This window comes from Podarcis muralis, chromosome 16 (genome assembly GCF_964188315.1).
Source record: "Podarcis muralis chromosome 16, rPodMur119.hap1.1, whole genome shotgun sequence".
Taxonomy (NCBI): Eukaryota; Metazoa; Chordata; class Lepidosauria; order Squamata; family Lacertidae; genus Podarcis; species Podarcis muralis.
In genome coordinates, this window is record NC_135670.1 from 1,685,321 (window position 1) to 1,757,409 (window position 72,089).

At 45.0% G+C, this 72,089-nt stretch overlaps 2 protein-coding genes across 2 annotated transcripts; one reads left to right on the top strand and one right to left on the bottom strand.

Annotated features, from left to right (window-relative positions):
- Positions 1-4,571: 4,571 nt before the first annotated feature.
- Positions 4,572-8,865, top strand: LOC114586640 (uncharacterized). The gene is made up of 2 exons (XM_028710297.2): positions 4,572-4,645; positions 7,774-8,865. The coding sequence occupies exons 1-2, from the start codon at positions 4,583-4,585 to the stop codon at positions 8,221-8,223; spliced, it is 513 nt and encodes a 170-aa protein (XP_028566130.2). The 5' UTR covers positions 4,572-4,582; the 3' UTR covers positions 8,224-8,865.
- Positions 8,866-13,128: 4,263 nt separating this feature from the next.
- LOC114586066 (uncharacterized) lies at positions 13,129-15,993 on the bottom strand. Its single transcript, XM_028708988.2, has 2 exons — positions 15,956-15,993; positions 13,129-14,076 (listed from the first exon to the last, which is right to left on the bottom strand). Exon 2 carries the CDS (start codon positions 14,053-14,055, stop codon positions 13,534-13,536), a length of 522 nt encoding a protein of 173 aa, XP_028564821.2. The 5' UTR covers positions 14,056-14,076; positions 15,956-15,993; the 3' UTR covers positions 13,129-13,533.
- Between the last annotated feature and the right edge of the window lie 56,096 nt (positions 15,994-72,089).

Consider the following 72,089-nt stretch of genomic DNA (forward strand, 5'->3'; position numbering starts at 1 on the left):
AGAAATATTGTAAAATTAATGAATGTTAGAATGATGTTGGATGAAAAGTTATGTGGTTTTTAGCTATAATGCTATAAGGAGTATGAAAAAATTGGACTATTAATAGACAAAAATCTAATGTTACATTATTTTAAGATTAAAGATTAGGATAAGTAAAGAGGGGAAGGATTTGCTGAACTAACAAATTAAACTGAAATACAAAAAGGGAGGTTTGAGGAAGTCCGGGAATCAAGCAAATGAAAGAATGTGATGGAAAGATGGAATTGTTTTTTACTTGTATTTTTCCTTTTTTCTTTTTTCATTTTGTAAAACCCTAATAAATATCTTAAAAAAAATAAAAATAAAATGAAATTGGGTGGGAGGCAGTAACGCTTCTGAATATCAGTTGTCCAAAGCCATCAGAGGGGAGAGTGACTCTTGTTCTTGGGTTCTGCTTCACAATTTCCCAGAGGCATTTGGGTGGCCACCGTGAGAACAGGATGTTGGACTAGATGGGTCATTGGCCTCATCCAGCATTTATGTTCTTAAATTAAGAGGCATCACTAACTAATCCATCAATGTCAGTGAGTCAACTCTGAGTAGAATTAAGCTGACTACAACCCCAGTTGCACATGGCTTCCTCTGAAGAATCCTGGCAGCGTGTTAAGTGCACAATGAGGACGGGACATAGCTCATAGTGAACCTTCTTTGCATGTAGAAGGGCCCAGGATAAATCTCTAGCATCTTCAGGTATGGCTGGAACACTGAGGAGCCACTACCAGTCGGTGTTGGTTAATACTGAGCTGAATGGAGCAATGTTCTGGCTCAATATAAGGCTGCTTCCTATGTTCCCAAATGGAGAAGGAAATCAGCCCTGAGTGCTCACTGGAAGGACAGATCCTGAAGCTGAGGCTCCAAGACTTTGGCCACCTCATGAGAAGAGAAGACTCCCTGGAAAAGACCCTGATGTTGGGAAAGATGGAGGGCACAAGGAGAAGGGGACGACGGAGGACGAGATGGGGGGACAGTGTTCTCGAAGCTACCAACATGAGTTTGACCAAACTGTGGGAGGCAGTGGAAGACAGGAGTGCCTGGCGTGCTCTGGTCCAGGGGGTCACAAAGAGTCGGACACGACTAAGCTACTAAACAACAACAACAACAACAACAACAACACACACACACACATTCCAGTGACATTCAGATTGCCAGTGGCTGCCTCATTACATTTCCCTTCCTTCTCATTTAATTCACTACTGGGTGTGTTTGCTCATAAATGTGAAACTCATTTATCTTTCTATCGCATTTATATCCCACCTTTCCCCCCAAGGTGCTCAAGGCACTCATGGTTCTCCCCCCTTCTCATTTATTCCCCCAATGAGCCTGTAAGATAGTTTGGGCTGAGAGGCAGAGACTGGCCCCAAATTCACACCCAGTGAGCTTCATGGTTAAGTAGGGATTTGAACCCTAGTCTCCCAGGTTCTAGTCTAACACTCTGCCCATTACACCACACCGAATATACCAAATTTAAGGACTTTAATGCTTAAATTACATGGCAAGTGATTGCCACATAGGTGGGTATTACTTCTGATAGCAATTATGAATCCTATCTCAGTGCACCGGGATGAAAGACTACCAGAATTTCTCAAGAAATGTGAAGTGGGATAAGTTCAATAATTCACAGAAACTGAACGAAGTGAGATGAGATCTCTAATTACATCACTACTGAGAATAAAACCATTGAAATGCATGAACCTAAGTTAGTCATGTCAACTGGAGTTGCCCGCTGCCCAATGGGTTTAAGACACCAATGGGTAGATTTCAGTTTGAACATTACAAAACACCTTTTTGATATGTGCTGATTGATAATGGGATCGCCTATCTAGAGGAGTGCTGGATTTGCCCTTGTTGAAGATCTTCAAATAGAGGCTGTGCAGCTCTAGCTAAGGATCTTTAGCTAAGGAGAGGTTTAAACTGTATGAGCTACAAGGACCTCTCCAACTTACTGGTTCTACATAAGCCACTTTGAGGTCCATGCTGGAAAAAAGTGGAATATAAATCTTGTAAATTATAAATGGTACTGTAGACTTAGAATTGTATCCAATGTTAGTCATAGTAGATCCAGGAGAGGGCCATAGCTCAGCGGTAGAGCATGTGTCTTGCATGCAGAAGGTCTCAGGTTCAATCCCCAGCATCTCTAGATAGGGCTGGGAATGCCTGCTACCTGAAATGATGGAGAGACACTGCTAGAGAATACTGAGCTAGATGGACCAATGTTCTGATTTGGTTTCAGACATATTCCTATGTTCCTATATGTTGTTGCTTAGTCGTTTAGTCGTGGTCTGCCTCTTCGTGACCAGAGCACGCGAGGCACGCCTGTCTTCCACTGCCTCCCACAGTTTGGTTAAACTCATGCTGGTAGCTTCAAGAACACTGTCCCACCATCTCGTCCTCTGTCGTCCCCTTCTCCTTGTGCCCTCCATCTTTCCCAACATCAGGGTCTTTTCCAGGGAGTCTTCTCTTCTCCTGAGGTGGCCAAAGTCTTGGAGCCTCAGCTTCAGGATCTGTCCTTCCAGTGAGCACTCAGGGCTGATTTCCTTCAGAATGGAGAGGTTTGATCTTCTTGCAGTCCATGGGACTCTCAAGAGTCTCCTCCAGCACCAGAATTCAAAAGCATCCATTCTTCGGCGATCAGCCTTCTTGATGGTCCAGCTCTCACTTCCATACATCACGACTGGGAAAACCAGAGCTTTTACTATACGGACCTTTGTTGGCAAGGTGATGTCTCTGCTTTTCCCCTTCATGGATCACTGCCTTGCCGTGGCGAATGGGCTTGAATAACTCAGAGAAGCTATGAACTGTGCCGAGAAGGGCATGTTCCTATATAGATATTCAATTTAACTTACATCTTCTCTTGGATGTATACATTTTATTGTGAAATCTCTTAACTAGGTCAATAATTGGTTGGTTGATTCACAGGTTGCTCTGAGGAAGCCATCAACAGCTCACTAGGCTAACTGCCTGGTGAAATCAGAGACGCTGAGAACGTCTTTCAGTTCTTTTATTTAGATCAACAGAAATGCATGGAGACCATGGAATGTGCTCCCTCAATCTTGGACTGTTGCTCAGAGTGCCTGCTCCCCATCCCCAGCAGGTACTTCCTATCTCTCAGACCCCTCCTGCTGTCTAAGGTGGCCACAAAGGGAATCCCTCAGTCTCTGTTTGGCTTTCTGCTCTGTGACATGCATGAAACGCCTGGTTCTAGGGTAAGGAGTGGGGTCTAGCACAATGTCCAGAGACAGCATGTGATTTGGCTGCTGTACTGTTTCTAACACACCTGACTCCTGTCTCTGTTCAGGGCTAGTGCACCTGCCACCCCTTCTCCTGTTCTTCACCATACATTATTTCCCAGCTCCTATCTTCTTCTGAGTTGTGACCTGCCAAAGACCACCACAATCCTGAATCCATACTCCCTTCCTCTTCCCCTTGTCTGGAAGCTTTTTGGGGTGGCAATCTCCACCAGTCCTCTTCATCCGCCCAGTCCTTGACACAGGTGGGATTCTTGCTGGGTCTGCGCCTGCCATGTTTTAAGCTGTCATTCAATGGTCTCCCTCAGGAGGTTGTGGACTCTCCTTCCTTGGAGGTTTTTAAGCAGAGGTTGGATGGACATCTGCCATGAATTCTTTGGTTGAGCTTCCTGCACTGCGGGTGGTTGGACAAGATGACCCTTCCAACTCTACAAGTCTGTGATGTAAATGGGATCAGAAGTCATAATGATAGAATCCATCAGGGCCATCTAACGAAGATGAAAGTTGGAAGATACAGAGAAAACACAAGAAACACAGCTCATAAGGAATTTGGTTCCACATGAGGCAGCGATGGCCACCAACCTGGATTGCTTTAAAAGAGATTCGACAAATCCATGGAAGCTAAGGCTACTGGTCATGATGACTAGATTCTACCTCCACAGTTGGAGGCAATATGCCCCTGAATGCTAGTTTCTGGGGTTCACAAGTGGGGAGAACACTGTTGCTTGTGGGCTTTCCATGGACATCTGGTTGGTCACTGTGAGAAACAGGATGTTGGACAAACTAGGTGTTTGATCTGATTCGTCAGAGTTCCATTATGGAATCCCAGAAAAGATGTTTGTCTTGAGTTTCACATAACAGACAACCCATTTGTGCTGTCGTGCAAAAAATTATGCACACTCCAAATCCAGGATGCGGACAATGGTTTTGGTTCCCAGAAGATGTGGGCCGCATAGCCAGTTTGACTTGTAACCCTTTGCCAAAGGCCAGGATGGATGCCGCACTTTTACGGGAACATCCAAACCTTGATCATTTAAAAACAGAGAGATAAGCATGGTATAATAGAGGGAAAGAAATAGGTTAGGGTGGAACTAAAATGAGCAAAGGTGGCAAAAACAAAAATCCCCACCGCATAATAATTTGTAACGTACCATTATTTAATGCATAGGGGTTTAAGATTAAACATGCAGATAACAATTTCAGGAAACGACTAGTCGTGAAATAATTAAATCCTCAGGCACAGATCATGTATCACACCCATTAGAATTCCTCTGGAAGGATATAAAAGGCAGCATGACATGTTCAACAGCATCCCTGAGCTCTCCACCACTTCTCTTCATTTCAGCACTCTCAAGATTCAGGTAAGTCCATTCACATTCTTTCTATCAGTGGCTGTGATACATTCTTTGTTCTATGAATTGAGTTCTGTTCTCTGAAGGTCAAAGCAGTCCATCCAGGGCTGGGGAAACCTGCGGCCCTCCGAATGTCAGGAGCATAGAAAGCTGCCTTATACTGAGTGAGACCATCTATTTTGATATCATCTGCACTGTCAGTGGCTAGCCAGGATTTCAGGCAAGGGTCTTTTTGTGGGGCAAACCCAGCCTCATATAATCAACATGCTCAACTCTAATTAATGCATGAAGGGGTTAAGGCCATAGAGTAAGCTGTCCTGCCAGGCTTAGCTAGGTCACACACACCCATCTTGGAAGGAAAGTCTCTTTGTTCTGGGCACACAGCTCAAACGGTGTGCCTTTAGCAAGTCATCTTTGTGTTTCTATACAAATAATTTAGAAACTCTTACCATTTTTGAAACCAAGTTGCACTGCCTGCAATTTTTTTGCTGCTGTATGGAAAAGCACGGCTCTGACCTTTTGAAGAGTTTGTAAGTCAAGCATTTTAAACTTACAAAACATGTGGTCTCTTTCTATATTAAGGGAAGTGAATTTTTTTGGAAAGAACTTAGAAGGGGATATTTTAAAGGTCTAACAGCCTTTATTTCCACGCTTTACTTTGCTGCATGTTTTCTGATTTTAAATCTCTGCTGGGGCTCTCTCACCAAATAGTACCTGTCCCTAAACCTGGAACTAAGTATGCAGGGAATTCTCATTTTATTCTTTACCCAAATTTACTGCTTTTATTATATACTTGTTGTTATTTACTGTGCCGTTTTAAACTGTTTTTAGCTTATTTATTATATTGTGAGCATTGCCTTGTGACATATATGTGGAAGGTGATGTTGTTGTGGTGATTTATTTTAATGCATGCATTTGACCCCTCTCCCCCCAATTCTTGTCTATTTCATTGTACGTTAGATCTACTGGGTTGTAGACAATGTTAATTCCACTCAGAGTAGTCCGACTGAAATTAATGACCATATTAGGAGTACGGAGAGCTAAAGAAAAGAAATTAATCAACACGACTAACTTAGATGCAGTAATTTCAATGGCTCTGCTCTGAGTAGAATTTCGTTGGATATGGACTATTGCAGTTCATACTGGGAGCTTTGTTTAGGGGGTGGAAAACAATTACCACACATACACACAAAAAATCAGGGGTGACTTGATGCATCATCAGCCTCGAGCATTTTGCCTCCTCTCCCCCAGGGACCACCAAATTTGGTGACAGAGGCAAAAATAAAACCAATTTCAAGCAGAAACAGAGTTGGTGTTGGACAAAACCAAATGCCCTGATGAGGATAGAGTCCTCAATTACTTGATGAGGAACAAGGGATGGTTAATGTTGTCCTTGGGGAAAGAAGGAAGGTGTGTGTGTGTGTGTGCAGAAACTAGCTGTTGAAGAAAACAAGACGTCGGCCTCAATTTAGGGATAAATATCTGCCAATACCACCTTATTTCAAAGCAATATTGCTAGACCACCCAAGTGCACTCCCACAGCACTCTGCCCTAGGCAGATTTCAGACAAGCATAGCTTGTACTCTGCATTCCATGAGCATATTTCTAGATAAGGAATTAACCAGCGGCATTTCCTAGAGAGAGAAAACAAGCAGCTGTCAGCAGCACTGCAGCTTCGAGGGTTACAGGTTTATCAGAACTTCTTATTCTTCTTGTCGTGTACACATTTAAACATCTCCTTCCCATAGACACTTGTGAGTATTTCAAGTTAGATTTGAGGTCTTGGAGGCTTTCGTAATAATAATAATAATAATAATAATAATAATAATAATAATAATAATAATAATTTATTATTTATATCCTGCCCATCTGGCTGGGTCTCCCCAGCCACCCTGGGTGGCTTCCAACAAAATATTAAAATACAGTGGTCTGTTAAACATTAAAAGCTTCCCTAGACAGGGCTGCCTTCAGATGTCTTCTAAAAGACAGATCGTTGTTTATTTCCTTGACATCTGGTGGGAGGGCGTTCCACAGGGCGGGCGCCACCACTGAGAAGGCCCTCTGCCTGGTTCCCTGTAACTTCGCTTCTCGCACGGAGGGAACCTCCAGAAGGCACTCGGATCTGGACCTCAGTGTCCAGGCAGAACGATGGGGGTGGAGACACTCCTTCAGGTCTACTGGACCGAGGCCATTTAGGGCTTTAAAGGTCAGCACCAACACTTTGAATTGTGCTAAGAAACGTACTGGGAACCCATGCAGATCTTTCAAGAAGCTTTAGCTTCTATGCAAAAATCTCTACCTGCAAAAAATGTAAGGATTACAATTTCAATTCAGTACAAGAAAGTACTTATTGAAGGAGCCCATAGTTAAACGATGGAACTCACTCCGACAAGAGGCAATGGTGACCACTGGCCTAGATAACCTTAAAATAGGATTAGACAAATCCTCTTTTACGGCTTTTTGATGATTACAAGCCATGATAGCTATGATCTGCCTTCAATGTTGGAGGCAGCAAAGCTTCTAGATGCCAGTTGCTAGAAACCAGGAGAGAGGAGAGGGCTGCTCCCTGCTGGTTTCCTACAGAGGCATTTGAGTGGAAAAAGTGAGGGCAGGATGCTGGACTAGTTGGGCCATTGACCTAATCCAGCAGGCTCTTCTCATGTTCTTATAACTGAGGCCCCACCTCCAAACAGCTTTTCTTTCAACCCAAATCACTGACCAGAGATCCGTCAGTTCAAGAATCCCAGAACCATACAATCCATCTTCATAGTGTACCACCTTGGGTGGCAGGAAGGTGAGTAACTCAGCTTTATAATTAAATAATAATAATACTTTAATAATAATAATTTCTTATTTATACACCGCCCATCTGGCTGGGTTTGCCCAGCCACTCTGGGAGGCTTCCAACGGAATATTAAAATACAGTAGTCCATCCAGCATTAAAAGCTTCCCTAAATAGGGCTGCCTTCAGATGTCTTCTAAAGGTCTGGTAGTTGTTTTTCTCTTGGACATCTAATAGTAATAATTTAAATGAGTAAATATCCATGTTTGCCATATATAGACTTACTCTAAATTATGTCTTGATTCCCCAAATGGGCACCTGCTTAATATGGGCCTTTCTCAACATGTCCTTTCAGATTCACCTCCCGTGCCAAAACATGTCTTGCTGCATCCCATCTTGTGGCCCATCCTGCGCCATCCCATCTTGCGCCTCAAAACCTGTCATTGGTCTCGGACGGTGTGGTGTCGGCTCTGGATATGGGGGCATTGGCTATGGAAGCCTTGGAGGCGGTGGCGCAGTCTCAGCCAGCAGCCTCGGGGTGCTGTCTGGAGTCCACCCCTCGTGCGTCAACCAAATCCCACCATCTGAAGTGGTGATCCAACCACCTCAGGTCGTTCTGACCATCCCTGGACCCATCCTGTCTGCCAGCTGTGAGCCCTTGGCAGTCGGAGGCTACTCACCATGTGCTTCTGGAGGTTATGGAGGTTACGGAGGTTACGGATTAGGTTACGGAGGGGGCTATGGACGCCTTGGAAGCATCTGTGGACCAAGACGTAGACAAAGCATCTGCAAGTACCCCTGCTAAACCCAAGCTCAGCCATGATGGTCTGAACAACCAGGAACTGTCAAGACAAAGAAGAATCCATGCCTGAATCCATAGTGTTTCAGGTGTTGTGCATACCTGGCTGAGGTTCAAGGTGTTCTTCACCTGTGAGAACCAAGCCCAGGTATCTGTCTCTTGCTCTCTGCTGTTTCATCCTGTAACACAGTGGTGGATAACCTTGCTGCTTCTTTCAGTGTGGGGGCTGCATTCAGGGTGGGAGGGCTCCATGCCCATGGTGGTTGTGGCAACACCCCTGCTTACACATAGATACATTCATTGACACACACAGGATACAAACATACACAGGACACACAAACATGGGGCACACAGAGTGACCTAGCTCCAGCGTCCAAATGTTTGTGTTTGCTGTCACCACCAAAATTTGTGGAATCCTGGGGACAGGGGTTACAGCTTGTCCTTGAACGGGTGTCTGCCACCCCCGCTAGAATATGTTTGTACAACTTGTTTGCACTCACTAGAGCCAGAGGATCAAAGCACAGCACATCAATTTATTTCTCCTTCTGCTTGATCACTGTTCTTGTTCTTGTTGTATAAATTACTGTTGGAACATGTATCCTTTTGATTTCCCTATTTACTATTAAAGCTTTTGCAGCATCATCATAATCGCTCCTGTATCTTTTTTTAAAAAAAGAACAATGATTCACTCAACTCCACCAAAAACAATAATGGGGTGGAGGGAAGAGTAGGAGAGAAACAAAGAAAATCAGGTGTCTGGTCCACGATGTGGGATTTCAAAATAGAAGTGTCCCATTGCCACAAAGGAGTGCAGAAATACCCAATTCTGCCAACGTTCATGTGGAAAGGTTCTAAAGCCATAGAGCTTCCTTGGACTGGAGCAACACATAGTGGAGTTCAGAAATCCTGGCAAATGGTCAGGACACATGCAGGGGGCCTCCTCATTCGCCAGGAAGAATGATCTGATACCTCTGTTACTCAAACTGTGAGCAGTGCCCTGTCAAGTAGATCTGCCCCAAATCGCAAGGCTCACATGAAGAGCAGTGGCCAAATAGAAGGTAGAGAACCACAAATACTATTGACCGACCCAATCTGATGCTTCCAAACATGCTTGCAGATCAGAATGCAACTCCTAGTCAGCGTGCACATCCTTTGGCTTCTGCAACACAGAAAGTGCTCACAAATTGCATATAGTTTGGTAAATATGGAAAGAAAGTAGGTATTTTACCATATGAAGTATAGTGAAAAGATTTGGAGATGTTTATGTTATGTAAAAGGTGGGTACCCCAGTCAGTGTGGTGTAGTGGTTAAGTGCGTTGGACTCGTAATCTGGGTAACTGGGTTCGCTTCCCCGCTCCTCCACATGCAGCTGCTGGGTGACCTTGGGCTACTCATGCTTCTCTGAAGTCTCTCAGCCTCGCTCACCTCACAGAGTGTTTCTTGTGGGGGAGGAAGGGAAAGGAGAATGTTAGCCACTTTCAGACTCCCTGAGGTGGTGATAAAGTGGGATATCAAATCCAAACTCTTCTTCTTCTTCAAGCTTTTTAAGTGTGGAGTTTCTGTACATTCTTTCAAAAACTCCACAGGAAAAGCTGGACCAATAATTGGAGTGCCAGTAAAACTGAAATAGAACAATTAAAGGCAGTAGAGACCATCCCTACCCATGAGCCTCGTTCCACTTCCCTCTTGCATGTGGGTGTTGCTAAACTTCTCTGCATGAGGCGTGGCACTCACCCACTGAAGACGGAAAACAGAAGGAATTATAATGAAAGTTAAACTAGGAAATTCAACCCCATGAACAGCATTGGTGGCCACCAACCTGGGTGGCTTTAAAAGAAGATTAGATGGCTAATAGGCATGACCGCTATGATCTGCATCCATTGGAGGCCGTGTGGATTCATAGAATCAAAGAACTGTAGAGTTGGAAGGGACCCTGAAGACATCTAGCCCAGCTCTCCGAAAAGCAGGAATATGCAGCTGTCCCATAAGGGGATCGAACCTGCAACTCACCAGCTCCATGCTCAGACCAGCTGAGCTATCCAAGTGGTCAGCAATTGTGAGAGAGGAGAGTGCTGTTGAGCTCAGATCTTGTTTGCAGCTCTCCCATTGAGGTATCTGGAGGCTACAGCCCATGTGCTTCTGGATATTCTGGCTACGGAGGGTACCTTGGTGGGAGGTACAAAAGCATTTGCCAGCCAAAACATAGGTTCAGCTTCTGCGGTCCCTTTGTTAAGCCCGGAAAGACTAGACCCAGCTATGTTTTGACAATCATGATATGAACACCTGATGGAGCTTACGGACCTGTCCTTCAGAAATGCTGAGCACCTGAGCTTCTGACTGAAGACTGTCAAAGCTGAGGGTCCTCAACACCAGTGAAGACCTGATGGATCTATGATTTACTCTATGTCAAGTTTAGCCAACAGGGTAGACTACAGCTCCCATCACCCCTGAGCACTGGCTCTGCTGGCTTGGACTGATGGGAGCTGTAATCCAACAATATTTGGAGGGGAGGAAGAATGACCTTGGTCATTCATATCCTACGGAGCGGGGTCTTACGGATGGTACCTTGGTGGGAGCTACAAAAGCATCTGCTAGTCAAAACAAAAACCTGGTTGGCTTCTGTGATATGCTGGATTAGGTGGGCCACTGGTTTGATCCAGCCGACACTTCTTAAATTTATTTGCTGTGTACTACCTCTACTGTTGGAAGCAGTATCTCTCTGAATAACAATTTCTGGGGAATATGGAAAGAAAGATTTGCTGCTGCGTTCAGGTCCTACTTGTGGGCTCTGCATTGGCATCTGAGTGGCCACTGTGAAAACAGGAAACTGGACTGGAAAGGCCATTGGCCTGATGCAGCAACAGAGCATTTCCTGTGTTCCTATTATAGCTAAGTTCAACTGTCACTCTCAGAAGCAGTGGCCAATCAGAGTTGGCAGTACTGGACTGGATGGACCAATCACCAGTCAAAGGCAGCTTCCTATATTCCTGTTTCAAGAGCTCACAGCTTAGGAGTAGAACACATTTTTTTGCATGTAGGTGATCTCTGGTCCAACCCCTGGGATCTCTGGTTCAAAAAAAGAAGAAAAGGATTTTAAGTAATGGGAAAGAAAAAGACACCCAGTCCAATTAAGCAGAACTGGACTAGAATGGCTCAGACCTGGAATTATTAAATTCTAGTTCTGACTTCTATAAACTGGAAGCTGAGACAGTTAAGATGAAAGGCTTGTTCACATGTTACATTGAACACAGATACAAGCTGTCTCTACATGTGTACAATAGTGTGAAAGAGTGTAACTTGTTGAACAGCTCAATTAATTGTGTGTGCAGAGACTGTGCACCTATTGCATATTGCATGTGAATAACCTATGAATGTACAGCTCCTCTTGGTGCTTACTTGTTTAGTCGTTTAGTCATGTTCATGATCCCATGGACCAGAGCACGTCTTCCACTGCCTCCCGCAGCTTGGTCAAACTCATGTTCGCAGCATACAGAGGTGCACAAATTGTACACTTGTTGGAGGTTACATGTGAGTAACATAGAAGGGTGAAACTCAACTAGCTGTGTACAGAGGTACACTAGTTGAACGCAAACAGCATTGTTTATCTTTCTATAAGCCAGTCTGAGGTGGTGGTGTTGTTGTTTTTGCAGTCAAACGTTGTACACATTTTATTCAACAAAATAATAAATAAGATAATAGCAGACAGGTGTACAGCTCACCTAGTTGGGTACAGAGGTTCACAGCCCTCGCTGAGTGCAAAGTGTAACTACTAAGATGTAAAACCTGTACTCAAGTATCGTAAGTGTTCCTCAAGTTGAATGTGCACCTTCTGCTCCAGGTGAGATGCCTCTGTTGTTCCAGGGAAGCAGCCGAGCAAGTTTAAGGATGTGTGGGCTGTGGAGAATAGCTTGTGTGGGCTGGAGGAGCACTTTGTTTAACTTGAGTGAATTAAGGAAAAAAAGAAACGTCTTTCTTGAAAGTCTGCTGAAGGATTAAATGATCTGGAAAGGTAATGTGTAACATGCTCAGGGATTAGGACGTGGGAAGAGGAGAAGGGCAGAAATGGAATCCAGAGTCCTCTTCAGGCAACTGTTAGGATAGGAATGCGGAACATGGGCCTTTTCATTGGCTAATGGTAGAGGCATGCAGTAGTGGATTGGCCAGGGCTGGTGTAAGCAAATATTAGGAGTCTCTGTTTTTTTTACTTGCCTGATCGAGAAGGCAGAAACTCCACCCATCTCCAGCCCTTGGTTGCAGTGACCTTTTAAGGATATTCAGTCAATGGAGGGGTTTTGTGCTACCTGCCAATCCTAGGGGGTTGTTGTTGAGTATCACCACAATGCATGTAGAGCCAAGAGAGTCTTCAGAAGGCTCAGATTCTAACTCCATTTTTTCCTTACACCAGCAGCTCGTTCCTTCAAGGGCTTGACTACTGCAATTCATTCTAAGTGGGGACAACCCCTGGAGGCTACATGGAGCTTTAAAATTACAGTACCTAAACCCCGGGTGGCGCTGTGCGTTCTACCACAGAGCCTAGGACTTGCTGATCAGAAGGTCAGCGGTTCGAATCCCCGTGACGGGGTGAGCTTCCGTTGCTCGGTCCCTGCTCCTGCCAACCTAGCAGTTTGAAAGCACACCAGTGCAAGTAGATAAATAGGTACCGTTCCGGCGGGAAGGTAAAAGGCGTTTCCGTGCGCTGCTCTGGTTCACCAGAAGTGGCTTAGTCATGCTGGCCACATGACCCGGAAGCTGTACGCCAGCTCCCTCAGCCAATAAAGTGAGATGAGCGCTGCAACCCCAGAGTTGGCCACGACTGGACCTAATGGTCAGGGGTCCCTTTACCTTTACCTTAAACCACCCCTCTCACCCCCCAGGAAAGAGAAAGCATTCCAGGACAACAAAGACTGTGCTGCAACAAAAGCTTTAATGGAGCAGGGGAAAGAGCGATATGGGGAGAGGAGATGTTTGTATTACAACAGCATCGAATATAGTTTTACATGACACAACTAGCATGTGGTGAAGTATATTCTGTCCTGCCTTCCTTTAGAGGGAAGGTTTCCTGCAACTAGCACAAAAAAGCAAGCAGAGGGGGTGGAAAATAAATACCAGAGACAATGCAACGTATCTCAGTAAAAGTGCAATGTGTGAATGTCATGGTACAGATTTCAGAGGCACGGAGCAACTCAAGGCTTCTGCTTGAAACTGCAGCAGCTCAGCACTTGTGAAAGCTCAAGTCCTTAAATTCAGTTGCCGGTTTCGGTCACGGTTGTCAGATTTCCAGGTTGCCCCAGATCCCGATGGATAATCTACTTGATCTTAGCAGGGATACCCGCAGATGCTTTGCCTGCGCTTTGACCCATAGCAGGATTTGCCCAGGTACCCACCTACAGAGCCCCCCAGTCCGTAGCGGGAGGAACCGTAGCCGTAGCCTCCGGAACCACCATACCCATATCCGCCGCCATAGCCACCGCCATACCCATAGCCGCTAGCACATGGGGAATAGCCTCCGATGGCCAACGGCTGGCAGCTGGAGGACAGGATGGGTCCTGGGATGGTCACCACAATTGGAGGTGGCTGGACCGTCACTTCGGACGGTGGGATCTGGCTCATACAGGACTGGGGGACACCGGGGACGACGCCAAGGCTGCCGGATGACATGGCGCCGCCGCCGCCATAGCTGACGATGCCACCGCTGATGCCACCGCCGACGCCACCGCCGATGCTACCGATGCCGCCGCCGATGCCACCGCCGATGCTACCGCCGATGCCACATTGTCCAATTCCATGGGAAGGCCTGCTACATGGGATGGAGCACGATGACTGAGAGAAGAAAGACATGTCTGAAGAATATAGGTGAGCCTGGGGAACAACAGCAAGGAGAAAAGCAATTCATTAATTCGGAAGGAGGTGCAGAAAGGCCACGTAGCGTGGGGCATGGCAGGTTGAATCCACCACTTTTAAGTTTCTCACTTTTCCAATATAAATTCTAGTCCTCCCCAATTTCGCTGAAAGTTGTAGGTTATTTATTTATTTATTTATTTATTTATTTATTTATTTATTTATGGCTGGCAAATCTTTAGCCTGACCCAACAAGGCAATTATTATGTTATCCACTCTTCTAGTATGGAAATTACATCCTACATTAACTGCTATGACAATTTATCTCTACACAGCGATGTTATCTCGGAAAAATAAACAAGAGTATTAAATATATATATATATATATATTAATCATCAAAGCAACGATCTTTGGTTTCGAAAGCTTAGGAGGTGAGCCAGAATAGTTAATGAGTAAGCACACACAATCTTAATTGTGAGACCTCAAGGGCAAAATTCTTAACTGATGTAAAACAACAGGCTGGTATGGAACATCTATTCACTGACACCAGGCGTGGCTTTGAGATTCTTTGTCAAGAGATGGTAACACAGGAGCAAATTAACTCTCTCTCTCTCTCTCTCTCTCACACACACACACACACACACACACACACACACACACACGAGAGAGAGAGAGAGAGAGAGATCGTTCAAGTTCAAACTCCTCACTAGGCCAGATTTAATTTTTGAATAAAGTTTTGTTGTTGTTCATCTCCAACCCACAAGAAATCTACAAACCTCCCAATAAAAAAAGCAACAAATCACAACCACCTGATTTATTTATTTTTTTAAAAAAATTGAAACAATTTGGGATTCTTGTTATGGGGATAAGGAATGAGTTATGCCCATTGAGTCTCCCCTGAGTAGTATTAATGTTGCATACAGCCCATTGGGTCTATCTTAGCATAGTTTCTTCCAGTTGATTGACTGACTATGTTCCAAGGGCTCGGCATCTGTCATCTGAGAACTCTTTGAACTGGGGTGGGGTGAGTGGATTTCTTCTGGGACCTTCAACAGGCTCTATCGCTCAACTAAAAGCTATCCCTTAACTTATTACTGGACTGCAGGCATGGAGAACTTGTGGCCCTCCATATGTTGGTCTCTGACTCCCATCCTTCCTGTCAATTGTCCATATGTTGGCTGGGGGCTGTTTGGAGTTCTAGTCTAACAATATCTGGAGGGCTACAGCTTCCTCATCCCTGGCATATGGACTCTCTCTCTCTCTCCCCCCTCTCCCTCTCTCTCCTTTCTATCTTTCTATCTATATCTATCATCTATGTATCTAGCATCTATCTATCTATATTCTGAACTGAGCAAAGCTATTTTTCCCTCTCTCATAATTCTTTGCAGGTTCTCGCCCCACCAGGAACCTTCAAATCCCTCTCAGAACTTCACTTCAAGCAACATTCAGTGGCAGCTTAAGAACCTAAGAAGAACTCTGCTGATGGATCAGGCCAAAGGCCCATCTAGGCCAGCTTCCTGCCCTCACATTGACCACCCAGAATGCAACCGCCCTCTCCCCACTCACGGTCCCCAGAAATTGCTTTTCAGAGGCATATTCCCACCAACAGTAGAGGTAGAACATTGCCGCCATGGCTGGTAGCTGCTGATAGCTACATTCTCCATGGATTTACCTAATCCAAAAAGAACATAAGGACAGCCCTGGTGGATCTACCCTGGCATCCTGTTCTCACAGTGGCCAACCAAGGTCCCAGGGAGAAGTCCACAAGCAGCACCTGCGTGCAAGAGCAGCTCTCCCCATTTGCCTTTCCAAGCACTCAGAGGCTTGCTTCCTCTGAGGCAGAACTTGAGAGAGACAGAGAGAGACAGATGGGGAGACTCTCAAGAATGTTCCTCTTACCTGGTTCTCTAGAGTGCAGAAATGAAGAGATGCGCTTGAGAGTTGCTGCTGAAGAGACTGTGGAGACGCCTGGCCTTTTATACCTTTTTTCCAAGGCGCAGGCCACAGGATGAGAGGCGTACCGCCTTCCACTTTGAGATTTAATTATTTCTCAACAAGCATTTGATCTATTATCTCTATCTTTGCCCCAATTAATTGGACATATTTATTTTTTGCTTATTATGAAGTATGAGTCGTTCGCCTTCCTGGTATATCATAATCTCTCTCTCTCGCTCTTCTTAAACTCCACCCTACATTTTATTTGTCATTTGCCCTTGGTAAAATTCCCATGACTAAAAAACAAAACAAAAACCCTAGTAAATAGGGCAGCAGTGTATCCCCACCCTTGTTGAGAGAGAGGCAAGTTGAATCAACTTGGTGGCATCTATCTGAACTGGATCTAAAACACATGTCCAAGCGAGAATGTCAACACCAGATTATGTCTTAGGCAACCATTTCTTCATTGGGCTAACTTCATATTCAGCAGGAAAGTGATGGACAATAGGAGTTTCCTCACCTCCCAGACCCATCACTGGCAGAGGAGAGACGGAGAAGAAATTAGATTCATCTCTCAGTTAATGGTAAACCAACCTAATCCACACTTTCCAAAAACAGTGTATGAACCAAGACACAGATGTCCTTTGAAACAGTCATTGACTGTTAACAAGATTTGATTCCATTAGAAACTTGCATTTCTTTAGGTTTTGCAATGCAAGTCCACAGCCAAGTAGGTAAAGGTAAAGGTACCCCTGCCCGTACGGGCCAGTCTTGACAGACTCTAGGGTTGTGCGCCCATCTCACTTAAGAGGCCGGGGGCCAGCGCTGTCCGGAGACACTTCCGGGTCACGTTGCCAGCGTGACAAGCTGCATCTGGCGAGCCAGCGCCGCACACGGAAACACCGTTTACCTTCCCGCCAGTAAGCGGTCCCTATTTATCTACTGGCACCTGGGGGTGCTTTCGAACTGCTAGGTTGGCAGGCGCTGGGACTGATCAACGGGAGCGCACCCCGCTGCAGGGATTCGAACTGCTGACCATGCGATCGGCAAGTCCTAGTCGCTGCGGTTTTACCCACAGCGCCACCCGCGTCCACCAAAATGCATATATCTGCGGAAACTGTGAAAATAGGAAGCATGTATCCAGTGGAGTGAGCGTACACTAATGCACTATGGCTGAGAAATTCACTTTGCAAATAATATATACATATTAGGGGAAAGTGCCCAATCAATGTGTGTATTATGAGAAATGTGCAGAAAAAATATTGCTGATGAACTTTCACAAGAACTTTTAAAAGGAAAAAAAATTAATTGCAAACCAATGCAGAAATGTGGAGAATTGAACTTAAGGCTAGGAAAGATGAAAAACGAAGAGAAAGCAAAATTGACTGATTTGCCCATCCCTAAAGCAGCTCCTTGGGCAGAGCAGCTGTTACTAGCAACAAAACTGCCAACAAAGTTAAGGTGCAGTCTTAAGTATGGAAAGCCAATTTAATTTACACTGGTTTAAGCTGAGCTGCTATAAAGTATGCTAGATACAAACTCCATTTAGGTATGGGGATATTGCTGACTGAGCTGGCCTAAGCCTGGCAGAGGGGAAGCAAGCCTTCAAAATAGATTATGGTTCACACCATTTTTGCTATGTATGTTGGAATTCGAGTCCAGTTACAGTTGTCAAGATACAGTGCTGTTCATACCACTTGGGTTACAGACCCGGGCAAAAGTATTATCAAAGCACTTCTGACTCCCATACTGCAGATTGCCCACCTATATCTTAGGAAAGTCTTCCCTAATCTGGACTTTAGATGTTGTTGAACTCACGGTGCCCATCAGCCTTCACTTGCATGGTCAATGGTGATGGAAAGGTGTGGTCCAGTAACATTTGAAGGACCACAGTTTCCCCATCCCTAACATGGCCAATATGGAAGAAGACAGGCCAGTGTTCTGGTGTGATATAAGACACCTTCTTTTGCTTAATAGGGAGATATATAAATTCAATAAATGAAAATGAAATGAGATAGCTAAGTGGTAGAGAAAGAGCTTTGTACTCAGTCGTCCTTGATTTCAATCCCCAGCACCTCTGGGTAGGTGCTGGAATGACCCCTTCTCAAAACCTTGGAGACCCTCTGCCAGTCAGTGTATACGAAGGTAGATCTGAGTTGTCATTAGGCAGATTCTTATGTTTCTGTTGAAACCAGCCCTAGGTAAGCAGGAGAACAGCCACAGCCAATATCATCAGTGGTCAGGGAGACTGTGAGTTGTAGACTGTGGAAGGCATCAAGCTGGGGAAGGTCAGTCTAGAGTGGGAAGCCTTTGACCCTCCAGATGTTTTTGGAGTCCACCATCCTTGACGATTGGCCATGCTGATCATCTGAGCCTGACAGAGTCTAACAACACCTGGAAGGTCATGAGTACCGGGATCTTCCTTGAGCAGGGGAACAAACATCACTCAGTGACAGAACACCTCTTTGGCATGCAGGATGTCCCAAATTCAACCATCAGCACCTCCAGCTAGGGCAAAGGTAAACTCCCTGCCTGAAACCTCAGAGAGCCACTCCGTATCAGTGTGGACATTGCTGAGCAAGATAGAGCAAAGATGCACTATTTGGCCTTTGTTCAATGATCAGGGAGAGCAGGACTCTAACAGTGCTTGAAGGGCACCAAGGTGGCAACCACTGAACTATTTATATATATTTTTAGAATATGAGAAGGGAAACTGAGCAAGGGCACTGTCAAATAACTGGCTCATTGTAAAAGCATTGCCAAGGTTTCGACTATCCATGCCATAGCCTCCCCATAGGTAAGCATGGCTGGCTGGAGGTCTCACACTGACATCTTGTGTGTTTACATAGTTGATATTAGGGAGCTATACCTTGACAAAATGATCATGTTTAAGTTGTCCACTAACAACCCTTCTGTGTTGGTTTAAATCAGGCATAGGCAAACTTGGCCCTCCAGATCTTTTGGGGCTACAATTCCCATGATTCCTGACCACTGGTCCTGTTATCTAGGGAAGATGGGAGTTGTAGTCCCAAAAATATCTGGAGGGCCAAGTTTGCCTTTGCCTGGTTTAAATCCCTGGAAAGAGGCAGATCCCAACTGTTCCCTTGTCATCCTTTCAGAGATGGACCTTTGGGGCTCTTTCCAATGGAAGGTGATATCTAAGTGGGCAGTGGTGAACAGCATGGCAGTTAGGTCTAAAAGGGTCAGAGAAGGACATGGTTTCAACGACTGACCTATACTATTAGAAACAACATTTAAAAAAAATAAAAAATAAAATCTGATCTTATGGAGAGAAGCACTTCTTGCTCAAATCTTTTGGTCACCCATGAAACGTATCATAAAACCCAATGGGCCGGTCATACCTGATCAGCCTCTGCTGCATATCACTGTATGCAGGTCAGTTGTGTCAGAAGTTATGGAGGTGAGGAAACCGACACGGAGCTGTTTTCGAAAACAGGAGCCCTTAATTCGTGGAGTTCTTCGTTCCACCCAACGCCATGTGGGAAAAAGTCATTATCAGCCCACAAAAACCACTGGACTACCACCTGTTTACAACACAGGCCGCTTCTACAAAAGTTTCTAGAAGCGTTTCCTAACTCTCTTTGAATTTAATTCAAATCTCTTTGGATTCCACCGCAGTGAATTATTTGCTGCGATCGTGAGATAGATCTGGAATGTCTTAAGCAGGCATTCCCCCCCCCCCCTCGTCAAAGAAAATTTTATTGCCATTCATTAGTGGGGTGTTGAATTTAAAATCATTCCATTAGAAGTAATCATAATATTGCAGGCATGGAAAGAAGAAAAGAACTGCCATCCGACTAATTAAAGGGTTTGCAAAGCCGTCTGAAATCCTTTCGGTAACAGGAGGCTGAAAAATTGCAGCCTCCGCCCCACCTCTGGCTGTTGTTCCCATTAATATCTTGGAATCATCCAAGGCTCAGCAAGATGAAGTCATAAAGGGAGTTTGTTGGCAGGAGGGGGGAAAATATTGTGAAACGTTGTGCAGTGAACCCAGAAATGAGGCATTGCAACATTAAGACATTCATTTTTGAGGAAGTTGACAAACATGAAAGGACTCCGAAGAATTGGTAGGTAGACACAGGGCTTTTTCAGGCCGGAACTCACGAGAAATCGGTTCCAGCACCTCTCAGGTGGGTGTCATTATAAGAGGACAAGGGTGAGTTCCTGCACTTCTTTTTCTAGAAAAATAGCACTGGGTACACAGATACCCTGTCCAGTGGTACCTGAATTAAGTACTTAATTCATTCTGGAGGTCTGTTCTTAACCTGAAACTGTTCTTAACCTGAAGCACCACTTTAGCTAATGGGGCCTCCTGCTGCTGCCACGCCTCAGGAGCCCGATTTCTGTTCGTATCCTGAAGCAAAGTTCTTAACCTGAAGCACTATTTCTGGGTTAGCAGAGTCTGTAACCTGAAGTGTATGTAACCTGAAGTGTATGTAACCCGAGGTACCACTGTATATTTTCACGTGATATAGTAAGGGTGCAGGAACCTTACAACTCCCATCAACCCTGACCTTTGACTGTGGCTGATGAAAGTCATAGTTCAGCAACTTATAGAGGGCCAAAACTTCTCCACATATGCTTCATTTCTATGTCTTCCTAACTTTAAAAAAGTATTTATACCCCACCATATAAAAAAAAGCAAACAAATGCTCAGGAGTTCTTCATGACTTTCATAGGTTCTCTAAGAACCTTTTAAAAAGAGTAGAGTATAAATACAGTCAAAATAAGGAGTGAGGACCCCTGATGTTCATCAACATCTGGAGGGCCACAAGTTCCCATCCTTGTTTTATACCTCTGGAAGTGCATTTAATATGTGATCCCTGTTTGGTTGGGACATGAATCTACAGGGATGATATGCCATAGGGTAGGATCCGGAGTTAGTCCTACTCAGAATAGACCTTTTCAAATCAATGGACATGATTAAATCAAACCCATTGGTTTCAGTGGGTATACTCTGAGTATGACTTGGTTGGATACAACCCTTGGTTTGGAAATGGAGCTTTCTAAAAGTGTACCTGAAGTCTATACAATCAACACAAAACTCAAAAAAAATCTGTGTATTCCCTGCCCATGGATTCAGATTCAAGCTGAATTTTTTCGACTTGTTGATTTCCCATTTAGGAGGACAGTTGGGTTGAAACACATCTTCACTATGGAAGATATTTGTATATTGTAAGCTGGATATACCCACCCACCTTAGGTTGGATGGACCATTTGGTCTAAAATTATCTGAATTGTTTTGAATGCATAGTGAATTTTATGTGATTGTGAATGGCGATGCAACATTTGACAGTTCTTGGCTATGCTATTTATTTTATGAAACAGTAGTTTTTAAATTGTGAGTTTAGTGCATGTAAAATATTTGCACTAAATTTAGAGCCAATCAACACAACTTAGATCCTCTTCATTTTACATGTTGGTAGAGGATCCCTATTAAAGAATTCCACACATACTAATGGATCCCTTTGAAATGATCTAAATCCAAGTGTTCATACTAAGGGCCAGCAAGTGTAAATTACTAAGATTTATAATAGCTCTGGTCTGCTATGACAGTGATACATTACTCCAGTGTATTAGTAGTAATTGTTGATTTGTTGTATATACACTGTAATGTCTTGGAGATATTTATACAAATAAAAGCAACAATCTTGAAGACTTGCTTTGTGGATCTAACATTCAACACTTACCATGATCACATCACCACATCTTTTTAAAATATTTATATAGTTTACAGAGAAACACACTAACCTTCTTTGTCCCTCCTGGAAAGAAGCCAAGTCTTAAAAAGGGATTGGGGGTGCTTAAAATCTGCTCTTGGTAAAATAGTTTCTAACAGTATGAAATATGAAAGAGAGGGAGAGGGAGAAACAGAGACAGAGACAGAGAAAATCAAGCAAACAGAAGGACAAGTCTTGCTGAAGAAAAATCAGCATGGCTTCTGCCAACGTGAGTCCTATCTCATAAATGTTTCTGAATTCTTTGAGAATGTTAAGAAACATGTGGATGGGGGTGATCCTGAAGATACTGTGTCCTTAGACTGTGTGCTTTTGACAAGAACCTCCCCCCTCAGTAAATGTAGCAGTCATGGAATGAGAGGACATGCTGTCTTATGGTAAAAATAATGGGAAGCAGAGAGATTAGAAATAAATGGACAGTGCCAGAAAGTGGAATCCCCAAAGGTTCTATGGGGTGCCTCAATGATGATGATGATGATTGAAACTGACCCCTAAGGAAGGACTGGGACCACTGTAGGTGAGGGTATTTCTGAAGCACCTTCCCAATGGGTGGTTGCTGGCATCAGGTCTACCAGAGTGACCAAAGTCTAAGGTGGCTTGAAATGGGTCTAGATAATCCATTTCATCCAAGATTCCCTGAAACTGAGGTCCCTCCACAGATTCCAACTGTTCCACTTAATCTGTTTGATTTCTTACAATATGTCATTTTAGTTAAAAATGATACCTTCCCTGAATACAATCTGTACATGGTGCCAGAGACCGAACCTCGAATATTCTGAATGGAAACCGTATGTGCTCTACTCCTGAGCAGTGTGCTCCCCTCTTCCAATTAATATATGCAAATAAACACGAGAAGTTTCCTCACGCTACGCCAGACCATCAGTGAGCTATTTCAACTGCCACCAGCTATTTGAGTTGTTATTGGCATAAGAGCTATTTGAGTTCTTAGCCTCGGGCAGCAAAATGTCTTGTGCTGCTTCTGAATCTATGAACAGGATAGTGCAAAAATTACCACTACCCCTAATTCCATGCATGGAAGGTGGCTGGATTGGAAGCTGAAACTTATTTTATCCCATGCAATGTGAAAACAATGTTTCTAGCAACAGGTGCCTAGCATGCTAGTTTCCAGCCCTGGAAGGCAGCACCATAGTTTAACAGGTGCAGAACAGGTCTGTAGCATACATAGCTCTGGTTTCCAACACAAGGGGTCTCAGGGGGCTCAAGAGGAAAGGTTGGGAGTGGGGGACTGCCACCGCTGCCCTCCAGTATAATTTGCCTCAGGCAATTATCTCATTTGGTCTCATGATAGGTACAGTCCTGCTTAGGTTGAGGTCAGGGCTGACTGGTGCCCTTTGCGTGTGGAGAGGTGGAAGGCAGGAACACTAGTAATAGGTGGCACCAGAGAGCCAACAATAGCTTTTAGCTTTGTCTCCATTCTCCTCCCTGCTTGAGACTAAGGAAGAGGAAGACTGGCAGGCAGGGCTAAGTAATCAATTGGTTCGAAGTAAAAAGACAGCATCTTAAAAAGCAGAGACACCACCATGCCGACAAAGGTCCATATAGTCAAAGCTCTGGTTTCCCCAGTAGTGATGTATGGAAGTGAGAGCTGGACCATAAAGAAGGCTAATCGCCGAAGAATTGATGCTTTTGAATTCTGGTGCTGGAGGAGACTTTGGAGAGTCCCATGGACTGCAAGAAGATAAAACCTTTCCATTCTGAAGGAAACCAGCCCTGAGTGCTCACTGGAAGGACAGATTCTGAAGCTGAGGCTCCAAGACTTTGGCCACCTCAAGAGAAGAGAAGACTCCCTGGAAAAGACCCTGATGTTTGGAAAGATGGAGATTTAGGGGCTGGGCAGGAATTTTCCCCATGTGGCAAATTGGCTCTGCCATTTGGGTTTTCGCCTACCTCATAGCAATCGTCACAACTTTGTAAGGCAGATAGTCACTGAGTAGGCCCAGTCTTGGTTGGAGGGGAGGTTGTATCCTCTGCCTGCCTCTGCACGGATAAGGGTATCCTGTTAAAAGCATGTGGCTCCTGTCCGATGCCCGGACAGGGGCAAGGACCATACCTCATCTCCAACGGGGACCAGTTGAGGGATGCTCTGATTTGACGTAGGTCATAGGGGGTCGCCCCCCCCCACTGGCTTGACCCTTAGTAACACTCCCAGTGGTCGGGCAGGAGTGACACACACAGTTGCTTACCACAATGCCTATGACCAAGTCTTCACATCTGTAACCAATAAAGTTGTGGCCTTATTTGATCCCGAACCAATATGTCATGTGTTGCCTGGTTACTTGCACCTTAGGAAACAGGGTTATTATAGGGCCTCAAAACACAAGAGAAGCCTGGAGGGCCACGTTTGCACACACCCTTCTCCTGAGGTTCCCTGCCCTGGCTCGCAGAAAAGCCCAACTGAAAACGCCTCACGGTTTTCAATAAGTGCAGGAACCCAGAAAGGTTGTAATGTGCAGATCACCAGTGATATGATTTTAGCTATTCATTCATTCATTAAATTTATATCCTGCCCTTCCTTCCAAAGGAGCCCAGAGTGTCAAGCAGTCAGTGATAAAACAATAAAAAATACATCTTATTCATGGCATGAAGAAAGGGGATCGAGAGAAAAAATGTCTCAGTTTCTCCTAACACTAGAACTTGTGAACATCCAATGAAGCTGAATGTTAATTGGGACAGGCAAAAGGGAGCACTTCTTCAAACGTCGCTTAGTTATACTGTGCAACTCACATCTGCTGGAGGCAGCGATGGTCACCAACCTAGAGGGCTTCAAAACAGCATTGGAACCATTCGTGATGGGCAAGGCAATGATTTGCTAGCCATGATGGCTATAGTTGCCTCCATGGTCAAAGGCATTAATGCTTCTGAATATGAGTTGCTGGAAATCACAGAAGGGGAGTAATAATAATAATAATTTATTATTTATACCCCGCCCATCTGGCTGGGTTTCCCCAGCCACTCTGGGCAGCTCCCAACAGAATATCAACAACACAATAAAACATCAAACAATAAATCCCTCCCTGAACAGGGCTGCCTTCAGATGTCTTCTAAAAGTCAGATAGTTGTTTATTTCCTTGACATCTGATGGGAGCGTGTTCCACAGGGAGGCTGTCCTCTGCCTGGTTCCCTGTAACTTCACTTCTCACAGTGAGGGAACTGGCAGAAGACCCTCAAAGCTGGACCTCAGTGTCTGGGCTGAACGATGGAGGTGGAGATGCTCCTTCAGGTATATTGGACTGAGTCTGAGTGTGTTCTTATGCTCAAATCCTGCTTGCAGGTTTCCCATAGAGGCATGGACCAGATGGGTCACTGGCCTAGGGCAGTAAGTTCTTCTTAAAAATGACATTAATATGGATGCAGACCGGGAAACACCTCTGCTCAAAGGTCTTGTTGGAAGAGGAAGGTCTTCAACAGGTGACAAAAATAACAACATGGAAGACACTTGTCTAATATTCAAGGGGAAGGACATCCAAAGGGTAGCTGCCAACACACGGAAGGCCCTGCTTTTACATTGTGTGTAACAGAACTCCTGATAAGAGATACTGCTGAAATCAAAAGAGAGAGAAATCTAATTCCAGTGACAGAATCTTGAGTTAGCCTCTGTGGGCTTGATAGGAGAGCTGAAAATAATGCCAATATATTTCACATCTGGCAACCCAAGCGTATACTCAATTCTGACCAAACTAAGCCACATAGAGCACAATATACAGCAGGAGGCTTTCGTTTGGTCAGAATTAACAGAGTTAACAGTAAATACATTACTTCTGGTAAATGAGACACCATAGCTGCTGGAGGGCTGTGAAAATTTGGGTCTTGGACTTCTTAGACTTGTCTACCCATGAACTGTCTGAAACCCAACGGGCACTTGGGTTGCCAGGTGTCATTTTCTTTTCCAGCTCTCTTACCCCACTATGGAGATATGTTCCTATGGGGAGCTACCAGGCTTTGGAAAAGATCCACAACAGCCTTGCTGGAACACAAACATGTGGAACACCAATCCATGGCAGTGCTGACTTTTATTGGTTTGCCTTCAGCCTAGCAAACATAGGAAATGGAGAGGTCCCTGGTTCAGAAATTATCCAGAAATTATCTGAATTATCCAGACTATTCCCATCAGACATGAAGCAAAGTAGTATCACACAACTGGTTGCTTCCAAATAAGAGTGGAGAGTTCAGCTCTCCTTGCAGAACTGACATTAAAAATAAATAAATACTACAGCAACCATCAATGTGCACATTCTACCTTACCAGTCAGAATAACCTCCCTTACCTCCTCCTCAGAGCCAATTTTGGGGCTGCAGGGGGAGAAAAATGGGGGAACCCCATTGCGCTAGCTATAGTCCTTGTGTGGGCTACCACTAGTGGGACTCATTCATTGTATCCAGCCCATGGGTTGCAACCCTCATTGCCCTTCCCACTGACTTCTGAGCCATGCCTTTAATTGCCATTAATTGGTTTATCATGTGCTTAACATTTTTGTTATGACAAGGGTTGGTTTCAGATCCAAGACTGGTTTCAGAGCCTTGCCTCCTACACTGCTTCCTTAGAGTCAACGGGGTGGGAGGAGGGGCGAGAGCATGAGCAGTAATGGGTATGCGTAGCACTGAAGACTGAGGGCAAGGAATGCGGACATTCCCTACCCAAGATTCTCCCTTATGAAAGAGGTTACAACATTTGAAGCTCTTTTTTTATATATATAAAAAAAGCAAGTAAGTGGGACATAACTTATGGGTGGTGCAAGGAAAGCGAATAGAGAGAAGTTCTTCTTTCCTCTTCCATGTATGGGACCATCCACTGAAGCTAAATGTTGGAAGATTCAGAACAGATAAAATAACACACTTCTTCACACAGCACAGTTGAATCCATGGAACTTGATAGCTCCACAATGTACTGATGGCCACCAACCTTGATGGCTTCCAAAGAGGACTGGACAAATTCATGGAGGGCAAGAAGCTTATGAGTAGTCATAGTGGCTAAGCTCTACCTCCACTGTTGCAGTATGCCTCTGAATACCAGTTGCCGGAAATAGGTGGGAAGATTGCTTTAGTGCCCATGTTCTGGTTGTGCGCTTCCTAAGGCCATCAGGTTGGCCATTGTGAGCACCGGGTGCTAGACTAAATGAACTTTATCAAGTGGGGCTCCTCATATGCTCTTGTGGGGGAGGGCTCTGGTGTCCTTGCCCTGCATGTGGGTTTCCTGGAGGAATCTGATTGGCCAATGTGAGAATAGGTTGATGGGCTGTGGTGCTCTATGGTCTATGTTATGAGAACTAGATGGGTCTTTGGCTTCATCCAACAGGACTCTTCTAATGTTGAGGCCTCAATGAGATCCTACCTCTTCCACTTTCTGTTGCTGCAGTGTACCAATTTTGTGTACCAACAAGAGTCCGTATAGTTAAAGCCATGGTTTTCCCAGTAGTGATGTATGGAAGTGAGAGCTGGACCATAAAGAAGGCTGATCGCCGAAGAATTGATGCTTTTGAATTATGGTGCTGGAGAAGACTCTTGAGAGTCCCATGGACTGCAAGAAGATCAAACCTCTCCATTCTGAAGGAAATCAGCCCTGAGTGTTCACTGGAAGGACAGATCGTGAAGCTGAGGCTCCAAGACTTTGGCCACCTCATGAGAAGAGAAGACTCCCTGGAAAAGACCCTGGTGTTGGGAAAGATGGAGGGCACAAGGAGAAGGGGGATGACAGAGGACAAGATGGTTGGACAGTGTTCTCGAAGCTACGAACATGAGTCTGACCAAACTGCGGGAGGCAGTGGAAGACAGGAGTGCCTGGCGTGCTCTGGTCCAGGGGGGTCACAAAGAGTCGGACACGACTAAACGACTAAACAACAACCAATTCCCTTATTTCCTGTTCCTTATTTGGTTGCAATAGATGTTCTGAGTTGCACATTGTTTGACAAGAGAGGGCATCATGACTCACATGGTTTCAAATGTTGGGTCTCATGAATGCATCTCAGGTTTCAGGGCCAAGGAAGACCCCTCAGTCCAAGACTAAGGTGCTTCCTGTTAGGCAGAGTAGACAATTATTGGGCTGATGGACCATTGACCTGACTCAGTAGAAGGCAATTAACCTCTGCAATTTTCTTGGGGAGATTAATGCTGACTGCCTGGTTAAAAGAGAAGAGAGAGAAGGAAGCGCTAGATCTAAATGACAGGGCTGTGGGTAATCATTGGTGGAACCTCAATTAAATCCAAGGCAATTTCACAAAAGATGAGACAGATAAATTCAAAGGTGGAATGTGCGGTTTTCAGATGGCTGATGGAGGCCTGGAATCCAGAACACAACAAAGCAATTTGGGATTTCAGGCTCTCAACTGCTCATATCATCCCAGATTAATTAAGCCCTCAGGCAAAGATGGGTGTCTCTCTTTCCAGTTCAGGGCCCAAACATGAAACTGTATAAAAGGGACAGGGGAGCCCCGGACTTTTCAGATTGCTCCGTTCCTCTCTACATCCAAACAAAACTTCTTCTAACCAGGTAAGACTGATAATCTATTCATTCCTTTGTTTATTATACTTATGTTTGGCAGATTGACTACCAACGTAGGAATTGGCCTTATACCAAGATGGACCGTTGGTCCACCTGGCTAAGTCTTGTCTACACAGACTGGCAGTGGCTCTCCAGCGTTACTGGCAGGTGATCTCCACCAACCCTTACTGGAGATGCTGGGGCTTGAACCCGGGTCCTTCTGCATGCAGAGCAGATGTTCTACCCACTGAGCTATGGACCTTCCTCTGCTGCTTCCAAATTGTAACAGGCAGGCATGGTGCAATATATTTAGAGATGTTTGGGTGTGTGTATAGCAGTCTCCTTAGGCTCTGGCTGTTGATGATACAGTACAGTTCTTGACTCACCTTTTCAAAAGGTGTGGTGGCCGAAGGAGCTTCGGTTGGACTCATGGCCTGGTTGAGAGTCAATATCTTAATGCACCAAAGTGGCTCTTCCATTTGTCTTGATGAAGAACTCTTTATTATATATCCACTTACTTTTAATAACCCCATCAATGTCCATGGAAATGAAGTTTCCGGTCTAAATTTTAACACAAGAGGTTGCAATGGCCACCAGCATGGATGGCTTTAACAAGGGACTAGAGGAATTCATGGAGGATGAGACTACAAGCCATGAGGGATTCGTTCTACCTCCATTTTAGGAGGCAGTATGCCTCTGAAGAGCAGAGGATTCTGGGCCTCACAAGTGGGGAGTGTTGCTGTTACTTGTCCTGTTTGTGGGCTTCCCATTGTGGTATCTGGTTGGCCAATGGGAGAACAGGATGCTAAACTGGATGAGCCCTTTTTGGCTTGATCTGGCAGGACTCTTCTTACATTCATCGGGGGGGGGGGTGTGCAGTGAGGAGGAGGCTGCCAGAGCTTTTTACAACAATCAAAAATAGTTCTAGTTACAGGCAAGTAGCCGTGTTGGTCTGCGATAGTCAAAACAAAACAAAACAAAACAAAACAAAACAAAACAAAACAAAACAAAACAATTCCTTCCAGTAGCACCTTAAAGGTAAAGGGACCCCTGACCATTAGATCCAGTCGTGGCTGACTCTGGGGTTGTGGCGCTCATCTCGCTTTATTGGCCGAGGAAGCTGGTGTACAGCTTCCAGGTCATGTGGCCAGCATGACTAAACTGCTTCTGGTGAACCAGAGCAGCGCACAGAAACACCGTTTACCTTCCTGCCAGAAGGTACCTATTTAACTACTTGCACTTTGACATGCTTTCGAACTGCTAGGTTGGCAGGAGCAGGGACCGAGCAATGGGAGCTCACCCCATCGTGGGGACTCAAACCGCCAACCTTCTGATCGGCAAGTCCTAAGCTCTGTGGTTTAACCCACAGCGCCACCCGCATCCCATAGTAGCACCTTAGAGACTAAGTAAGTTAGTTATTGGCATGAGCTTTTGTGTGCATGCACACTTCTTCAAAAATAGAACACCCTTGCTTTCAAGCTTACAATCTCAAAAGACGTGGCACAAGAAGGAAAGGGGATGAGGAAGGCAGAGGGGGAAAGCAAACCCACTGTTTCTTAGGTAAAGGACCTTCACTTTGGCAGGAAGAAGGGAAGCGCCATGACAGCTCCTTCTTTGGCTGAGGGACAGGGCCAAGTTGGTCTTCCCTTGCTGTGATGCTCTTGCTGGGAGGCTCCTTAGCGCTGTCTCCTAGAACAACTGCCACTTGGAGATGAGGAGCCTTTCTGGGGAAACCAGCTCCTGACCCTTTCTTCTTCAGCTTCAGATAAGCCTAGCTGGATCAGGCCAAAGGCCCACCTAGTCCAACATCCTCTTCTCGCAGTGGCCAACCAGATGTCTGTAGGAAACCTTCAAGCAGAACCCAAACACAAGAACAACTCTAGCCTCCTGTGGTTTCCAGTAACTGGTGTTCAGAAGTATTACTGCCCTCTGACCATGGAGGGCAGAGGAAAGCCACTGTGACTAGTAGATATTGATAGCCTCATCCTTCATGAATCTGGACAATCCACTTTTTAAGTCATCCAAGATGGTAGCCATCACAGCCTCCTGTGGGAGCAGGTTCCATAGTACAACTCTGTGCTGTGGACTTTCTTTTATCTGTCTTGAATCTTCCAACATTCAGACTCATTAGATGTCCACAAGTGCTAGTGTTAGGAGAAAACATGTTCCTTATGCCCCCCACCCACCCCACAAATCCACAATTTATTCCAGACCAGATTTTCTAATCCATTCATATTTATCCTTCCTGTTGTTCCACAGCCAACTTCCAAAACACAGCCATGCATTCTAAAAGTCAATCCTGCGCTGTCCCATCTATTGGCCTTGGACATTGTGGATACGGCGGTGGATACGGCGGTGGATATGGCGGTGGCATCATCGGAGGTGGTGGCATCGGAGGTGGCATCATCGGAGGTGGTGGCTTCGGTGGCGGCGTATCATCCAGCAGCCTTGGCATAGTCCCCGGGGCCAATGTTTCCTGCGTCAGCCAAATTCCATCATCAGAAGTGGTGATCCAGCCAGCTCCAGTTGTGTTGACCATCCCAGGACCCATCCTCACTTCAAGCGAGCCAATGTCTGTGGGAGGTTACAGTCCATGTGCTTCCGGTTATGGCTATGGGTCTTCTGGTTATGGCTATGGGTCTTCTGGCTATGGCTATGGGTCTTCTGGTTATGGCTATGGCTCTTCTGGAGGTTACCTCGGTGGTGGCTACAGCGGTGGCCAGTCATCCAAGGGTCACCCCTGCTAAGCCATTGTGAGAAGACCAGGACTATCCAGAAATCGCCAACCCACCAGTACGGACTCTGTAGCCAAGTTTATGGGTCTGGGCTTCAACTAATGTTGAGCTCCAGACTTATGAATGGTTCTCCATGTATGTGAAAGATGAAAGCCCTGTTATGTATTCTTTTCTCCCAACTATTTACTTTCCATAAGTGTATATTCCCTTTTCCACATTGCTCTCCAGCTACATAAGGACGAAAGGTCCATCCTATATCTACACGTCTCACTTCTGAGAGATTATTCTCTTGTTACATAGCTTGGTTGTATGTTTTCTTGATACTCTTCATTTTCTAATAAAGCTTCCTTTGCATCATAAACTGGCTTCTTGCTGTTCTTGTTCGGTGGTAATAATAATAATAATAATAATAATAATAATAATAATAATAATAATTTATTATTTATACACCGCCCATCTGGCTGGGTTTCCCCAGCCACTCCGGGCAGCTCCCAACAGAATAATAATAATACATGATAAAACATCAAACATTAAAAACTTCCCTAAACAGGACTGCCTTCAGGTGTTTTCTAAATGTCAGGTAGTTGTTTCTTTCCTTGACATCTGATGGGAGGGCTTTCCACAGGGCAGGCGCCACTACTGAGAAGGTCAGTGATTCTAAACCAGGAATGGCTAATATTTCCCAGTCCAGGAGCCACATTCCATCGTTGGCCTCATTCCGGGGTCCGCATGCCATGGGTGGGCAGAGATAGACCTAGAAGTAGCCAGAGGAATGAATTGGATCCTTCTGGATCAGTGGCTCCCTCCTTGCTCAGAACAGAAGCAAATAGGGTTGGAGTAGATTGATCAGGATTGACAGGATTGATCAGCGTAGATTGACAGCAGTCATGAAATAAAAAGACGCCTGCTTCTTGGGAGGAAAGCAATGACAAACCTAGACAGCATCTTAAAAAGCAGAGACATCACCTTGCCAACAAAGGTCCATATAGTTAAAGCTATGGTTTTCCCAGTAGGGATGTATGGAAGTGAGAGCTGGACCATAAAGAAGGCTGATCGCCAAAGAATGGATGCTTTTGAATTCTGGTGCTGGAGGAGACTCTTGAGAGTCCCATGGACTGCAAGAAGATCCAACCCCTCCATTCTGAAGGAAATCAGCCCTGAGTGCTCACTGGAAGGACAGATCGTGAAGCTGAGGCTCCAAGACTTTGGCCACCTCATGAGAAGAGAAGACTCCCTGGAAAAGAGCCTGATGTTGGGAAAGATGGAGGGCACAAGGAGAAGGGGACGACGGAGGACGAGATGGTGGGACAGTGTTCTCGAAGCTACGAACATGAGTCTGACCAAACTGCGTGAGGCAGGGGAAGACAGGAGTGCCTGGCGTGCTATGGTCCAGGGGGTCACGAAGAGTCGGACACGACTAAGCAGGTTGACTAACAACAGATTGATCAGGTCAACATCAGGTAGGGAACCCCTTGTTTATGGGGACTGATGCTACGACAGGTGCAAGCAGGAATCAACTTACAAGTCCCTAAAGCAGCCTTTCTCAACCTGTGGGTCCCCAGATGTTGTTGGACTACAAGTCCCATCACTTCTGGCTAGCAAGGCCAGAGCTCAGGGATGATGGGAGTTGTAGTCCAACAACATCTGGGGACCCACAGCTTGAGACAAAAAGAATGATGGAGAGTTAAATGAGGCAATTGCTCAAAATGTTGATGCCTTTGGAGAGGTTCCTTTATGGCGGAGAAAGTTAAGAGATAACAAGATGAAGATAGCTGAGTGGGTAGCAAAGGAGGCAGATGCGGTGACAGGGGAGTTTTGAAGTGGTTTTTGTGAAATCAGGGAGACACAGCTTAGAAAACCACCCTGCCACATTCCACGATAACAACTGCAGAGAGGAGTTTTGCACCAGGTTCCCAGCCGTGGCATAAAGTCAATCTAGGTGCATATCAGAAGGTTGGCTATCACTTGAAGCCCCGGACGGATCCTGATGTATATCCTCCTCTACCTCCGGGGCGTCGGTTATTAATCCATGGACCCTGGTGACATTTGCTAAGGCAATTGGGGGGTCTTCGTCAAAGACAATTAAATCTGTCTCTGTTTGTCTGTGTGTTGTGTTTTCCTTGGGAGGAGTGTCACTTGGCGATGGCTGATCGAGTTCCAGCTGGGGCAATGGATGGTGAATTTCGAGATCAACCAAGGGGCTACTGGAGTGTCCTGTCTTTGACTTATCTAGGTTGGGCTGGCGTTCTTTATTTAACTGGCCTTTTTGCTCTAAAGTGCTCCTCTCCAAGGGAGTGTTACAGCTGGGTGCATCACACATATCCATCCTTAACGGCCCTGCCAAATGAACCACGAATGAACCGTCCCTACTGCAAGAAACTGCAGTCCCTCTAGGGATAGGGGAGAATCAAAAAAATTGTAGAGTTGGAAGGGACTCAAATGGTCATCTAGTCCAACCCCCTGAAATGCAGGAATCACAGCTAAAGAACCCCTGATTTGATCTTGTTTAAAGCCAAATCAAGTTTGTGCTTTGTGAACCAGAACAGAGCTCTCTATCATTTTTTTACTGATTTGAATTTCACAGTTCTCCAACCAATTATTTTTCAGAAAGGCAGAGCTGTCCTGCCCATGACTTTCTCACCCCTGCCTGGCAGAGCGGTGAGGGTTTGTACCTGCTTCTCCTGAAGGGAGAAGAGGGGATCTGGAAAGATGCCCCCATTGGGTGAGGGAGACGCTGCAAGGGTTTCTTGTGAAGAAGCCCTACAGAATTTGCCCCACCCATCATGGGGGCAGCAGTGAGGCGTTTTCCCTCAGGTGCTGAAATACCCCCAGCAGGGCCAGATTTAGGTTGGATGAGGCCTTGAGTTACTGAAGGTAATGGGGCCTTTTATATGTCCAGCTGTCCTTTGTCAACAACAAATGGTCACTGTTTTTGTGTTGAATATATGCTATATAGTAATTGATGGACCTAATAGGTATCTCAAGCCATTTGCACATAATAATAATAATAATAATAATAATAATAATAATAATAATAATAATAATTTATTATTTATACCCCGCCCATCTGGCTGGGTTTCCCCAGCCACTCTGGGCGGCTTCCAACTGAATATTAAAAACAGTACAGCATCAAACATTAAAAACTTCCCTAAAGATGTAGGCACCCTAGATATAGAAAGGAGCAAACCAGTGATATTTTAAGGAGCAGGCTAGCAGGCGGGGCCCATGACTTACATCATAGGAGCCTACACAGCACAAAACATTGTTGCTGTATGTAGGTTTTATTTTATTTTATATTTGTTTTTTTGTTTTGTTTTTTGTTGTTTTGTTTTGTTTTGTTTTGTTTTTTTAAGTTATATTTTGGAAATGTACACCCAGTTTTTTCCCCTTTAAATTTTTTGGGGGGCCCTGAGAGAGTGGGGCCCTAAGCTATAGTTTGTTTAGCTTATATAGTGGTACCTCAGGTTAAGTACTTAATTCATTCTGGAGGTCTGTACTTAACCTGAAACTGTTCTTAACCTGAAGCACCACTTTAGATAATGGGGTTAAAGTTCTTAACCTGGTTAAAGTTCTTAACCAGGTTAAAGTTCTTAACCTGAAGCGTCTGTAACCCGAGGTACCACTGTACAGTCATACCTCATGTTACGTTTGCTTCAGGTTGCATGTTTTCAGGTTGCGTTCCACGGCAACCCGGAAGTAACGGAGAGGGTTACTTCTGGGTTTTGCCGCTCACGCAGACGCACAAAATGACGTCACGTGCATGCGCAGAAGCGGCGAATTGCGACCTGCGCATGCACAGATGCGGGTTGCATTCTTTTCAGATTGTGAAAGGGCCTCCGGAACGGATCCCATTCACAACCAGAGGTACCACTGTACATAAATCCAGCACTGGTCTCCGGCCACCCTTTGCAAAAATCCATTGATTAGAGGAAAGGAAGCATGGATATGAATATATCAGAAATGACATCTGCTTCCTATCTCTCCCACTGAGGGAATCTGATGGGATCTCTGCCCTCAGGTAACAACTGAGGGGAGGGGAGGGGAGGTCTGGTGGATCTGGTCTTCCACAGCAGAGGAAGCAAGAGGCTCATTCCATCAGTTTCACCAGAAACACAGCTCCATCAAGGACATCCTATCCCCAAATTATGCTAGCTCCAACATTTCTCCAATGAAAATAGGGACGTCCCATTCCATAATGATAATTTCCCTATGCAGGATTGCCTTCAAATGGCTTGGGGGTTGGATAACTCCATACCTTCCAACATTTCTCCAGTGAAAAGCGGGACATCCTAAGGAAAAGCGGTACATTCCAGGATCAAATCAGAAACCGGGACGGCTTCTCTAAATCAGGGTCATCCCTGGAAAATAGGGATATTTGGAGGGTTGGCTCTTTCACAATTAGTGCCCAAATTTGTATTTTCCACACTCTCCCAGCAACTCTGGAGAGCCAGATACTAATGCTCTAACTAAATAAATAATTTGGATACAACCCTTTGCAAAATAAAAAAGTTGTGGCTTTTTTTGCTTGCTTGCTTGTTTGTTTTTTAAATACTTAATTGGGTTTTAGTTGAACCTATTAAAGTTGAACCACTTTAAACTTCTTTTCAAGTGCGGCGAGGTTATTCAGCTCTTTTACAGCACTTTCCCAGCCAGGCCAGTTCTGCAGCAAATTATAATTGCAGTAAACTGCTCCCAGTTGAAACACCTTCATGAATAATGCTTCGCTCTCAAGAAACCGCAAGTTTTTCTTGTATCTGCATCATTATTTTGCCATAATGCACCAATTAAGCCTGAAATTGCACCCTATTGAAAAGCACTCTGGTTCTCCTTAGATAAAAATCATTGCCAAAGCGCTTTTTTTCCCCCTCTCGCCAACACAGAGACGCCGAGATTGGAAAAGATTTCTAACCTTTGTTCTGAAACTTTTAGAGCAGGGTTGAGGAATCAGTAGGGATGGGATAGAAATTCAGTATAGTTTGCATTTACAGGCAAACATATTTCATTTGCACTTTCCAAAACAATTCATGATCCAAAACTCAATCGTCCTTCATAATTCACACTTCTACAAAGTTTACAATGCAGTTCTCCAGCCAAGAGATGGGTTGATTGCCTGTGAAGAGGGTTTTATGTTAAACCACTCTGGGAATTGTAGCTCCAGGAGGGCAATAGGGGTCTCCTAAGCACTGTGGGTTAAGGACTAGGACTTGCCGATCAGAAGGTTGGTGGTTCAAATCCCTGCGACGGGGTGAGCTCCCGTTGCTCGGTCCCTGCTCCTGCCAAGCTAGCAGTTCGAAAGCACACCAAAGTGCAAGTAGATAAATAGGTATCGCTCTGGCGGGAAGGTAAACAGTGTTTCCGTGTGCTACTCTGGTTTGCCAGAAGCGGCTTAGTCATGCTGGCCACATGACCCGGAAGCTGTACGCCGGCTCCCTCGGCCAATAAAGCGAGATGAGCGCCGCAACCCCAGAGTCGGTCATGACTAGACCTAATGGTCAGGGGTCCCTTTACCTTTACCACTCTCATTAATAAATGACAGCTCCCATAATTCTTTGGGTGAAGCAATTACTGTTGCATACCCTTCAACATTTCTCTGATGAAAATAGGAGTGTCCTATTGAAGAAGAGGAAGAGGAGGAGGAGGAAGAAGAACTAGTTTATTATTTGTATCCCACACATCTGTCTGGCCACTGTGGTCAGCCTTGAACATACATAAATACATTAAAAATATTAAACATTTAAAAAGCTTCCCTATCCAGGTCTGCCTTCAGGTGTCTTCTAAAGGTTGTGTAGTTACTGATCTTCTTGGCTTTGGGATCACATAACTCCATATCCTCCAACATTTCTCCAATGAAAATAAGGACGTTCTAGGAAGAAGTGGAACATTCTGGGATCAGTTTAGAAACTGGGGAGGCTTCTGTAAATCCAGGACTGTCCATGGAAATCAGAGGCACTTGGAGTGTATCAAAGCACTTTATGGTGTGAATGTGTCTTTTGATTCTGGATTTGATGGTCTGAAGTGAGGGGGGGAGCACTTTAGGTGCTTTAGCAATCCCCTCAGATACTGCATCAGGAAGTTTTTAATGTTTGACCTTCTATTATGTTTTTATATGTGCCGGAAGCCACCCAGAGTGACTGGGGAAACCCCGCCAAATGGGTGGGGTATAAATAATAAAATTATGCCTTAAGAGAGAATTTAATGAAAATGATCTATAGGTGGTACATAACACCAGTCAAGCTTGCAAAAATCTACCATTTTCCTGATAACAAATGTTGGAAATGTAAGGAGACTGAAGGTACATTCTTTCACCTTGGGTGGACATGCCCAAGGATTAAGAACTTCTGGGAGATGATTTATAATGAAATGAAAAAGGTATTTAAATATACCTTCCTGAAGAAACCAGAGGCCTTTCTCCTGGGCATGGTCGGCCAATTGGTGCCAAAGAAGGACAGAACTTTTTTTATGTACGCTACAACAGCAGCAAGAATACTCATCGCAAGTTTGGAAGACGCAAGTTCTACCCACCCGGGAAGAATGGCAGATGAAGCTGATGGACTACATGGAATTGGTGGAAATGACTGGCAGAATCCGAGACCAGGGAGAAGAGTCGGTGGAAGAAGATTGGAAAAAAATCAAAGTATATTTACAGAAACATTGTAAAATCAATGAATGCTAGAAGGATGCTGGAATGAAGTTACATGGTTTTAGCAGAAAGGTTATAAAGAACTAAGTAAAAATGGATTGTTAATGGGTCAAAGTGTAAAACTTAAGGTCAAATTGTGTTAAGATAAATTATAGAACAAAAACTGAGAAAGATGGAAAGGATTTGCTGAAATAGCTAATTGTATTAGAATACAAAAAAGGGAGGTGTGAGGAGGTCAATGAAACAAGTAAATGAAAGACAAAGATATGGAAATACTGGATGTGTTTTTAAATGTTTTTTTGTTTTTAAATGTTTTTGTTTTTCTTATTGTTTTGTTGTACTGTTTTTTATTGTGTTTTTTATTTTTGAAGTGTTGTAACTTTTTATTGTCTTTTTTTTCTTTTTTCTGTAACTGTTAAACTTTTAATAAATATCATTTTTTTAAAAAATAAATAAATAAATAATAAAATTATTATTATTAAAATTACTGCTCTAGGACTCCAACGCCCCAGCCAGCATGACCAATGGTAAGGGTTTTAACCCTGCAAAACATGAAGGTCCACAGATTCCCCGATCAGTGTTCTTCAGGGAAACATGGGCCATGAGTATAAGCATGCATTTGTATTTTTAGCCTGCGCGCATGGTCACACATGGCAGTGAAATAAAAACCAGCGACAAGTGTTTCTGATGCTTTAAGAGTTGAGTTTTATTGTAAAAAGGGACTCAAACAGTTACAGAATACAAAGCCAGGAGGGGAATATGTCACAGACGCACCCCGAAGCTCAGATGTCAGTAGCAGATTTGTAATGGAACGGTGGTTATTTAATTATCTCAAGCTGCGCAACTACTGTGGCAGAACTGGGATTCAAACGCTCCACCATGTTTTCCTTGGTTCCGCCTTTGGCTTATGATGGGATGTGAGGAAGCTGAGCAAGAGACCTCACTCAACTTGACCTGTCCATTCTTCTTGTCTCTGGAATGCCAGAATCCAACTTTGGCATATGGTCTGTGCCTTCTGAAGAAGCTAAAGTCCCAAGGATCTGCCGAGGTGATGACCTTCAAGGTGAGCTTCATGGGTTAAGGAGGGATAAAAGCAGAGGCGGTTCAAGAGAGAGAATTTGCCCTTTTGCCCAGAGAAGCAAAACAAAACAAAACAAAAAAACCAGAACCCCATGACCCCATGTTGCCTTCGGATGTTAACAAACACTAGAGCCAACCCTGAGCGGTTGGGATGTTTGTTAACATTCCATAGCCGCTGAGAACATGGGCTCATTTCAAAGGAAACCAAATCAAGGGCTATCACACAACATTGGAGGGTTCAGAGAGCTTGCAGCGCCGCTTCATGGCCCGAAGGTGGCGAGCTTGCAGCACCCGAATGATCCAAAAGGAAACACGAAAGAGGTGCGAAATGAATTTGGCCATCAGAGGTCTCAGAAATGGGAAACAGAAATTGGACCCATAGAAAAACCCAGAAAAGTGTTTTTTTGGGGGTGGGGTGGGGTTGGGGTTGGCAAATCCCTCCACCAAAGAAGAGGGAGATGTTAAACAGAAATCAGAGTTGCTGCTGGATTGGCCGTTACAAGGATCTCGCATTCCTGCTGGCCTGGAGAGTTGCAGCTGCTTCGTATTTTGCAACAGGAACTCCCTTGCCCACACGCCCAGCTTCCCACTTAATAGCAGCCTTTGTAGCAGCTACGTGAGTACGGGTATGAGCACACAGAGCTGGAACCCCACTTCCTGGAGCCGTACCCATAGCCGCCCCATCCACTGTAACATGGCTCGTAGCAGCTGCTGCCGGTGGCGCACGGCGTGTTTCCTGCCACAGCGACTGGCTCGGGGCTGGCAGACATGACTGGTCCTGGAATTGTGATGTGGAAAGGCGGGGGCTGGATGACCACTTGTGACGGTGGGATTTGGGAGACGCAGGAGGTGTTGACACCACACAGAGAGTTGCAGCTGTAGTTGCAGAGGGCCATGTTGATGCAAGCGGAAGGTGGACCTGAAAGCACATGGGCACAGATAAAACGGTCAGGGCAAACCAGGACTTCTCTGACACCAGGACCCCACTCCATTTCCCAGCCTGAGCTCCGTGTAATCACAAGAACAGAAGTGGCCAAATATTGCTGGCCAAAAATTGGAAGTCACAAGAAGTACCAACAGTGGAGGAATGGCAGATGAAGATGATGGATTTTTCGGAGCTAGCCGACCTGACCAGAAGAGTCTGCGATCAGAAGGATGAGGGGCACCAAGAAGAATGGATGAAATTTAAATAATATTTAGTTAAATATGCTAAGTTAACTTAAATAGAATTATTTGCGAGTACCATATAGGCCTAGGATCTAAATATATGATGTTGTAGAACATTATAGATAAAAGTCAAGATAAAAGAAAGAAAGAAAGAAAGAAATATGTTAATAGGACTATGTAATTTTTATGTGAAATTAGTTTTGGAAAACTGCTACAATGATTTATATGGAAACTCAGCCAGGGGGATTCGTGGAAGTCACTTAACAATGTCAACAAAAGTGGAATTATTATAGTTAAGATAAATGTTTTTTGTTTGTTTGTTTGTTTGTTTGTTTGTTTGTTTGTTTTTGATGTTCTTGTTTTATTTGTTTGCTATAAATTTGGAAAAACAATTGGAAAAATTGGAAAAAAAGAACAGAAGCGGAGCCTGTTGGATCAGGCCAATAGGGGACCATCTAGTCCAGACCTTCAACGGTTCACAGATGAAAACACGGACATCAGGACGCTTCTCCTGTGTTTGATCTCCTGAGCACATAGACATCATATACACATCTACATCAGTCTCCTTGAGCCAATTGCGACCTCTCAGCCCAACCTACCTCGCAGGATTGTTGTAAAGGAAAAAAATGGGTGAGGGAAAGGATTATGTACAACACCTTCAACAGATAAATGGAATGAAATAAAGTTTTAGCTCTAAGCTGCCTTGAGTCCCTGACAGGGGAAAAGGCCTAATAATAATAATAATAATAATAATAATAATAATAATAATAGAAACTGTGAGAATGATCAGGAACATACCAGAGAGTAAACCTTGTTGAACTCAGTGAAACATTGTTCTGAGTAAAAACGTTTAGGATTCCAGTGTAAGGCTGCACAGTTTTTACCCAGTTACGTGGGAGTAAGCTCCATTGGCTAGAGCGGGACTTATTTCTGAGTAGACATGTAAAGGCTTGCAGTGTGAGTCTCAGTTTGAAATGAAGGAATAAACATGCTGTGCATTTCCTTTAAAAAAAATGCTGGATGCTGAAGTATTGCAATTAAAGAATTTAAAGTGGGCTGGTTACATTTTCCTTCAAAATTATGGGAAGGGCTTCATTTGGTGTAGGTATGGGGGATCTGATTCCTCCACCACTTTTAATTGTTCTCCGAGACACGGAAGGGAGAAAAAAGGTAAAACGGGGACATTCCAGGATCAAATCAGAAACCAGGATGGCTTCTGTAATTCTGGGACTGTCCCTGGAAAATGGGGACACTTGGACAGTTTGGCATCCTGTTCTCACAGTGACCAGCCAGATCCTAGCTGTCAACGTTTCCCTTTTTTAAAGGAAATTTCCCTTATTCCTAATAGGATTCCTTGCAAGAAAAGGGAAAAGTTGACAGCTGTGAGCCAAATGTGTGTAAGAAACCCACAAGCAGAATCCAAGCACAAGAGCTCTCTCTCTCTCTCTCTCTCTCTCTCTCTCTCTCTCTCTCTCTCCCCCCCCCTCCTGTGATTTCCAGCAACTGGTATTCAGAAGCACATCACTGCCCCCAACTGTGGAAGCAGAGCATAGCCATGGTGGCTATTAGCCATCGATAGCCTTCTCCTCCATGAATTTGTCCAGTCCTCTTCTAGAGCCATCCAAGTTGGTGGCCATCACTTTCTTCCCTAAGTTGAGCTCCATTAAAGCAATGCATTTCATAGTTCTATAAGTCTAGGCATCATATTTTGGAAGACTTAAAACAGAACTGATGCCCACTACCCAAAAGCATCTGGGGGGCCGGAAGGGGGCAAAGGTGGCAAGTGGCAAATGGGTTGGGCCAATGAGAAGCCCTTCCAAGCCCTTATTTGGACAATGGTTGGTATGAAAGAATTCACTGATCAGATATGCAGTGGGTCTAGTTTGAAATCTAAGCAATCACATCACCACTGTGTGTGGTGGAGTTGATTCCTGAAGATGTAAAGTCCTTTTATGGTTGTAAGAACATGAGAAAAGGCTTCATGGGTTCCTCTGATTAGAGCTCTAGAGCTCAAAAGGACTTGGTTCACTGAAGCTAAGAGATGGGGGCCCTATCCTCTAGATCCGGGATGTCCAACAGGTCGATCTTGATCTACTGGTAGATCCCCGTGAGATTTTGGTAGATCACAGTCAATCTCTGGCTCCCTTAGTGTCCCTAAAACTGACTCCTGTCCCACCCCCCTCATCCTGCCCTCCATTGTTGTATGATCTCAGGAAGGGAAGATAGAGTTTTCTCTGTGCTACTGTTTTGATCCTCAGCGATCTTTTCATGTGACTTTACCCCATTGTCCCTTGCCTTTAACCCCCTCAAAAACAGAACTTCTCCCCCCACAAAAAGCTTTTTAAAAACCCCTTTAAAAGGGGGTAGATCACTGCCAGTTTTTAATTCTGAAAGTAGATCACAGTCTCTTGAGAGTTGACCACCCCTGCTCTAGGTTGAAGCCAGTATGTGATCCAGAAGTTATCACTCGACACATTAACACCTGCATTGCCTCAACCTAGAAGATAGTTCCAGCATCTCTTAGATTCAGTGAATGAAAACGCCCTTCTGAACACCCCATTCTCAAACCTCTACAACTTCCACCTTGGAACACAGCATAATTTTTATCAGAGCAACTGGTGAAGGCAGAATTGCCTGGACCTTTAAACGGAGAAACACCACACAGTAACGTCTGCTCCCCCATTACAAAATGCTGCCCCGTGTTACATCTCAACAGAAACAGAACCACAAGTCAAACGCAACGTACCTGAACGGTGAAGGAACAGAACACAATCAAGAGCGATCAGGAACTGAGAAGGTTGATGGAAGCTCAAAGTTCTTCTTGCTTTTATATGGTTTCTGAAACAGCCCTGAGGGCATCGGAGAGAGCCTTCCCTCATATGAACCACCAATTATTTAACCCAGGCCAGCAACAAAAAATGCGGTTTCTGCATCACATTTTTATTGCCATAGTTTTAACGTGAGGTCTGCCGTCATTAGGACGAATTATGGTCCTCCTCCCCATCAGCAAGTGTTCCCCACCCTGTTGGTTCCTGTGATTCTGAAGCTTTATTGGGCCAAATTATCCCAGTTGACACTCCCTCATCCCTTTGTAGTTGCACCAAGACCATGCAATCCAAACACCCACTTTCATTGGGAAGGGCCATATCTCAGTGCGAGAGTCCATGCTTTGCATGCAGAAGGTTGCATGTTCAGTTCCTGCTGGGACCTCAAAGTATCTGAAGTCCTGGAGAGCCACGGCCAGATAGTGTTGACAATATTGAGCTCGATGGACAAATTGAGCTTGATGGCAGCTTCCTATTCTTCTAAATGTTTTATAAAGAAGAGCTGTCGCTCAGTGTTAGACCCCCTGCTTCCCATGCAACAGACGCCATGTTGAATCCCTGGCGTCTCCACGTAATAATAATAATAATAATAATAATAATAATAATAATAATAATAATAATAATAATTTATTATTTATACCCCGCACATCTGGCTGGGCTTCCCCAGCCACTCTGGGCGGCTTCCAAAAGAATATTAAAATACTGTGATACATCAAACATTAAAAGCTTCCCTAAACAGGGCTGCCTTCAGATGTCTTCTAAAAGCCTGGTAGTTGTTGTTCTCTTTGACATCTGGTGGGAGGGCGTTCCACAGGGAGGGCGCCACTACCGAGAAGGCCCTCTGCCTGGTTCCCTGTAATTTGGCTTCTCGTAAGGCTGAGATAGACCTCCATCTGAAACCTTGAGGAGCCACCATCGATCAGAAAATACTGAGCTAAATGGAAGTGTTATTCTTTAAATCAGCACTTTATTCAGAACCACAAGGATTGGATTCTTAGAGTTGTGCCCATAGAATCGTAGAATTATAGAGTTGGCCAATGCTAGTCCTACTCAGAGTAGGCTCATTGAAATGAATGGACCGAAGGTAGTCATGACCCCTGATTTCTTTCTTTTTTCTTAATACTTTTTTATTTTCTATATACATATTACATACATGCCAAAAAATACAGTTATACAAATAACACAGGTTACCAAATATCAAAAAGTAATTAGTAAGAAAAGAAAATAATACATATAAAGAAGAAGAAAGATAGAAAAAGAAATAGAAAGATTAGAAAAAAGTCAGAAAAAAGTTGAAAAAATTGACTTCCTTCGACCTCTATATAGTTTATACAATCTCTTATCTTTGATTGTCCGTAATCATTTTAAGCTTTATGGAGAGACAATTTGTTTACCTGTGGAATTTTTAATCTAGATTAAGCCAATCCTAATTTTGGGAACCGATTTTCTTCATATAGTTTGTAAAGACACCCCATTCTCTCCTTATTTTTTTGCTTGGTTGGTTTCTTACTATTTCTGTTAATTTCGCCAGTTCAAGGTATTTGCTTGATTTTAATAGCCATTCTTCTTTTGTAGGAATTGTGTTACTTTTCCAGGGTATTTTGCAATTTACTATCCTGGCAGCCGTTATTGCATACAGAAAAAAAAACTCTTTTGTTATTTTTTGGGATGTCAGGGTCAGGGGCCAACAGACATCCCATGAGCCCTGATTTCAATTGGTCTACTATGAGTAGGGTTTTGGTGATCGTTTCAACTGGAGATATTATGGATTGAACTTAAGCCTTTCAGCATGGACAGTGCATGCCCTCCCACTCATATCAGACCCTTCCCAGTTGTAAGATGAATATGGCTATATTTAAAGCACTGTGATGTGGTACCACTTTAAATAGCCATGGCTTCTCCCCAATAATTCTGGCAGCTGCAGCTTGTTAAGGGTGCCAAGAGTTATTAGGAGATCCTCTATTCCCCTCAATCGCTCTTCACAAGGAAATCCAGGAATTGCAGCTCTGTGCAGAGAAAAAGAGGATCTCTTGTGAACTCTCAACACCCTTAGCAAACTACAGCTCCCAGAATGCTGTGGGGTGGGGGAACCATGACAGTTTAAAGTGACACCATGGTGCTTTAAAGGCATGGTGTGAATGTGGCCTATGAGACCATGTAAGGCAGGCAAAGGCAAACTCGGCCCTCCAGATGTTTTGGACCCACAACTCCCATCATCCCTAGCTATCAGGACCAGTGGTCAGGGATGATGGGGGTTGTAGTCCCAAAACATCTGGAGGGCCGAGTTTCCCTATGCCTGATGTAAGGAATTTCCAGTACGTTGACTAGACTTCCTCCATTCAGCCAAGCATCCATGGTCACTCCCAGAAATGTTCAAAAGCCAACGGGTGGTGCTTTTTTAATCCTCATCTCACCTCTGGTTATTCTTAGGTGAGTCAGCCTCTCTGTTCATAGACCCGGGGTGCTTATTTTCCCATCCATAAAATGGAGGTAATGAGTGACACGCATTTCAAGGGAGCTTTTAGTTGGTGTTTTAGAGGATAATTAGTTTGTGCTTGGGCAGCGTTTAAGTCTCATTAAAACAACATGCAGACTCCTACAGCTCTCGGAAGGAACTGCTGACCTGGGCTTCTGGACACAGCAGCCTTCGTTAGCGGACTGGGGGGAGAAGTCAATTTCAGTTTCTTTCAATTTCTCATTTTTCCAGTCCTAAATTCAGTTCTCCACATTCTCACACCCCTGTGCAATTTATATGTTTTGTTTTGTTTTATATTGAAAATTCACCAGCATTTCAGAGTGCATTTCTTCCAATACACTCATTGTTTTGTAAACATTTTTTTGCCTAATTAGACACATTTTTGCAAAGCCATTTCCCCATAATATAACACATGCTTATATGTTGCTTTTGCTATTATTTGCATTTGTACGAACACGTTAGCATTTTTGTACATGGTACCTAGGCTGAAAAACTGAAATGCAAAGTTCATAGCAGTGCAAATTTCAAAGTAGTGATGTATGGAAGTGAGAGCTGGACCATAAAGAAGGCTGATCGCTGAATAATTGATGCTTTTGAATTCTGGTGCTGGAGGAGACTCTTGAGAGTCCCCTGGACTGCAAAAAGATCAAACCTCTCCATTCTGAAGGAAATCAGCCCTGAGTGCTCACTGGAAGGACAGATCCTGAAGCTGAGGCTCCAGTACTTTGGCCACCTCATGAGAAGACTCCATGGAAAAGACCCTGATGTTGGGAAAGATGGAGGGCACAAGGAGAAGGGGACGACAGAGGATGAGATGGTGGGACAGTGTTCTCGAAGCTACCAGCATGAGTTTGACTAAACTGCAGGAGGCAGTGGAAGACAGGAGTGCCTGGCGTGCTCTGGTCCAGGGGGTCACAAAGAGGCGGACACCACTAAACAACTAAACAACAACAACATGCCCATATCACGCATGTTCATTAAGATCATAAGCCAAGCCTGCTGGATCAGGCCAATGGCCCATCTAGTATCACATCCTGTCCTTACAATGGCCAACCAGATGCCAGTGGGAAACTGGCAAGCAAGACTGAGCACAAGAGCCTTCTCACTTCCTGTATCTTCCAGCAACTGGTATTCGAAAGTGTTGCTGTATCCAACTGTAGCAGCGTCGGATAGTCAATGGAATTAGCAGCCATTGATAACTTTGTCTGCCATGAATTTGTGCCAACCTCTTTTAAAGGAGCCAATCACTGCCTACTTCCATGGTTTAACTACCTTTTCTCTTTTTTCGTCCATGTCATTCATTTCCTTCATTCATAAATCCATTTTGTCCCATTTCTGCACCATTATGTGATTTTTTAAAAAATAAAAAGCTGTGATAGAAAGAGATTTTCCCCAAAAATGCATTTTTAAGAACATTGTACTTCAGATTTTTTTGCATCTATTTTTTTGCATGTATTTTATCCTAAAATGTACACACATATTTTAAACTAAACTATCCATTTGATATTTGAATTTTGGGTACGTTTTAGGTGAGAATTTCACTATAAAATCCAGAGAATTGCAAAAACTGAAGGCAGCTTTATATTTTTCTATCTATACTCACTGAAAAGCTTCCTGGCTTCCTAACATGCAAGTTATGCTGCCCAGATGACCCAAGAGGAACTCAACAGATGGGTTGAGTTAGGACGCCAGTGACATCAGCAGAAAGGTACCACAAAATACCACTGTTTTGCTTGAGAAATGCTGGAGTTGCAAGGGGGAAATATAAATGATTATCCCAAGATGGTGCACTAATAACATGAAGGGTTATTTAATCATCAAAAACAGTTGTAAAAAATAGGAAAGGACGAACAGATATTGCATACAACTTGAGGAGCTAATTGGGTATCGGCTAATTAGGACTCTTTATTGCGTTCTAAGGGGTGGTTCCTGGGCAAAAAGAGGTCATCAACTGGTATAAAAGCTCTTGCAGCTCAACCTTCTTACAACAACTTCTATTGACTTCTCTTTCTTCTCAAGGAAGCAGGTAAGTTGAATTCTACTTACCTGTTCCATACCAGTTGTGGGCAAGATTCGGGTCTGAATGTAGGAACCTGCTTATGCCAAGTCAGTCCATTGGTCATTCTGTTGTTGTTGTTGTTGAGGGGTGAAGTCAAACCGCTGTGTTAGCAGCACTAAAGAGAGCCAGTGTGGTGTTAGTGGTTAAGAGCGGTAGACTCATAATCTGGTGAACTGGGTTTGATTCCCCGCTCCTCCACATGCATCTGTTGAGTGACCTTGGGCTACTCACACTTCTTTGAGGTCTCTCAGCCCCACTCACCTCACAGAGTGTTTGTTGTGGGGGAGGAAGGGAAAGGAGATTGTTAGACACTTTGAGACTCCTTAGGGTAGTGATAAAGCGGGATATCAGATCCAAACTCTTCTTCTTCAAAGTGACCTCCCTGGGGCACAAACCTGGACAGTGCGTATGGAGGTCCTCGGCTGCCCAGATGACAAGACCCTCATCTCAGCCTTGCTGATATGATCCGTGCAGTGTAGAAAATATGGAACTAGATGAGTCAAGAATGCTACTTGGCATAAGGGCAGTTTCCTATCTTCCTGTACTTCTGCACTGCATCTAAAGGAAGCAGAATTCCTTACACTGTTGGATGCAATGCAGAGCAACAAGGAGTGTGGAGACAGACAAAAATTGGGGGCAGGTGGACAATGGCAAGATGGGATTGCTAAAGCACATGGTTTAAGGAAACAAGTCATATCTTTGATTCTCTTTAGCGTATTTTCCTACTCATTCATATTCTGGGTAAACCATGCTATTAACTCCCTAACTCTTCATTCCAGACCCTCCGGTGTTCCAGCCAAGATGACTTACTCCTGCAGTGTTGCCTGTAGGCCATGGAGACACCAGTCTTGCTATGAGCCATGCGGTTATGGCTATGGTTACGGCAGCTGGTGCAGTTCCCGGTATTGCGCCCCCAGATGTTATGAGCCATGTGGGTATGGCTATGGCGGCTATGGCGGCTACGGTTGCTACGGTGGCTACGGCGACTGGTGTGGCTCAAGGTGGGGCTACCCCTACTCCCGCTGGGGGTGTGGTTGGTGAACACAACAATGCCAGCTGGATCACCTTCAGGAAAAGGAATCGCCAGATCTTCAACTGAGCTTGCCTAGTGATAGTCTTGAGAGAAGCTGAGCGCCCATAATGCCAACCAAAGTCAAAAGTAGCTGCGGCTTCTTAGCACCTCTAAAGCTTTCCATTAGTTGCATCTTCTGTGTATAATTCTGTCATGCTTAAGCAAACTCACTCTTTCTGTGATTTCTTCCACATCTTTGCAAATTAGCAATATATCTTCACCTGTGTGAACTGCAGAACTATCCTCATTAATAATAAAGCTATTGCATTTTGAGAATTGACCTCTGGATGTCATTTTTAACCATCTGATCCTGGTTACAGTTGATGACAGAATCCCATGTATCAATGAGCTCCAATAGGTAACTGGGCTGAGTTTCAGTATCTTCCCGCTCCATTCCTTTTCTTGATCATCCCGTCCACCCAATTTATTTACACCCAAGCCTGAGTCACTGATGCTTCCTAGCTCCTTGGTCTAGAATAGAATAGAATAGAAGAATAGAATAGAATAGAAGAATAGAATAGAATAGAATAGAATAGAATAGAATAGAATAGAATAGAATAGAATAGAATAGAATAGAATAGAATAGAAGAATAGAATAGAATCATAATGTTGGAAGTAACCCTGAGGATCATCTAACCCAGGGCTGTCCAACAAGTTGATCACGATCTACTGGTTGATTAAGGGATGCCCCTGGTCGATCCTGGTCGAATGTGGGACCCTCTCCACCCCCAAAAAAACACAAGTGTGGCTCCCCCAAAAAGCTCAACAACTTTGGTCAAGATCACTGCCAGTTTTGTTTGTTTTTAATAGTGGTTGTAGATCTCAGTCTCTTAGAAGTTGGACAGCCCTGATCTAATCCAACCCCCTGCAATGCAGGGATATTCAGCTGCCTTTTAAAGGGACTGAACCTGCAACCTTGGCATTATCAGCACCATGCTCTAACCAACTGAGTTATCCAGCTGAGCAATAGTATTTTTTTACAACTGCATTATCTAGCACATTTGAGCATAGTGGCTCTGTTAAAAGGTCCAGTTGGTGTAAAATTCAGCTGTGCCAGCCTACCCCTGCCCAGGAGATCATCTAGGACTTTTCAGTTTAAAGAAAAGGCAAGCAAGAGGTGGAGTGATAGACGTTTATCAAATTATGCACTTTCTCGTGGAGAAAATGGATAGACAAAAGGTGTTTCCCCCCCCCCCTCTCTCATAATGCTAGAATGCATGGACAATTAAATGGAATGGCATGTTGGAAGATTCCAGGCAGATAAAAGAAAGGACTTATTCACACAGTGCATAGTAAGACTATGGAACTCACTGCAACAAGAGGGACGGGTGGTCAACAACCTAGATGGCCTTGAAAGGGAACTGGACAAATTCACAGAGAAGACTATCAATGGCTGCTAGCCAAGATGGCTATGCTCTGCTTCCATGGTCAGAGATAGTAATGTTTCTGGACATCAGTTGCTGGAAACCACAAGAGGGGGTACTGTTATTGTGTTCAAATCTTGCTTGTGAGTTTCCTGCAGTCATCTGGTTGGCCATTGTGAGAGGAGGGTACTGGACTAGATGGTCCCCTGGCTTAATCCAACCTGAAAAAACATATCATGAAGCAAACGTAACAAGAGGTAACTCATCCAGTCCATTACTGAGGCAAGACACTGGTCCAGCACTTCCTCTGCCTCACCTGCAGATGTAGTGGAGAAATAGAGCTGAGTGTCATCAGCATACTGCTGACCATGTACTCCAAACCTCTGGATAACCCCACCCAGTGGTTTCATGTGGATGTTAAACAATGTGGGGGATAGGATTGAGCCCTGCAGAACCCCACATTGAAGGTTCCATGGGGCTGGAAAGCATTCCCTAAGCAACACCCTCTGGGAACGACCATCCAAGTAGGACTGGAACCACCACAATGAGGTGCCACCCACCGCTAGTTTGTTCAATCGCTCCAGAAAGATACCATGGTCGATGGTATCGAAAGTCACTGAGAGGTCGAGAGGAATTAACAGGGACATGTTTCCCTTGTCTCTCTCTCGACAGAGGTCATCATACAGGGTGACCAAAGCAGTTTCTGTGAAAAACCAGGCAAAAACCTCGATTGAAATGAATCCAGAAAACCAGTTTCTTCCAAAAGCACCTGGATAAACCTAATCAAAACCAAAAAAAAATTCCATCTATTGAACAGGTTCATCACAGCTATCTGCCAATCACCCATTCCCACCACCCTTCTGAGTAATACCCCTCCCCACCTTCTCACTATATAGAAGGATCTGGCAACTTCTGTTTCAGTGTATCTGAAGAAGTGTGCATGCACACGAAAGCTCATACCAAGAACTAACTTAGTTGGTCTTTAAGGTGCTACTGGAAGGAATTTTTTTTTTTGGGGGGGGGACAAACCTAAGCGTTCTTTATTCTTTCAATCATCTGTCTTACCTAACTATTTCTGTTTCAATATATAGTATACCAAAACTGCGTCACCACAGGTTTCTCCACCCATGTCCTAGCACTTCTCTGCCATCATCTTAATTTGTTATCTATCAAGTTCTCCAAACTTTCTGTCTATCTATCAAGTTCTCCAAACTGGTTTCTCAACCTGCATTGCCCCTCAGTTGTTATAACTGATAAGATGGCTGTTCACCTTTCCATACCACTTTGCTTCCTGGACTATTAAATTGCTGGTCTTCACCTGTTTGTGTGGGAGACCTGCACCAACTCCTAGGGGCAGAGGCAGTTTCACCCACCCAATGTATTTTCTGAGGGGGCTGGGCCCCCTCAATATTCAGAGACCGTTCAGCTCCACCCCGTTTTCTCGCAATGTCATGTGTGTGACATCAGGAAGTCATGTTGGGCCCCTTCAATCAAAATGGCATCTCTGGTGTAGGATTTATGGTTTGTTAGATATGCAAATAGGTCTGAGATTAGCCCAGGGATTGGTGTTACAGCTCTTGATGTTGCAAGGATAAGAATGGTTTGCTAAAACACAACAAGATATGGAAAACATTTATTGGGGTGCATGCTTTTCCCAAGGGAAACCTTTCAGGCTATCCAAGATAAACCTTATTATATAATCCTGCCTTCTTTCCCACCTCTCAGGTGATTCCCATCAGCCATTATGATAATGATGATGATGATTAGAATTTATATAGCACCCTATACCTGGAGGTCTCAGGCAGTTCACAAAACAAGATCAACATATAAAACCACAATATATATAATCAAAATAAAAACAACAACCCAATAGCATTCCACCCCCCAAAAAGAACCACATTTTAAAAGGGTATGGGATGTCAATCAACAAAAGGCCTGGTTAAAAGGGAAGGTTTTTGCCTGGCACCCAAAGGTGTATAATGAAGGCACGAGGCAAACTTCCCTCAGGAGAGCATTCCGCAGATAGGGAGCCACTGCAGAGAAGGCCCGTTCTCATGTTGCCTCCTTCAGACCTCTCAAGGAGGAGCAACACAAAAAAGGGCCCCAGAAGATGATTTCAGGGTCCAGGTAGGTTCATAGGGAAACAGGCAGTCCTTGAGGTATTGTGGTCCTGCAAAAACCAGCAAAGGGCTTCAGGAGGCTAGATAGACTGCAGAAGTGGTGAATATTTTTTGCCAGAGTGATAGTGCTGTGTGCGGCCCTGTGGAGAGTGTTCCATAAAGAGGGAGCCACCACTGAGGAGGCCTGTACTTGTGTCACCAACCTCCTCACCTCCCTTAGTGGAGTCACGTGGGCAAGGTCCTAGGAATGCTACTTCTACTCAGAGTAGACTTATTCAATAGACATGGCTAACTTAGGTGTATTATTTTCAATGGGTCTGTGTTGAGTAGGAGTCAGCTGGCTGAAACTCTTTTGATACTTTTTAGCTGTACAAAGGACTCCCTGGATACTGTTTATGAAATAAGATGACAAGTGTTTCCCATCATCATTGATGCATGGACTTCTGTTATCAAGTGTGACCGGGGTCAGATGGCAAAAAAGAACAACCAGAGGTCAATTCTTAAAATGCAATAGCTTTATTATTAATGAGGATAGTTCTGCAGTTCACACAGGTGAAGATATAATGCCGATTTGCAAAGATGTAGATGAAATCACAGAAAGAGAGAGATTGCTTAAGCATGATGGAATTATACACAGAAGATGCAGCTAATGGAAAGCTTTAGAGGTGCTGAGAAGCCGCAGCTGCTTTTGACTTTGGTTGGCATTCTGGCCGCTCAGCTTCTCCCAAGACTATCTCTAGGCAAGCTCAGTTGAAGGTCCGGCGATTCCTTTTCCTGCAGGTGATCCAGCTGGCATTGTTGTGTTCACCAACCACACCCCCAGCGGGAGTAGGGGTAGCCCCACCTTGAGCCACACCAGTCGCCATAGCCACCATAGCCACCGTAGCAACCATAGCTGCCATAGCCACCGTAGCCATACCCACATGGCTCATAACATCTGGGGGCGCAATACCGGGAACTGCACCCGCTGCCGTAACCATAGCCGTAACCGCATGGCTCATAGCAAGACTGGTGTCTCCATGGCCTACAGGCAACACTGCAGGAGTAAGTCATCTTGGCTGGAACACCGGAGGGTCTGGAATGAAGAGTTAGGGAGTTAATAGCATGGTTTACCCAGAATATGAATGAGTAGGAAAATACGCTAAAGAGACTCAAATATATGACTTGTTTCCTTAAACCATGTGCTTTAGCTATCCCATCTTGCAGTTGTCCCTGCCCCAAATTTTCTTCTGTCTTCACATTCCTTGTTTCTCTGCATTGCATTCAATGGTGTGATCAGGAATGCAGGAAGTTCCAGTAAAGAAGTCTGCTTCCCCCAGATGTGGAAGAGGAGGACAGGAATATAGGAAACTTCCTGTATACTGAATAAGAACCAGCTCCACATTTTCCAGGCTGACTGGTTGCCACTGTGCAGTGTTTCAGACCGGATTCTGCCACAACCCTATGAAGAGTTGCGAGAGATTGAAACTGGAACCTTATGCCTGCAAAGCAGATGTTCTTCAGCCTTTTCACTAAACATGGAATCATATTCTAGTCCTAAGGATTCTGAAGAATGGGCTGATTTAAATCGGAACAGAGAAAACTGCCTCTCCCCAAGTCAGACCATTGGTCGATGTAGTTCAATATTGTCTACACTGACAGGCAAGAGCTCCCCGGGACAAGACTCCTATCTCAAATCTTACAGAATCACTGCCAGAAATTGTAAAGAACATTTACCAAGATGGTTCGATGGTCTGATTTAGCATAGGCAGCTTTCTAAGTTCAAGCCTGAAGCCTGCCCACAGCTAGTCCGGGGAAGGTGAGTAGAATTTAACTTACCTGCTTCCTTGAGAAGAAAGAGAAGTCAACAGAAGTTGTTGGAAGAAGGCTGACTGGCAATGGCTTTTATACCAACTGATGGCCTCTTTGTGCCCAGGAACAACACCTTGGAATGCAATAGACTGTCCTAATTATCCAATGGCTAATTAGCTCCTCGTGTTTTATGCAATATCTGTCCATCCATTCCTAATTGTTACAACTGTTCTTCATGATTAAAAAACACTCCGTGTTATTAATGCAGCATCATGGGATATCATTAATAGTTCCTTTGCTGCTCAAGCATTTCTGGGAACTGTTGTATTTCATGGGACCTTTCTACTGGCGTCAATGGTTTCCTAACACAACCCATTTGTTGAGTTCCTCTTGGGTCATCTCAGTAGCATGACTTAAATGCCAGGAAGCCAGGAAACACTGGAAGGACAGATCCTGAAGCTGAGGCTCCAAGACTTTGGCCACCTCATGAGAAGAGAAGACTCTCTGAAAAAGACCCTGATATTGGGAAAGATGGAGGGCACAAGGAGAAGGGGACGATGGAGGACGAGATGGTGGGACAGTGTTCTCGAAGCTACCAGCATAAGTTTGACCAAACGGCGGGAGGCAATGGAAGACAGGAGTGCCTGGCGAGCTCTGGTCCAGGGGGTCACGAAGAGTCGGACACGACTAAACGATTCCACAACAACAATGTGTATAGGAGCATGTGAAGCTGCTTGATAATGAGTCAAAGCAATGGTCCATCTAGCTCAGGATTATCTACAGCAGGAGTGGGGTGTCAAAGACTGACTGGATGAAGAGGAGCAGTGGGAGGTACCAGCCGGGGAACCCCCAAGGGAAACCTTGAGATGAGGAAGGCTCAGAGCCAGGAGATTGGTGGTGGGACATTGAAGAGAGGTCAGAGGAAGAGGATTGGTAGAGAGGCTGGATGCGGAAGGGGCAACAGGGTTTAGTGAGCAGGAAGAGCTGGTAACAGGGAGCAGTTCAGACTCTGAGGCTGAAGCAGAGGAAGGGAGTCAAGAGACTACCAAAAAAATCCAGGGAGTCTTCCCTCTCCTGCTGTGACAAGCTCCCCTCCCCCAGGAGCTTCATGCTCTGGCACTGGGGGTGGAGGGAGCAGGTGGGGGTGGGGTTGGCGCACGTCCCAGGGGTGGTGCACTCCCCCTGCACTCCTCTTCCTCTGCCAGTGCCTCCCCCTGGTCTCCAAGAATGTGCAGGATAATGAGAAGAGTCGAACAGAGACCAGAGTTGTGCAGGCACAGTTTGAGACTGCTTGGGAAATATCTGGGAAAGGAGGAGGCTTAGAGAGGGTGGAAGGCAGAGACCTTCAGTCCTGGCAAGTGCTCCACTGTCTCGCCAGAGTGGTGCATGCTCTAGTTATCTCCCGCTTGGACTACTGCAATGCACTCTAAGTGGGGCTACCTTTGAAAGTGACCCAGAAACTACAATTAATCCAGAATGTGGCAGCTAGACTGGTGTCTGGGGGCGGCCGCTGAGACCACATAACACCGGTCTTGAAAGACCTACATTAGGTCCTAGTATGTTTCTGAACACAATTCAAAGTGTTGGTGCTGACCTTGAAAGCCCTAAACGGCCTCAGCCCAGTAGACCTGAAGAAGTGTCTCCACCCCCATCGTTCAACCCGGACACTGAGGTCCAGCTCCGAGGGCCTTCTGGTGGTTCCCTCACTGCGAGATGTGAGGTTACAGGGAACCAGGCAGAGGGCCTTCTCTGCAGTGGTGCCTACCCTGTGGAACGCCTTCAGATGTCAAGGAAATAAACTATCTGTCTTATAGATGACATCTGAAAGCAGCCCTGTTTAGCGAAGTTTTAAATGTTTGATGCTTTATTGTGCTTTTAATATTCTGTTGGAAGCCGCCCAGAGTGTCTGGGGAAACCCAGCCAGGTGGGCAGGGGTATAAATTGTTGTTGTTGTTGTTGTTGTTGTTGTTGTTGTTGTTGTTGTTGTTATCCATAAGGGCAAGACCTGCTGGGAAGGGTTGCGGAGTTGTATGTCATTTCCTTGAATAAAGATTTAATTTCACAGACAATGAAGCCTTGTGTCTTTTGTCCTGACCTGTAGCCCTGACATGGGAGTATGTTTGACCCTTTAGCTGTTGCTAAACTACATATCACATCAGCCCCAGCAAGCAGCAAGGCTGATGGGAGTTGTAGTCCAACAACATCTGACCACTGTAGCCCACATGTTGTTAACCTTGAGGCTTGATGACTGAAATGTGCTCTGTTTGGGGCTGCCCTCGATCGTCATTTGAAAGCTCCAGCTGATGAAGAATGCTGTGTCCAGACTGCTGCCCAACAACATGAGACTCCATTGTTAAAGCTGCTCCGCCAGGTTCAAATTTAACTTGTATTAATTTACAAAGGAATCACATGAACCCTTATAGCATAGCTGAATTTGTATTATATGTTTGATGTGGGAGATTGGTCCTAAGCCGTGAAATGGCAGCCCTTATCCTACCCTCAAGCCTAGAATGGTTTACTGAGCATTGGTGTTCCAGATGTGGCCAGGTCCACCACAATCTGGGGACATGAACTGAACACCAATTATTGTAATGAACGTGGTGGAATCTCCTTTGTTCGCAGTTTGAATCAAAGCACATGACCAAATACCTCTCAACACTGGAGTTGCACAAAACTCCACATACCATTACATGACTAATTTTCGTTGCTTGCATTTATAGGTTCCCTTGAGAAATGTTAGCATCCCTATAACTAATAATGAAAAGGTTGCAATAGTTGACCTGCTCGTATAAACTTCTAGGTGGCGATGAAGCTCGTGTGCAACTTTACAAGGGCAATTTGACTGGAATGTGCAGACGTGTGATGAGATGCCCATCGGAATTGCCCTGGGGTCTCCTTCCTAATTAACCACAGTGGTTAATTACTGTGGTTTTGCCATGGTGATGCTTGAAGGCCCAAGGACCCCTGTGAGGAAAGGTTTCAGCATTTGGGACCTTAAGAGAAAAGGCAGGTTAGGTTTACAGACATGATAGAAGTTTATAAAACTATGCATAGCATGAAGGTAGTGGAAAGTTCTTTCTCCCTTTCTCATAGCACTGGAAAACATGGGCATCCAAATTTTGGAAGATTCAGGACCTTCTTCATACAGTGCACAGGTGAACTCTGGAACTCAGTCCCCCAGAAGACTGTAATTGCCCCCAACTTGAATGGCTTTAAAAGAGGATGAGACAAATTCATGGAGGAGAAGGAGATCAGTAATTGCTAGCCACAATGGCTGTGCTCCACATCCTCTGCCAAATACAGTATTCCTCTGAATGTCAGTTGCTAGGAATTGTAGGTCGGGACAGTGCTGTTGTGCTCATGTCCAGGTTTCAGGCTCCCCAGATGCATCTGGTTAGTTGTGGTGTGAACCATACCCTCCAACATTTCTCCAATGGAAACAGAGATGTCCCATTCCATAACAATCATTCTACTATTTATAACCCACAAATCTTAATGGGTTGCCCCAGCCACTCTGGGAGGCTTCCAACAAATATAGAAACACAACAAAGCATTAAACGTTCAAAAATACTTCCCTATACAGGATTGCCTTCAGACGGCTTAGGGGTCAGATAATGTCATACCCTCCAACATTTCTCCAATGAAAATGGAGACACCCTATGGAAAAGGGAAGGGACGTGGGTGGCGCTGTGGGTTAAACCACAGAGCCTAGGACTTGCCGATCAGAAGGTCGGTGGTTCAAATCCCCACAATGGGGTGAGCTCCCGTTGCTCGGTCCCAGTTCCTGCCAACCTAGCAGTTCGAAAGCACGTCAAAGTGCAAGTAGATAAATAGGTACCACTCTGGCAGGAAGGTAAACGGCGTTTCCGTGCGCTGCTCTAAGCACTAAGAAGTGGCTTGGTCATGCTGGCCACATGACCTGGAAGCTGTACATCGGCTCCCTCAACCAATAAAGCGAGATGAGCGCCACAACCCCAGAGTCGGCCATGACTGGACCTAATGGTCAGGGGTCTCTTTACCTTTACCTTTTTAAGGAAAAGGGAAGGACAGATCCTGAAGCTGAGGCTCCAAGACTCTGGCCACCTCATGAGAAGAGACCCTGATGTTGGGACAGATGGAGGGCACAAGGAGAAGGGGACGACAGAGGACGAGATGGGTGGACAGTGTTCTTGGAGAGACCAACATGAGTTTGACCAAACTACGGGAGGCAGTGGAAGACAGGAGTGCCTGGCGTGCTCTGGTCCAGGGGGTCACGAAGAGTCAGACACAACTAAACAACAACAAAGGAAAAGGGACATTCCAGGATCAAATCAGAAACCAGGATTGCTTCTCTAAATCAGGGACTTCCCTGGAAAATAGGGACACTTGGAAGGTCTAGTGAACAGGATGCCAGATTTGATGGGCCGTTGTCCTAATTCAGCAGTTGCGTTATATGGTCTTAGAATGATGTTCCACACCCCTGCATTAGAGGCGGGAGGAGAGATGCTGGCTTGTTGGTACATTACCGGAACAAAGGGGATCCATAAAGTTTTAAATTAAAAGGAACCAGCGGGAGGCTGCACTCATTATGACCCACAGTGCAATGAATAATGACAGCTCTTTGGGAGGGGTATTTCCTGGTCAACAAGGTCCTAACTGGATGGTAACTAATTAGAACATCAAAGGGGATTTGATGCTCAAATCATGAGTGGCTGGGGAAACCCAGCCAGATGGGCGGGGTATAAATAATAAAATTATTATTATTATTACTATTATTATGCGCCAGAGACAAAGTATAAAAGGAACCAGAATGCGGATTGCTGATCACACAACACTTCTTTGTTTCAGCTGCTTCAAGATCACGGTAAGATTGACTCCGTCCTAAGCTCTTCTTGATCTTTTCCATTCCTAGTTTTGTGACGTGTTCTTTAGCGATGGAATGACTTTTAAAACTGTAAAGAAAAAACAGGTCCACCAATAACATCACAAAAATTATCCATATCTAGGAAATGATAAATTAACATGAGAAAGTTAAGTTTTGGCTTCTTTCCATGATATGACATAAGATTAGAAGGGCCTGCTGTATCAGGCAAGATTGTAGTAGTAGTAGTAGTAGTAGTAGTAGTAGTAGTAGTAGTAGTAATTTAAAATTACTTTTTCTTATAAGCAAGAAACATGTGGAAATGGGTCATTTTAGCATTTTAGATTATAGTAGTGTTGTGATGCTGGTCTCTTAGCAGATCACATGATTTATTTTTTTAAAGAGATGCTTTCTGATGGCTGTACTACTATGGACATTACTAACTTTGGTCCATTGATTTCAATGGGTCTGCTCAGAGTAAGACTAGCATTGGCTGCAACCGAGAATTTTTAGGTGTGTTGCAGCCTTCTCTTTTCCCATATCAGTTCAACATTGCAGAGAAGTGGCAAGAGCTGTTCGACAGCGGAATGGACTAACTGGAGGGGGGGTTCTTCTTCGCTGGAGGTTTATAACAGAGGTTGGGAGGGCTTCTGTTGGAGATTCTTTAGCTGTGATTCCTCCATCACAGGGTGTTGGAGGTCTAGATGACTCTTTAAGGTCCCTTACAACTCTACAATGCTACGATCCCATGATTCTGATGTCACTTTTGAAATAAATGATTTCTGGAAGGAATGACGCTTTCAACTCTGTGTCCACAGATCTAACTCAAGTGAAGACCATGACTTACTACGGTGGCTACTGCAGGCCCTATGGCTACTCCTCCTGTAGCACCAGCTGCTATGATCCCTGCTGCTATGGCAGCGGCTATGGGCACTGGTATGGCTCAACAACGTGTCGTACTGGGTGCTATGATCCATGCAGATATGGAGGGTACAGTGGTTACGGCTGTTATGGAGGATCTGGCTGCTATGGCGCTTACGGTTCCAAAGGATGCTACCCTTACTCTCGATGGGGATGTGGCTGGTAAATGACTATCCCACCCTGCAGGAACAGGAGGAAAGAAGACAGATGGCCAAGAAAAACCCACTGGCAGAATATCTGATTTTTAAAAAATGCTGAGAAACCTATCTACCTCCTTTTGCACGCTAGACTCCTCAACGCTTCAAGCACAACCACATTTCCCTTCCACCAGAAACCTAGAAATCGGAATCCTTATCCTTCCATGTTGTTGTGTTCTTTCTGTAATTGACTTGCTATTAAAAACATCTCATTGCATCATAATGTTCTTTGTTCTGTAGCTGAATTTATCTCATAGCATGATAGAATTGAAGTCTTGGGAGGGACCCAAAGATTCACCCACCTCGACCCCCTGAAATGCTGGAATTACAGTTACCTCCCTAGGACTCCCTTCCCCTCCTATTTATGTTAAGGTGGTTTAGAGATGGGGTGTGTTTTTCAACCCTGAGGAGCACACCCTCTTCTGGGCAACCTCCCAGAGGCCACATGCCGCTGCTGGGAGGAGCCAGAGGCAGAAGTGGGTGGAGCCAATAATGTAAATGTGACCTTTGTCCAGTAGGATAGCTTCCACATATCCTATGAAACGCCCTTCTCTTTCCTCCATCCAGGCAGTGCAGAGGTGAGGTCAGAGTCCAAGGCCACATTCCAGCCAAGCTAAAACTCAAGAAAGGTGTAAAGCCAGTGAGGAGTGTGTCATAGGGTGGGTGTGGAGGTCCAGATAGAAAGGGCAACATTTGCGGTAGGAAAAGACTGGGGAACACAGAGGTAGAGATGGTCGTATCTGAAGGAGCGTCTCCACCCCCAACGTCATGCCCGGACACTGAGGTCCAGCGCCGAGGGCCTTCTGGTGGTTCCCTCGCTGCAAGAAGCCAAGTTACAGGGAACCAGGCAGAGGGCCTTCTCGGTGGTGGCGCCCGCCCTGTGGAACGCCCTCCCACCAGATGTCAAAGAGAACGACAACTACCAGACTTTTAGAAGACATCTGAAGGCAGCGCTGTTTAGGGAAGCTTTTAATGTTTGATGCATTACTGTATTTTAATATTTTGTTGGAAGCCGCCCAGAGTGGCTGGGGAAACCCAGCCAGATGGGTTGGGTATAAATCAATTGTTGTTGTTGTTGTTGTTGTTGTTGTTGTTGTTGTTGTTGTTGTACTCATTCTCAATCTTAATGAAGCAAAGTGTGAGAAGGTACAATTGCAGCTTCTGGTAGCATTTGGCTGGAGGGTACTTCAGCTGGGCAAATGGAAGGAACATTTAGGAACTGAAATCTACTCAGTGGCAGAGTTAGGGAAATGTAGGTTCTGGACTTGATGGTCTTACAGTAACCCACCCTCTCGAGAACAGGGCTGGGGGACCTTCCTCAGCCTGAAGGCCACATTCCTTAGCCACTTCTGGTGGCCACAAGCCAGTGGTGGGCAAGACCAGAGGGAAAAGAAGGGGAGCAACAGATGCAAAATTCACCTTTGTCCAGTAGGCTAGTGTCTGCGCACACCTGCCCATCACCCTTCCTACAAGCAACAGACACAATCTGAGGATGGGGACAAAACTAGAGTAAGCTGCCTCTGCCTGCAATTTTCTCTGGCGCCACCTACTGCTGGACTCCCTGCTTTCCACCCCATCAGTCCCAATGGGCAACACCAGTCAGTACTGGCGGCTGCTAATATTTAACGGGCAGAAATTGTGTGAAGTGGGAGAGGTGGGTGTGAAAGAGGTCTTTCCTGGCGCTGTTTATATACCTCCCTGGAGCAGGATTTCAACTGTGGGGATGGCACCGGAGCCAGCTGCTCATGAGAGACTACTGCTAGCTATGAATTATCGCACAACTCAGTTCATGCTGGGGGCTCATTCATCCAGATCAAATCCCATATGTGTTTGGGAAGCTAACGAAATGAAAATTATGCCTCCTTCCAATCTGGTGCAATGGCTAGAAACCTAACTTGCAGTGATGGTAAATGTGTGAGTTATATCCATATATGACTTGTAGCTTCCGCTCCCAAGAATTGAGGGAAGCCAGCCAAAGAAAGCCGCCCTTTCTCCTTAACTGCACCTTCATCAAGTAGACATCTTTGTTTTTCTTTGTCTGCATCTGTTAAACAGTCCTTTAGCTTGAACTCAGGCTTGAACAGGCCCAACCTGCTCCCGACAGCAGATTCAAGTGGGATTCCAGTTAGACAGGAGTAAAAAACAAGTCCTCAAAGAAAAAGCTTTCCAAAACAAAATAGAATGTTACTTAAGGTTTTAGTGAGGCAATGGGTTGCCCTGTTTGAGAAAGCAAGTTTTAAAACAACAGTTTTACAGTGTGAGTAGGTAAACAGAGATTAACACACCAGCTAAAGCCATCTATTTGCAATTCTCATTTCAGCTACTGGGACCTTTTGCGGTTTTCTCCTGGCCCCTATCCGCTGCAGTACCCTTTTAAAGTGTTCAAGCTCAATTTTCACTCCTTCCCAGGGAAGAGAATTCCACAAACAAGCAGCCACTGCAGAAAAGGCCCGTTCTTATGTTGCTGCCCTCTGGGCCTTGCATGCAGGCGGCAGAGAGAGAAGGGCCTCAGATGACGAATGCAGAGTCTGAGCGGGTTCATATGGAGAAAGGTGGTGCTTGAGGTATTGTGGTCCTGAGCCATTAAAGGCTTTATATGTCAAAACCAGCACTTTGAATTGGGCCTGGATGCAGGGACGTAGGAAGGAGGGGTGGGGGGCGGGTCACCCCCGGTGCCATCATGGAGGGGGGTGACAAATTATCAAGGAACAATTACTGCCCTACTAGGGCACCTAGCCTCCAGTGCGTATTCATGTCAATGAATGCCCATTGCCACCAAGGACAGGCTCCAGACAATTTCAGGGGTCAGCAAACTTTTTCAGCAGGGGGCTGGTCCACTGTCCCTCAGACCTTGTGGGGGGCCAGACTATATATATATTTTTGAGGGGGAATGAATGAATTCCTATGCCCCACAAATAACCCAGAGATGCATTTTAAATAAAAGCACACATTCTGCTCATGTAAAAACATGCTGATTCTTGGACCGTCTGCGGGTCAGATTTAGAAGGCGATTGAGCTGGATCCAGCCCCCGGGCCTTAGTTTGCCTACCGATGCCCTACTCAGTAGTTTCATGCAGATGTTAAACAGCATGAGGGATAACAGGGATAACAGTGAACTCTGAGGAACCCCAAGGACCCATGGACAGTTGAGTCCAGTCAAAGGCGATTGGGGTTGGGGCACTCATCTCGCTTTCAGGCCGAGGGAGCCGGCGTTTGTCCACAGACAGTTTTCTGGGTCATGTGGCCAGCATGACTAAACCGCTTCTTGCACAATGGGACACTGTGACTGAAACCAGAGCACATGGAAACGCCATTTACCTTCCCGCCGCAGTGATACCTATTTACCTACTTGCACTGGCGTGCTTTCAAAGTGCTAGGTTGGCAGGAGCTGGGACCGAGCAACAGGAGCTCACCCTGTCACGGGGATTTGAACTGCTGACCTTCTGATCGGCAAGCCCTAGGCTCTGTGGTTTAGACCACAGCACCACGTGTGTATGTGTGCAAATGTGTGTGGGGTGCCAAACTGGGTCTTTGGCCCAGGTGGTATCAAAAGTCACGAAGAGGTTGAGGAGAATTAACAGGGACACATTTCCCCTGTCTCTCTCCCCACAGGGCAACCAAAGTAATTTCTGTGCCAAAACCTTGGTTGAAATGCTTAATAATAATAATAATAATAATAATAATAATAATAATAATGACAAGTACTCATATTGCTTTGATGAAGACTAGGGGTTTTAATATGGGAATGTGCACAGGGTACAAATGGCAGGGAAAAGCATGACAAGAGTGCAAATGAACTAACAGTAGTATGAACACACACGAGTAGTTTCTTATTCGGTGGTATCAAGTCCAAGAACTTGCTCTGTACTAAGCCCCATTTGGTCTCATTTAAGGCCCCTCCCAACATTCTTCCAAAGATCACCCAGTTCCTGCAACAACAATCATCAGTCAGTCACTAACAGGGCACTCCTATGCATGTTGACTTAGGAGTAAGCCAAACTGAGTTCAGCAGGGCTTACTTACAGGGCAACATGTATAGGATTGAAGCCTAAAATGATCACCAAGAACAGAGTGTTAAAGTGTTAAAATGTTCAGAGCAATCCACAATCATTTATCTTGGTGTCATCTTTGCAATGACCCTGAATTGCTATCGCTGATCCACGTATTGCAGGTGGGTTGGGTTGTATCCCATGCTAATCCTACTCAGAGTAGACCCATTAAAGTCAATAGAGATCACTAACTTGAGTTCATTAACTTTCAGTGTGTCTACTCTGAGTTAAACTTAGCTGAGGGAGGTTCATCTACAGCCAACAGGTCAGGAAACTAATAGTGATGGTTCTTCACTAGGCTTTGCATCTGCTGGTGGTACCAAAAGAGCATTGCCTTGGCTTGACTGCTCACTGCCATCGATTCCCTTACACCAGCTAAGCAAAGCAAGCAAGTCCTTGGGGTCAACATGCCGTTTTGTTCCCAAAGCAAGGCAGCAAGAAGAAGGTGGTTGTCATGGTGGGGACATAGCTCAATATCTTCGGAGAAGTGAAAGGAAAGGTAGATCTGCTCTTCAGAGGACCTGGACACTCACTGCTTCTTCTGAAACGGCGAGTGCTTACTTAGCCCTTCATAAAAGCAGAACCAAGAGATCTACTGTCCGTGTTGAAGCCATTCTCCTTGCCGATCAGTTCCTGTCCTCACCATCCACAGACTCCATAGCCTCCGGCACACCTTGGTCCGAATCCGCATCCCCGGCCACCATAGCCACCGTATCCGCCGTATCCGCCATATCCGCCATGACCGCCAAAGCCTCCATGACCGCCAAAGCCACCCCAGCCTCCGCCATAGCCCCCATAGCTCCCATAGCCGCAGCAAGGTGCATCAGTTGACACGGCACATGAATCATTGGCACAGCTCATGATGGGCCCTGGGACAGTGATGCAGAAAGGGGGCGGCTGGATGCCCACATGGTGAGGGGGGCATTGAGACTCGCAGGTGAAACCACAACCGCTTCCAGAGACCATCTTAGCAGTGAGGGTGGAAGTTCTAAAGGAAAATGACAGAGAGAGAGGGGGGGGAGGGAAATAAGTCCATGTTCTAATGCAGAGAATATGTGCAGTGTCATCTTAAAACAGTTCATCCCATGAATTCAGTGGGACTTTGTGCAAATACACTACAAGTCCCATCATATCTGGCTGTTGGCTTGTTGGCTAAGCTGACTGGGGTTGTCTGAAACTGTGGTCTAGCAACACCTGGGAACCCAAGGTTGAAGACCTTTGCTGCCATCATCCTTGACCCTTGGCCACATTGGCTGAGACTCATGGGGTTTGCAAACACATGGAAGGCACCTCGTTGGAGAACCCAGCTATAGTCAACCCACTGTGAACCACTGATCTTAAGTACTATTGGAGAAGACCAACCAGGTATCTATAGGAAGGCCACAAGTAGGCAGCAAAATCCTTTTTGGATTCTCCAGAGACGGATTGAGAATATGCTGTCTCTAATCCCGAAGGTTGTTGACTAATAGCCACCCACTCCAGCTAAATAGCCCCCCCCCCAACTTAAGCCACTCTTAGTTCACATCTATTACATGTCAATTAATACTTCAACTTAATAAAATTCTGTGTAGTTGAATTTAATAGATTCACATCTATTAAGCTTACCAAAGAAAGGAGAGTAAAGAAAGCTACTTTCTACTGAATCTGGCCATTGGTTTGGACTACTGTCTGCCTTGAGTTACAGAATTTCACCAAGGTCTCAAGCAAAGGTATGTCTTTCCTAGTTTGGCTTTCCAAAATCCATTTAACTGGCAATGGTGGGTCTTGATCCTTGCACCTTCTGCACTCAAGGGATGAATTCTATCACTGAGCTGCTGGCCTTCCAAGTGTACAATCCACCCCAGAGTCAATATTTGTAATCCATCCCATAGTCCAAGGGTGGGGAGACCTGTGGGCCTCCAGAAGTTGCTGAAATATAATTTCCATCATCCCTGGCCATCTGCCATTCTTTCTGGGGCTGATGAGACTTGGAGTGCAAGAACATTGTTGAACTACAGATCCCATCATCCCTGGCCTTTGACTATGCTGGTGGCTGGGGTTGCTGGGAGCTGGAGTCAAAGAATGCTGTTCCCATTATCCATGACCATTGGCCAAGTATGCTGGGTCCAACAATATCTGGAGGGCCACAGGTTCCACAGGCCTGGACTACAACTCCCATCACCCCTGGCCATCAGCCTTCTTGGCTAGGACTGATGGAAGTTAGAGTCCAGTGACACTTGGAGAGTCACAGGTCTCCCAGCCCTGCCCAGATCGGTATCCAACTCCTTTTCCAAGACCTTTCTCAGCGCTGTCCGCCTTACCCAATTCTCTGAGGTGAAGAAGATGAGAGGAGCTGTTCCAGGTTAGGAGAAGCTGTTGAGAGAAGGACTGAGGCAGCTTCCTTTATATACGATTTTGGGAGGCAGATGTGAAGAAACACCAGCAAAGTACTAATTTGGGGCCAACCAAAATTTGCTGTTTGGCGCTTCAAGCTCTTTTAATAGTTTGCCTTGATGCGTGCATCAACGCGTCTATCGCTTGTGATCATCAGCGTATAATTAAGTTATCACTTGCCCCACATAGATGGAAGAAATCCAGTGGGTTGGTGATTCAAGTATCTCCATCTCCTGGGCAGACATCCATTGCATCCGTGAACCCATATTGTTCCATCTGATACAAGCTTGCCTATGGTTCAGGGATTGGGGAGCTTTGCCTCAAATTGAGTCTACTTCTTCACGCAGAACATAGTTAAGTTTCCATAGGAGGCAGTGATGGCCACCGACTTGGATGGAATGGACAAATTCATGGAGGATAAAGGCATCAACGGCTACTAGCCCTGATGGATGTGCTGTTCATCCACAGTTGGAGGCAGAAATGCTTCTGGATATCAGTTGCTGGGAGCCACAGGAGGGGAAAGAGGGTTCTTGTGCCTGGTTCCTGTTTCTGCATTTCCCACAGGCTTCTGGGTGGCCATGGTGAGAACAGGATGCTGGCTTTACTTATGGATAGCTTGAAAAGAGGATTCGATAAATTCATGGAGGATAAAGGTTTCGATGGCTTCTAGCCACAATGGCTAGAATACCTTCACCATCAGTTGCAGAGAGTCACAAGAGGAGAGAGTGTTGATGCTCTCAGCTCATGCAATTCTCCCTACTCTCAATTTGCAGCAATATGTGTTCTGGAGGATACCTCCTCTGGTAGTGGAGGTAGAAGATAGCCATCACCAGAGATGATGCAAGCTGCAGGTCTGAATAGAAAATAATTGGAGTACCAGGGATGTCCAACAGTAGATCGCAATCTACCGGTAGATTGCAAAATCCTTATTGTGTACAAAAAGTGATGGGGGGGGGAGCTAAAATACTCTGTGTAATCCTCCCCCCCCCCAAAAAAAAAATCCACCCACTCCTCCCTCCAATGACAATGGGTCAGATCAATGACAATGGGAGTAGATCACAGTCTCTTGGGAGTTGGGCATGCCTGGAGTAGACAATAGTGGATGACAACACTTCCAGAGTCTCAGCAGCAGGAAATCAAAGAATCATAGAGTTTTAAGGGATCCCAATCTAGATCAACCCTCTGTAGTGCTGGAATCCTGTCCATGGCTGTCCCTTGGTGGGCTCAAACCACCAACCTTCTGGTTAACAGTCAGACATACTGACCCAATGTGCCACCCAGTGGGCTACTCCATAGAATTTTAGAGTTAGAGGGCACCATGGAGGGCACCTAGTCTAATCAACTGCTCAATGTGGAAAAGATACAGCTGGAGAATGCCTACAAGACGCATTTCCAGCTTCTTCCTGGAAAGTGCTCAGTCGTCAGGATGCTATCAGTGGCCTTGGCTGGTTGCCCAGGAAAGTATAAAGATAAGGAAAAGTTTCTTACTGTCTTTGTTTTATTTCAAACTTTACAGAGAGAGACTATAGAACCCAGCGTCTTGGATAACGGCGTTGTCCCGAGTGAATCTCCACCCCACCCCCGTCTCTCCCACTTCCTAATTCGTCATCTTCTTCACCTCCTCTATGGGTGCAGCTAAGTGTCCTCTGTCTTTGAGCTCTTTGCTCTCCTACTTTTAAGGCTTGCCAGGTTCTGGGAGATGGTGGGTCTGGAATGCTACTCCTCCTCTCCCATTATTTCCTAACTCCCCACCCCCATCTGCCTCTGAGCGGTGACCTCCCCCAAACCCTTGTTGTAAATCTATACCGTCTTCCTCTTCCTCCTCCTTGGAAGGGTCAGAATGGGGAGGTGTTCTCCACCACTCCACTCCTCCTCCTCTGCCCAGCCGCCTGTTGGAATCTCCGCTACGACCGACCTGAAAAACTCATCCTCCGGTCAAGCCTTCGGAATCTCCTCCGATGATGATTAATGACCTGAGCCTTTGATAAGGCTCCAGGCATGTTCTCCATTCAGCAGAGTATCAAAGCACTCAGGGAAGAATGAGAAATATGGGCTACATTGCAAAGATTTTTATTTCTAGTTACGCAGACAGAAAAGAAATATACATTCTCTCTCTGTGAAAGCAGAGAGCAACCTGGAAAACAAAGGAACAGGAAACCAGCAACAACATCACATCCGTCTGCTGTCTTCCGTGAGACTTCCAACAGCCTGGAATCTCTGGAATGCAAAACTGAGTCTTGTGACTCCAAGCACTGCACAGTGGCACAAACAGAAACCAACACCCCCGACCCCTCAAGGTCACTGGTTCCACTGCTGAACTGAAGTGAGCTTACTATCTACATTTCTTCCAGGCCATCATGTCAGGGTTGACAGGACCATGACAGCACCCTGGCACATGATGACATTCATGTGATGACTCTTTCAAAGTTTGACCTTTCCATGTAGGCCACCTTGAATGCTTCTATGCCTTTAAACACACCTAGATCTTTTGACATTCTTCAGTTAAAAAAAACCCCAAACAAAACCCAAGGATAATAACCCCTTGATGAGAAAGGTGTGTTTCTAATGCTCCCATCTAACAAAGGGCTTCAACAGGTGCTCATGTTTATGTGTTGTGCAAATAAAAGCCCATTTAATTATAAATCACTCCGGTTGACTCTTGAGTTATATGCCCAATGAGGACAGCCTGTCATGACCCCCTGCATGGCTGCATTTCTAAGAGTTAATGGCAATGAAGGTGACTAATTATAGCTTAATCAGACCTATTTCTTGATCATGCCAGGTGGAGCTTAATTTATCTTCCTGACAGTGCTGGCCCAAGTTACAGGTTTGTAGCCGTGTTGGTCTGCCATAGTCGAAACAAAATTAAAAAATTCCTTCCAATAGCACCATAGAGACCAACTAAGACTCTTGAGACTGCAAGAAGAATCAAACCTAGCCATGGACTGCAAGAAGATCAAACCTATCCATTCTCAAGGAAATCAGCTCTGAGTGCTCACTGGAAGGACAGATCCTGAAGCTGAGGCCACCTCAGGAGAAGAGAAGACTCCCTGGAAAATACCCTGATGTTTGGAAAGATGGAGGGCACAAGGAGGGGACACAACTAAACGACTAAACAACAAAAACAACAACAACCCCAAACACATTTCTGTTTTTGCAGAAAGATGCTTGCTGTGAAATCCATAGAGGTCTCCTTTGTCACAGCCTAGGTTTGTATTTATTCCAGATACTTAATATGGCTCTTCTATGAAAGTGATTTCTTAAAGTCCGCATGAACTTTAACTTTATCATACCACAAATAACTATGCTATCCAAACATTAGGTCCTGTCCTATCTCCAAGAGCTTTTCACTTCTCAATGTCAACCACTCCTTCATCCACATTAAACAGGCTACAAATTGCAATTTCAGATTTGGTACACCCAATCTCCCCGTTTCCTTTGCATCTTGTAGTAACTTGTTTAACACGTGGTTTTTCCCACCCCTTGCCATAAAAACCTGGATAAATATTTTTTTCCATTGTTTAAACAGTAAGTCATTAGCTAGAACAGGTATTCTAAGTTCAAATTCTAACATCAAAGAGAGTATGACAAGTCTGTGTATTAGCTCCCCTTTTGTATAATATATATGTAAATGATGTCATACGTGAACTTATACGATCAAAATACTTTCCTTCCTTGGTTTTATTCCCATTTTGCTGTATGGCAGGCATGTCCAAAGTCCGTTTTGGGGGCCTAATCAACAACTTCAATCCATTAAAAAGGTCAACAACTTTGGTTGGCCCTCACACATGTTCACTTCCTCAAATCTGGCCCTCTTTGAAAAAAGTCTGGGCACCCTTGCATGTTGATGATATGGTTTCATTATCACAATTACAAGTGGATATGAGGTGACTGGGGACGCGGGTGGCGCTGTGGGTAAAAGCCTCAGCGCCTAGGGCTTGCCGATCGAAAGGTTGGCGGTTCGAATCCCCGCAGCGGGGTGCGCTCCCGTTGCTCGGTCCCAGCGCCTGCCAACCTAGCAGTTCGAAAGCACTCCCGGGTGCAAGTAGATAAATAGGGACCGTTTTCAAGCGGGAAGGTAAACGGCGTTTCCGTGTGCGGCTCTGGCTCGCCAGAGCAGCGATGTCACGCTGGCCATGTGACCTGGAAGTGTCTCCGGACAGCGCTGGCCCCCGGCCTCTTGAGTGAGATGGGCGCACAACCCCAGAGTCTGGCAAGACTGGCCCGTACGGGCAGGGGTACCTTTACTTTTACCTTATGAGGTGATTATTAAAATTTGGGGGCAATGATTTGCCACAATGAATATTTGAGTGTAAAACATGCCAATAGAAAAGCTGTAGTGTTTGGAGCAAGTCCTTATAAACACAAATGGCTCCTAGATGGTCAAATAATTGAGCAAGTGAGGCACTTTAATTAGGTATGGATACAGTTTTCTAATGGAGGTACTTGGTCCCATCTTATGGCAGCCACACCTTTGAAGGCCTCAGGATCCTCACAAGCAGTTCTCAGCTGCAGGAGAGAAGCCGTAACCAGGACAACTGCACGTCAGGTAAAACTTCTAACACCATTTCTTTGCTCTTGTTCCTCCTTGAAGGGAGAGGCAAGATGCTGGACCATCCATGGAAGAGAACGCTGGACCCACCTGGCCCGATGTCAGACTTTTGATTGGGGTGGGGAAATTGTTGGTTCAGTGTGAAAGGTTTTTGGTCTCGGTAAGGGATAGAGGTTTTGTTTATTTGCTAATTAGTGGGAGGGCGGAATTGCTTTGTCTATTTTTTTGGATATATCTATTGTTGCTTGCTACTGTTTACAAGGCTGTGGTGTTGTTTTCCCATAAGCTGTATATGAAATACAGCTTATGGAGAAACACCACCACAGTCTTGTATATGAAATGCTAATGTATTATATGATCCCCAGCTCTTCCTCCTATGTTATTATGCATGTGCATATATTTTTATTTAATACAAGTCACTTAGATATAGTTGCCATTTTTCAAGAAGTAAAAGTCCACACACAAAAATTGGGAAATCAACATCAAAAGTTGAGGTTGAAAAACGTATGGCAACCCTAAACCTAGAGCTCTTCAGATGGCAAGTGACTAATAGTTTTAATAAACAAACAAATAAATACCTGAAGAAGTGTGCATGCACATGAAAGTTCATACCAGGTAACAAACTTAGTTGTTCCAGCACCATTATTTTGTTTCAAACAAATAAAAGATAGAAATCAACAGCTTGGGAAATGGTGGATGGAATAGTGGGATGGTCAGACCACAACTGGAATTCTGTGTCCAATTCTGGGCGCTACAATTTAGGAAGGATGTTGACAATCTGGATTGTGTGCAGAGGAGGGTGACCAAGATGATCCAGGGACTGAAAACCAAGCCTGATGAGGAACAGTTGAAGAAGCTGGGTATGTTTAGCCTGGGAAAGAGGAGACTGAGAGGAGATAGTGTAGGGATTTCGCGGCAGTGGGGTCCGGAGAGAGCACACTCCCCACCAGCAGGCAGCCACCGTCTGCCTGCACGTGTGACCCTGGGGTGCGGGGTACACCCCCCCTCAGACAAGCCACGGCTGTTGGAACATCGTCCCCTCTGTCTGAACCTTTTGCGGTCTCATTAGTCGGCAGTGTCCTGTCTGTAGCCTTTTGTCTCTGAGACCTTTTGTCTCCTTCGTCATACACTGTGCAAGGGGGAAATGACGCGGTGGAAACAGGTGCCAAAATAACTTTGTACCACCCCACGATCTCGGGACGGAAGATGTGTAAAGGTCACAGTCCAAAATGTATCTGCCTAGCTTGCATATTTGTCTCAATAAAAGGAGGCTCCACAGGACTGGTCAGCAGCTCGCTTCAGCCCACCTGTGCGCAGCTCACATGATGATCAACTCCTGTCTTGTGCCTTCACTTCAAGATAGGATAGTCATCTTCAAATATCTCAAAGGCTGTCACATGGAAGAGGGAACTGCTCTGGAGCATAGGACTTAAGGCAATGGCTTCATGTTGCAAGAAAGGAGATTGTGAGTAAACATCAGGAAGAACTTTGACAGTGGAAGGTGGTGGACTCTCCCTCCTTGGAGGTTTTTAAGCAGAGGTTGGATGGCCATCTGTCATGGAGGCTTTAGCTGAGATTCCTGC

Bases quoted from the DNA above. Each gene is read 5' to 3' on its own strand.
- LOC114586066 (XM_028708988.2), bottom strand. From the start codon at position 14,055: ATGTCTTTCTTCTCTCAGTCATCGTGCTCCATCCCATGTAGCAGGCCT.
- LOC114586640 (XM_028710297.2), top strand. From the start codon at position 4,583: ATGTTCAACAGCATCCCTGAGCTCTCCACCACTTCTCTTCATTTCAGC. The intron at 4,646-7,773 runs GTAAGTCCATTC...ATGTCCTTTCAG, and splicing joins TCAGCACTCTCAAGATTCAG to ATTCACCTCCCGTGCCAAAA.